Genomic DNA, 72089 nt, shown 5'->3' with positions numbered 1-72089 from the left:
CAAGTGCATTAGGTATGATGGGACAACAATGATCTCACCATCAGGTTGCAGGGACAACATTAGGACCTCAGCCACCTAGGAAAAAGAATTCAAAACAGCCGAATCAGGCATTCTGAAATATTGGGTATTAAAATAAATGTAAAGCATATTGGCCACTTTCTTCCAGAGTGTAACTCCATTGACATAAGCAGAATTACACCAAGGATCATAGAATCATAGAAGATTAGGGTTGGAAGAGACCACAGGACATCATCTAGTCCAACCCCCTGCTCAAAGCAGGACTAACCCCAATGAAATCATCCCAGCCAGGGTTTTGTCAAGCCAGGCCTTAAAAACCTCTAAGGATGGAGATTCCACCACCTCCCTAGGTAACCCATTCCAGTGCTTCACCACCCTCCTAGTGAAGTAGTTTTTCCTAATATCCAACCTAGACCTCACCCACTGCAACTTGAGACCATTGCTCCTTGTTCTGTCACCACTGAGAACAGCCTAGGTCCATCCTCTTTGGAAACCCCCTTCAGGTAATTGAAAGCAGCTATCAATTCCCCCCTCACTCTTCTCTTCTGCTGACTAAATAACCCCAGTTCCCTCAGCCTCTCCTCATAAGTAATGTGCCCCAGCCCCCCTAATCATTTCCGTTGTCCTCCGCTGGACTCTCTCCAATTTGTCCACATCCTTTCTGTAGTGGGAGGCCCAAAACTGGATGCAATACTCCAGATGTGGCCTCACCAGTGCCAAATAGAGGGGAATAATCACTTCCCTCTATCCGCTGGCAACACTCCTACTAATGCAGCCCAATATGCCATTAGCCTGCTTGGCAAAGAGGGCACAATGTTGACTCATACCCAGCTTCTCGTCCACTGTAATCCCCAAGTTCTTTTCTGCAGAACTGCCACTTAGCCAGTCAGTTCCCAGCCTGTAGTAGTGCATGGGATTCTTCCTTCCTAAGTGCAGGACTCTGCACTTGTTCTTGTTGAACCTCATCAGATTTCTTTTGGCCCAATCCTACAGTTTGTCTAGGTTACTTGGGACCCTATCCCTACCCTCCAGCATATTTACCTCTCCCCCTAGCTTAGTGTTATCCATAAACTTGCTGAGGGTGCAATCCATCCCATCATCCAGATCATTAATGAAGATGTTGAACAAAACCAGCCCCAGGACCGATCCTCGGGGAACTCTGCTTGATACCAGCTGTCAACTAGACATTGAGTCATTGAGCCCAACAATTTAGCCAGATTTCTATCATCCTTATAGTCCATTCATCTAATTCATACTTCTTTAACTTGCTGGCAAGAAGACTGTGGGAGACCGTATCAAAAGCTTTGCTAAAGTCAAGGTATATCACATCCATTGCTTTCCCCATATCCACAGAGCCAGTTATCTCATTATAGAAGGCATTCAGGTTGGTCCGGCATGATCTCAGGATGGAACTGGTCCAGTCTTATCATAGTGATTGCAGTAATGACGACTACATCGAAGGTTGCCAAACACTTTCCATTACAATCCCAGCGTTTTCATTGAAAAGGTCAGCAAAAATCATCATTTGCCTTGATTCCTTCCCTCCCCCATGCTTGCTCTCTGCCCAAAAATGGTTTAACAAAATGTATGAGTGAGCAATGGTCAGAGGTTTATGGATAAACTGGGGGAAAATCCTACCCTTTTCCTAGATTATGGAAAATTCTAACCCCACTCTGCTATTAACAGTCCTCAGTAAGAAGCTTGTGTTCTGTTTACTGACTTTTGGAAAACAAAAGGATTGGATTTCCCAAAGTTATAAGCCTTTGGCCCCCATGTCAGCAAAAGCTCCATTGAGTCACTGGGATTAGAACAGAACATACAGGCCTCAGAGGAGATCAGGACTTATTGTGCTAATGGACCCTTGAACTTTGAATACTAGTAGCCCGATCCTGTGAGATGCTGAGCACCCTCACCTCCCACTGAACTTGCAGGAGGTCCTGAGCATCAATGCAGACATTGGCCCCAGGAATGCCCAGTGCAACTTTCTATCCACCCGCCAAGCGACATACTGAGCAGGTGTGTGCGACTCACAGGAGCACTCTTCACAAAATGGCCATGTTGATACTAGGCAATAGGCCTTGTGGTTTGCATGGACAGTCCCCCACCCCCGGGAGGCCCCATTGCAATGTACACAGGTATGGATACATTGGTGTGTGCTCTGCGTGGAGGCTCATGGATGGTTCAGTAGTGAACAGGGCCCCCAAGACACACATTGTGTGGGTGTGGCTTTTGCGAACAGAAGGACTGGGGTGAAGTGGCCTACCACATGTGCATGCTGACTGCAAGTGTAGCCTCTGTCTTGGTGTCCTAACCACAGTGGTTAGAAACTTTACAAAAGAATGGTGCTATCTAGGTGCTTCCCTGGCCTTTATCACCAGTGTATCAGAGCAGCTCTCACTCAGTGGATTTTATCCTTCCAAACCCCTGCATGGTGAGGAAGTCCTAACCCCATTTTACAGATGAGGAACAGGGAAGGTTAAGTGACTCACCAAAGGTCACCTGATAAGCCAGTGGTTGAGCTTGCAATTGCATCCATATCTTCTATGTTTCAGTCCAATGCCCAGTTGACTATACCACCCTTCCTGGCCTGGCCTCGCTTGCAGTTTCTTGTGCCTTTCCTGTGAAGTTCTCTCCCCAGATTGTGTCCTGCCTTTCACCTGAGCTCCATGCTTACACTCCTCAAGTTGCTAGGCCACCTGGCTATGCTCATTGTGCCCCATAGAAGGCGGTCACATCACAGATTTAGTGGGGCCAGACTCCTGATTGCATTACAGCACCTTGGCATTTCTGGAGCAGTGCAAGAGATCAATAACCTGGCCACCGACGGGCCAGCAGAGAATCCCACCATCAGAGGGGAGTTCCTGCTAGCACAAGTGAGTTATAGCCAGTCCCTGTGTACAGAGTATGGGGGTGTGGGTGGAGATCCCCCTATGTCAATCCTCCACTGGCTGAGGCTCCGTTCAGAACCCTGCAACCGTGGTGTAATTCAAAGCAGTCCAACAACAGCTCTAAGTCACACTAGGGCTGGGGTCAGCCCGAGGATCAGAGAGCTGCATCTGGCTTCCTTGCCCGAAGCACAACTTTCATGCTAAGTGACAAATAGCTGCACCTGTTCCATCATTATAAACTCAGAGTAACAACCCAAGGCCCTGAGAGATGACACAACAAGTATATCACTAATGGGCTTCTCTTTTTGAAGGCTCTTAATACTTCACAAGAGGGTATAACTTAAAAGTATCTGCCCAAAGAAGGGATGCTCACCTAGGACCCAGCAGGGAGCAACTGTCCTCTGAAAAGGGAATAAGGGTTCAAAGCAGCTCTCTCAGGTAGCATGAAGCCCTTTGAAATGCTCAGTGCAGACCTTTGGATAATGAGTTTAATTAACATGCTGTGGTTTTAAGAGGAGATTAACTCAGAGGAGGAAAACAGCATGTATGATGGCTCAACATAGTAACAAAGACTAACGTCTCACTTCCAACGAACTATAAAGGATGGGCTTGCTACACATGACTGTATCTCACTGATCCCTTGTTGCAAACTAAACCAAGGTAACAGACTCCAAGAGGAGGCTGAAAGACAAATATGTGGCCAATTTCAGAGCTGTTGTAAGCAGGTGGAAACCCACTGATGCCAGCTCCATCTCTCTCACAGTTTGGCTCAGTGACTTTGCGGCCCTGAGAGAAAGCTACACTTCAGCACGGAAGGACTAACCGCTACCCAGCATTAGCCTGTTTGACTATGAATAAGACCTAGGCTAGAAATAAGGCTAGAATAAGTCCTAGGCCTAGAAAAGGTTTGCTCGTATAGCTACACCGGCAACCCACCTACTGTAGATGCAGCTTATACCAGCCAAAGAGAGATTTTGCTAGAATAGCTTAGGCTGGTTCCCCACATGCATTACTATACAGGCAAAAGTTTCCAGTGTAAACAGTCTCGTAGCCCATCCAAGTGAAATTTCCTGGACCTGTGGAGACAGCAGCATTTCTCTGCCCCACAGGAGTGTTAAGGATTGTGAGACACTCAGGCCCAGATCTACAAAGGGAGTTAGCCAAGATTTATATGCCAGTACTATCCCCAAAACCCCCGCTCAGCTGCCACCTAACACTAACCTTAGTCAGTGGCTACATTTGCACTGTAAAAGTCCCCATGGCCCCAAGTTTCTTCCTCTGGGCACATACACTGCTGCCTCAGAGAGAAGCCCAGATGCCTACGTGCCAGCTCAATCGTCAAACCAGACAAAGACAAGCATTGCTCCATTAGGCGGGCTCTGACATGCCTAACTCCACACAAAATGGTGGCCGGGGTGGGGGGGGTGGACGATTGGCAGCTGCCTCCCTTATAACTTTTAGCTCAGTGGGTATGGAACTCACAAGGATGTGGGAGACCTGAGTTCACTTCGCCCCTCTGCCTGCTGAGGAGAGGGATCTGAACACTGGTTGCCCACCACTCCTGTGAGTGCCCTAGACACGCGACTAGTTATTTATTCTCACAGTCTCTGGCCCAATGCATATTTAATGTATCCAAAGCCGAATAGCTTCAACAGGAGAGACTGAGACAGCCCCACACCAGAATGTCCAGTAGCCCAGGATTTAGGGCACTCACCTGAGACGTGGGAAGCCTCCATTCAAATCCGTTCACCTCAGGCTGCTGCCACTACAGCTGTTGTGTATAAAAGCTGGCATGCCCAACTACTATTTTTGCAAGAAATGCCTTAGGGCACCTGACTCCAGGAGAGGGTTCACAGCTGTGGATCCGAAGCAGAGATAGGCAGCTAAGTCGCTTTGAGGGGCAAGCTTAGGGCATACCCCTCCCTTAGCATCCACTATTAGCTAGCCTAGACAGCTCCCTGCTTGGCGTTCTGTTTTTGTGCATCACATTCTTAGACATCCATCTCTCCCCAGGCATTGTGCAGAGAACCTAAGCACCATCTGCGGAGTCCACTGGGTGAACTAGTTGGACTAGATGACCTCCTGAGGTCCCTTCCAACCCTGATATTCTAACTGGGCCCTAAAAGTTAGACCTCCCCTTTGTGGAGCCAGACCTCAGATCCTAGGGTATGGGGCCATGTAAGTACCTTTGATACAGCTTGCACTCTTTTGGTCTCATTTTGAAGCCAATGGTTCAACAGGCGATAACATGGATTTGTTACAATCAGGTGTTAACAACCCCCATATTGAACTAATCCTACAACAGATGATTTAGAAAGGAAATGCCAAGCTATATACACCGCATTCGTCCTCTGGGGGTATAACATCTTTCCAACTGGTAAATTTCTTCCTTTTTCCTAAATACTGGTATTTTCAGGTATGTGGTCAAAAAAAATCAAAGAACAGAAAAAAAACATGGCTGTGATGCATTTGGCTGAAAACAATTCAGATTTCTGCAATGCAACTGCATAGTTTTGCAACTCATGGGTTGCTCATGGATAACTAGGGAAGGATGGTCTTGTATTTGATCTGTCATACTTGTAAATATTTTCCTTTTGGAGATATATTGACAGCACCACACATGCTGTCAGGGAGAATGTCATCCAAGTATATTTCAACTTTTGAGGTCAGCACTGGTAATTAGGGATAATTGAAGAGTTATTCTCACTGATTTATTACAGAGGCTTCCTATCTTTTTTAAAAAAAAAAAATATTGCTGCAGTGTACTGGGCACATAATCTTTTACATTTATTATTATTTGGTTTATGCAGCAGCTTTCACCAACTTCAAATGCTTTTCAGACTTATAGGGATGATTTACTTCCCACACACGGGCCCCCCTGAAATGCAGCCCCCTCTGGGGTGGGACACAGTAACTGGTTAATAGCACGCATCAGTAGAACACAAGCAGGGAAGAAAACTAGTGCACCTGGTCCAGTCAAAGCAATGAGAGAATGTAATTACCCATATTAAAATTTGGCCAGGGCGCTGAGGGAGAAGTGCTATGGGTTTGTCACGGCTTTTCCACAGTCACACAGGGCCTTCTTAACCCCTGCTTGGCTCTCCTCAGATTGTAACACCATCAGAGTCTGTTCAATCAATCCCCCTCACTGTGATAAACCAGCTGGGAGGCAGAGACCACTGGTACCTGCTAATAGTGGGGGGGTGGGGGCATCTCCTTGACAGGGCAGCAAATCCCGCCAGCTCCTGGGGCGGCTGGGGCCACAGGAGCGGGGAGTATGTGCCTCCCGACCAGCCTCACAACAACACAGTTGTGTAGCCTCACAACAACACAGTTTCTCCCCGGAGCTCCTGTGCCTTTGTGGACACCTCAGCAGGGGGAGGGGTGTGGGCAATGCCCCCAAATCAGGTTAAGCAGAACCTGCTCCTGACACCTTCCCCGGGGACTCCCGCCCTGTTCCTGCCCTGGGACCACCACGCTCTCCCCACCAGAGTCGCCTGCTAATAGTGGGGGGGGGCTCTGTCCTTCTCCCACTGTGCCTCCCCCCGCCCTGGCAGGTTTTCAGCTCTCTCAGCCCCTCTCCTCGGGTTGCCAACTGTCTAATCACACAAACCCAAACACCCTTGACCCGTCCCCTGCCCCTTCCCTGAGGCCCCACCCGCCTACCCCACCTCCAAGACCCCACCCCGCTCACTCCATCCATGGCATTGGTTACTATGCAACAGTCAGAAAATCCATGACAGGGAACATGTAGGTGGTCCAAAAGCATCATTTCTATGTGAAGGATCACAGACACCTGAGGAGACTGTATCACTAGGGGAAACTATGAGAAGCTCTGTGCTGAGCCTGGGCAGGAGGTTGGGGTACAGGTGGGGACGCCGGGGGGAAGCTCTGAGGGATTTGGGTGCAGGAGGGGGCACAGGGCTTGGACAGGGGATTGGGGTGCAGGGAGAGGCAAGGGGAGCAGGCTCTGGGAGGGAGTTTGGGTGTGGGACGGGGCTCCAGCCTGGGGCAGGGGATTGGGGTGGGGGAAGAGGTGAGGGTGCAGACTCTGGGGGGAAGTTTGGGTTCAGGAGGGGGCTCCGGGCTCAGGTTGGGGTGCAGGAGGAGGTGAGGGGTGCAGGCGCCGGGCAGGCAGCGCTTACCTCAGGTGGCTCCCGGTCGGCAGTGCAGCAGGGCTAAGGCAAGCTCCCTGTCTGCTCTGGCCCCGTGCCGCTCATGGAAACAGCCAGCACATCCCTGAGGGGGGAGGCCAGGGGGGTCTGGGCTCTGCCCCTGCCTGGAAGCACCGGCCCCACAGCTCTCATTGGCCACAAGTCCCAGCCAATGGGAACTGCGGGGGCGGTGCTTTCAGGCAGGAGCAGCATGCAGATGCCCCTCCCCTTACCTCCCCCCCTCGGGGCTCCCTATGCTCCCCTCCTGGGCTGGCTGCCAGGGAAAGGGGCCGAACGAGCAGGGTGGTGGAAACATGCTTGGGGGCGAGGAGCAGGTGGAGAAGGACAGAGCCCCTCCAACTCCAGCAGGCTGAGCAGAGCAAGCCCTGCAAGTGCTGCTCGACACCCAGAGAAATCCAGGGGGGCCCATGACCCCGTGTGCCTCCCTCATGCTTCACCTCTGCTGGGAGGGGCAAGAAGTACTTCCTACTCACTGCCAGAGTAACTGGCTGTGTGCACACTTGCAGGGAAATTGGTCTCTGGAATGGGGTGAAGTAACTTGGGCCAGAACCTCAGGAGATACTTAGGCACCTAAACACTTTTGAAGATGTGGGCCTTCCTCCCCTGTGCTCCGGGGAGGGAGTAATTGGGACTGCTTCTGAGTGGATTGTAGCTGTACAATCTAGCCCCCTGACCAGTTTTAACCACAAGGAGTCCAACCTCTGCTACCCATTGCCACTGAAACATGCCACTTCCATCAGCACAACCACTCAGTTCTGACCTCAGCATTCTTCCTTCAGAAAAATACTGCAACCTACACCTAATTCAGCAAGAGCAGAGCTGTACACTCAGAGGTGCTCAGCGGCCTTGGCAGACATTGCTCTGACAGCAGATGTCAGTGGCTGGCTTTGCCCATGTGACCTTGGCAGGTTTTGGGTACGAAATAAATATGGACATAAGAGGGCTCCTGGAGATGGAAAATGAGACTGAATTTTCCATTTTACTGATGCAGCCTTTCTAAGGCCTTAGTGGGTGGGAAAGAAAGAACAAAGAATGGACAATGGAGACCCGTAGGGGGCAGGGGGAATCAGAGAGGGAAATGGCATTGGGAGGAGGAGATGAATTAGATTCAGCAGAAGCAGGGCAAAGCAAGCAAAGGGTAAAAATACAGCCTCAAAAAGAAAAGGAGGACTTGTGGCACCTTAGAGACTAACAAATTTATTTGAGCATAAGCTTTCGTGAGCTACAGCTCACTTCATCGGATCCATGCAGTGGAAAATACAGTAGGGGAATTTTATATACACAGACAACATGAAGCAATGGGTGTTACCATACACACTGTAACAAGAGTGATCCAGTAAGGTGAGCTATTACCAGCAGGAGAGCGGGGGAGAAGAAACCTTTTGTAGTGATAATCAAGGTGGGCCATTTCCAGCAGTTGACAAGAACATGTGATGAACAGTGGGGGAGTGGGGGGTGTGGAAATAAACATGGGGAAATAGTTTTACTTTGTGTAATGACACGTCCACTCCCAGTCTTTATTCAAACCTAATTTAATGCTGTCCAGTTTTCAAATTAATTCCAATTCAGCAGTCTCTCATTGGAGTCTGTTTCTGAAGTTTTTTTATTGTAATATTGCCACTTTTAGATCTGTAATCGAATGACCAAAGAGACTGAAGTGTTCTCAGACTGGTTTTTGAATGTTATAATTCTTGATGTCTGATTTGTGGCCATTTATTCTTTTACGTAGAGACTGTCCGGTTTGGCCAATGTACATGGCACAGGGGCATTGCTGGCACATGATGGTACATATCACATTGCTGGATGCGCAGGTGAATGACCCTCTGATAGTGTGGCTGATGTGATTAGGCCCTATGATGGTGTCCCCTGAATAGATATGTGGACAAAGTTGGCAATGGGCTTTGTTGCAAGGATAGGTTCCTGGGTTAGTGTTTTTGTGTGTGGTTGCTGATGAGTATTTGCTTCAGGTTGGGGGGCTGTCTGTAAGCAAGGTCTGGCCTGTCTCCCAAGATCTGTGAGAGTGATGGGTCGTCCTTCAGGATAGGTTGTAGATCCTTGATGATGCGCTGGAGAGGTTTCAGTTGGGGGCTGAAGGTGATGGCTAGTGGCGTTCTGTTATTTTCTTTGTTGGGCCTGTCCTGTAGTAGGTGACTTCTGGGTACTCTTCTGGCTCTGTCAATCTGTTTCTTCACTTCAGCAGGTGGGCATTGTAGTTGTAAGAATGCTTGATAGAGATCTTGTAGGTTTGGGTACCTCTCTGTCTGAGAGGTTGGAGCAAATGCGGTTGTATCGTAGAGCTTGGCTGTAGACAATGGATTGTGTGGTGTGGTCTGGATGAAAGCTGGAGGCATGTAGGTAAGTATAGTGGTCAGTAGGTTTCCGGTATAGGGTGGTGTTTATGTGACCATTGCTTATTAGCACTCTGGTGTCCAGGAAGTGGATCTCCAACCTCTGCCTGGACCAGTCCACACAAGAGATCCACTTCCTGGTAATAGCTCACCTTACCTAATCACTCTCATTACAGTGTATATGGTAACACCCATTGTTTCATGTTCTCTGTGTATATAAAATCCCCCTACAATATTTTCCACTGCATTCATCCGATGAAGTGAGCTGTAGCTCACAAATAAATTTGTTAGTCTCTAAGGTGCCACAAGTACTCCTTTTCTTTTTGCAGATACAGACTATCACAGCTGCTACTCTGAATACAGCCTCAGCTTTCTCAGAGGGTAAGATGCCAGTTTCTGGGGTGGTAAGGCAATAATTCTGAGCAGAGATGGAGAAGTGGTTATGGGACACCCTTGCCAAGAACGACTGCAAAGAAGCAAGTGGCAGAAAGTGGCGAGCACAGAAATTTGAGGGGAAAAAAGGAGAAGAAAGGACTGACGGAAGAGCTATCACCCTAGTGAAGCAGATGGTGGCCTTTGAATCAGAGAGGTGAGGAATGGATGATCCTGTATTGCAGTTCTCTACAGAGGAGGTCCATAAATTCTGAGGCCAGTATAAGGCCAGAAGGAGCCATTCTGATCCTCCATCTAGTCTCACGTTCTGTGCAACAGGCCAGAGAAGCTCACCCACTGATTGCTGCCCTGAGCCCTATAACTCATGCTTAAGTAGGGCAAACCACTATGGGCCTGATCCTGGAAGAGCAGACCTCTGTGCATTGGAGTGAATGGGGCTGTGTGCAGCTGATGCATGGGTCTGGCTACACGGAGCCCTTCGCAGGATCAGAGCCTATGGCTTGCCATAGGTAACTGTAGCGTTTTGGGTTACTGATGGAGACTTCTGTACCATTTTATAAGGATAGGACCTGAGCCCTAATTCATCAAATCTGGGTGCACCCCAGTCTAGCTTTCAGAGGTGCTGAGATCCTAACAATGATGTAATGGTAGATTTTCTGGCAATGTAAAGAGGTCTTAAAATGGGCTTATCTGATCCACAGCAGTGTATCAGAACCTTAATGTAAAAAAGAAACGGGCCTTCTATGTCTAAATTGCTACTTACCCTCCCCTCTCCCTTCAATACAGAATTCAGACACTTAACACTCTCCCAGGAGAGCAGAGTTGCGGGCCTTAATAAGAACCTATCAGGAAAGTGCACTTCGGGGTAAATTACATATCTTTTTTAAAAATGTACATTTACATTTTCCTTATTTTCAGAACCAACACACAATGTTGTGATACATTGATTTTGTTTTTCATGCTGAGTTCATTATACCTATCAAGCCACCAGCATTACAAACAGACTGCCTGGTTGGGTTTCACGAATAGTTACATACATATTTTTAAACATATTTGACTCGGCATACACATTGCACAAGCACAATCACTGGCATGTGTTCACAGGAATATAATTCACACGTCTACAGGCACCAGTCAGATAGAGCGAAGTATTTCTCCTTTCAAGAGCAAAGGTTGTATTCTTCCATAAGAATGTGTGATCTCACATTCAGGACAACTTCAAAATGTTGAATGGAAGGAATTATCTAGGGTCCTTAGTATTAGATCTTCTGTTTGCACTCTTTCTACTATTAGTAATGTTTTCTGCTTAGAGTTACTACTGGGTTTTAACAAGAAAATGGTTTGGATAAACATAACAAATAATTACATCACTTACTTTTACATGTTTTCAAACAATTCTTACCTGGAAATATAACAAAGTGGTGTTGGTGGCACGGTTACAACATTGGATGAAAATCAGCTGATTTTCAAAAGTGGATGGCTCTAAGTCTTCTATTTTAAAAAAATCAAAATTAAATATAGAGATAAGTGCAGTCCCAATAATCCACTGTCCAGTTAGCTAACTGGAGGCAACCTGTCTCCCCCAATAGCATAGCACAATACACATCACACACAATCTTATCCAAAAAAGCCTGCTGTCTCCAAAACCCAGAAATCAAGTTTGTGCTATACATAATATAGGGATAAAAGTGAAGGGTCTTCTTTGGTTACTATGCATTGGTTACTATGCAACAGACAGAAAATCCATGACAGGGAACATGTAGGTGGTCCAAAAGCATCATTTCTATGTGAAGGATCACAGACACCTGAGGATACTGTATCACTAGGGTAAACTATGAGAAGCACAGTAAACAGTAGAGGGGGGTGGAACATTTTAATTCAAAACATTAAAAAAACCCAGCTCAGTTTCAAGAAGAAAAATTTTGTTGAAAAGTTTGTTTCAAAATTTTCCAACAAAATGAATTTTTCCCCTTCTTTCTCTCCCGTTTTCTGTGGCAAAAGGAAAGAGGAGGTGGAGGAACAGGAGAAGAAAGGCAAATGACATCTGAAAAACCAAACCTAAAACACCCCCAAATTTCTGTGCGTCTTTGAAAACTTGAACGTTTTCAGTTAAAAAAAAATCACAAAAATTATTTTAAAAAGATGCAAATTTTTTCAAAATGTGTGGCATGAAAATTATTTTAGAATTCTTGACTTTTTTGTATTACAAGGATTAGCATTTTTTTTTTTAGCAGTGCTACCAAACACTAGCTAATCAGAAGGGCTTTCAGCTGGCTGATGTCTGAACAACAGCCATCTCTTCCTTTGCTTCCCATCATCTCCTACAGCTACCCCTCCTTGTAACTGAGAAGGCCTGTATTTGCTGGTGAAGGAAAGAGCCTTACTTCACGGCTGTTAAAAATATATGGCGTGCTGCTACTGTGCATTCCTCACTGCTAAGGGACAGCTGTGGCTTTTATGCCGCTGGCTTTTATGCCACCACAGGAGCCATTCTGTGGAGATTGTGCCCCAGGCAAAGACGAGCAAAGCTGCTCCTTGCACATGGAGGGGGAGTTTGCTCCCTCTTGTGTCCCAGCCTTACTCCACAGACCAGAGAAATCAGGACCATAACTCCACCTCTTAACTATTCCCCTTTTAGCCAGCTTGCTGTCCAGGGAGAAGCAGCAGGAGCAGTTAGACACTGCACTCCCCATCGCGCCGAGAGCACAGAGACCAGCTGCTATTGGGAAAGGCCCTAACCCCATTCAGCAAAGGAGGAGGTTTCTTCCATCCCCTGCACTGCCAGTTAAGGTCCTCCCACAAACTCATCTCAGGAGTGTCCACGAAAACCAATGAAGAGCTTGATCCTGCCAAGGAATCAGCCTGTCCCACAGGGGTGGGTACCACCTGCTGATACCAATGGCATCGCTCATGTGAATAAACACTACTCAGCCAGTAATGATGTTCACAATCCGTCATGCAAAGTGCCCGTGCGCTTGGGATCCAGCTGCTTGCAGGTGGGAAACATAGCTAGTATTACCCAAATCTGCTTTCACTTGGGGCCTTTGATGGGACATTGGTTGAAACCTCAGCTGCGGTTTCTCTAACCTGGGATTGGAGAGAGAGGGTTTTCCTAAATTTGGTAATTCTCAAAGACATGCATATCATGCAGAATGACATGTAAGGAAAAAAGTAAGAAGAATGAAAATGAAAACCTGAGATGTCTTTCTGCTGAGTATTTTTCCCTAGGAATCCCAGAAACCTTTAAGAGGCCACTGCCAGCAACTGATATCAAACCTTCATATGATTCATTGCTGGGGATTTCTGGCTTCTACCACATATCACCAGGGCTTAAATTCCCAGAGATTATTTCCTGGGCCCCCTATGCCTCCCACTTTGGGGCTTAAGTCTTCATCTGTGGGGTGGAGGTTCTCAGGGCTTTAGCCCCATGACAGGTGGGGGGCACCAAGGCTTGGGGCTTTAGCCCTGTGGAGGGGGGTAATACACTGGTGTCTGGAGCTTCTGAGCCGCAGGGCCTGCTGGGGCTTGGGCTTTCAGCACCATGGGAGGTGCCAGGACTCCCACAAGTTTGAAAATATTTACCAGCACTCCACTCCTGCTGGCTCTGGCTGAATTTAAGCCCTGCTTATCACTATGTTGCTCTCAGCAGCCCATGATTTTGATAAAGTTACTTAGGGCAATAAAGAGCTTTGTGTTCCCAGTTCATCCACAGAATTTCTATTCTGATTTCATGATGCATTAGAATCAACAGCATCTGAACCCAACCGTCTCTTGCGAAACAGAACAGACCTTTAGTGCAATAAGCCCCACAAAACTAAAGTCAACTGCCTAGTGCAGTCAGAGCCATATTAACCACAAGCCCGATCAAACTTGGTTGCTGCTAGTGTAGCGGGGCAATAGTCCTGCTATTGTGGGGAACTTCCCTGGCTTCTGCACTACCCCAGTGAATTGGGCTAGCGAAAGGATCTGAGTCCTCGCTCCCACTTCCTTTACCCAGTAGCCTCCTTGCCCTTGAGGGCTCCCCTTCCACTCTCCTGTCTGGCAGAGTCCTCATAACCCCAATAAAGCTGGGCCCAGGATTCCTGGGGGGCTCGACCCCCAACCCTGCTGTGGTCACCTAGGAGAGGGGCTAGGGTGTCCCCACTCCGGGGGGCTCTCTCTGCACTGGGCACTTCTGACCCACTGACCATTACATCCAAGTTAAAGCAAATGCAAGTTATTTAATCAACAATTAATTTTAAAAAGAATAAGGAATAATGGGAAAGGTTAAAGGAAACACATCAGCCTGCTCTGTGGCAGGGAACATCACAAACAGTGTCTCTGGAACATCAGGGCAGTTCACAGTCTGTTCCTTGTAAGTCCCAGGCCTTCTTCTCAGGCCCTGGCTGTGCTGCAGGGATGCTGCTGGTTGGACACTTGCTCTGGTGGTGGCCACACGCTCTCAGGCTCTAAGTGGCAGGACCCTTCTGCCCAGCGTCGCCCCTGCCCTGTCGGGGTTACGATCCAAGCCTGTCCTGCAGAGCCCCTTGGCTGAGGCGTCTCCCTGTGCTGGGCCCGCTGCCCAGGTCACCCTCGGTCTCCCCAGCTGCTCACTGCACCCAGCTCGGGCTGCTCCAGCCCCAGCTCCACCACTCGGTCTCTGCACTGCTGCTGCTGCTCTGCCACCAGCTCCCTGGGCTGCTTCTCCGGCCCCTCTGGCTCTGGTTGCTGCAGCTCTGCTCCCAGGACAGGTCTGCTCTCTCTGGGCTGCTTTTCTGGTCCCTCTGGATCTGGCCCAGCTCTGCCCCCCAGCTTAGCTTGGGCCCCTGCTTTCTGCTTAGCTCGGCCCCACTCTGTCTGACCCAGGCAATTCCAGCTCACTCGGAGGACGGGACCTCCCTGGCCTCCTGACTCCCTGATTAGCCTGCCCGCCCTGTCATTCAGGCTGACCTGGAGCATTGGCCTCTCCCCATTGTTCCTGGGGGCTGTCAGTCTCATGGTCCTGATTCCCCATCGACTCTTCCTCCTTTTTAGTACTGGGAGCTAGCAACTAAAACACCCCCACTCAATGTTAGTTAGGGGGCAACAGTCCCCTTACAAGGTTTCCCCATCTGCTATGGGCTTGGATTGATTTCTAAGATCTGAGTTAACTGAACATGATATAGACTAACCCTCTAACTACTCTACAGCATGATTTAATAATAACGAGGTCCAAAGACAAAAAAAAATCTATTCATGCATATTAAGGAAACCTGGCTTGATTCAGGTTTAACAAGTGCTCCACATTCTTGAATCATAGAATATCAGGGTTGGAAGGGACCTCAGGAGGTCATCTAGTCCAACCCTCTGCTCAAAGCAGGACCAATCCCCAACTAAATCATCCCAGCCAGGGCTTTGACAAGCCTGACCTTAAAAACTTCTAAGGAAGGAGATTCCACAACCTCCCTAGGTAACGCATTCACCCTCCTAGTGAAAAAGTTTTTCCTAATATCCAACCTAAACCTCCCCCACTGCAACTTGAGACCATTACTCCTTGTTCTGTCACCTGCTACCACTGAGAACAGTCTAGATCCATCCTCTTTGGAACCCCCTTTCAGGTAGTTGAAAGCAGCTATCAAATCCCCCCTCATTCTTCTCTTCCGCAGACTAAACAATCCCAGTTCCCTCAGCCTCGACTCATAAATCAAGTCCCCTAATCATTTTTGTTGCCCTCCGCTGGATGCATTCCAATTTTTCCATTCTTCTTGAAAAGGGGGTTGTGAATGGATATAAACCCCAATCCAGCAAATGTGTATGTTTTGACTCATTTTACCCATGCGAGTTGTCCCACAGAAATCAGTAGGACTTCTATAGGATTCCTCCTGGGAATAAATGTAGTCACATGCATAAGTGTTTGCAGTATTAAGCCTATAAAAGGAAAACCAGATAAAAATAAAGAGTTTGTGATCTATCCTACTTTCAACGATTCTGGAATACATTTGTGCTGCTTTTCCAATTCCAAAAGGCTGTGATGGATGTTTAATTGAATGAATCTGGCAATTATCATTTGTTTCAGCTTCCTAATTGTTCTCAGCAATGACACTGATCCTTGAGGTCTGCTGAATGCTTTTAAAAGGTTTCTTCACCTTATAATTCATTCGCTGTTAACACTGAGGCCATGTCTATGCTACACAATTAAGTCAACTTATGGTAGGTCGACCTACAGCCATTGCAGCAATTACTGCATTTTTTCATGTCCACACTACCTTCCTTCTGTCACTGGTGCATGTTCTCACCAAGAGCACCTTTACCAACTTAAGAGGGGCAGTGTGTGTGGGGGGAGAGGGCTGAGAGCCTGGGCTATCAGGTCAGTGCGGCGCTCTCCCGCTGCCACTATACAGGCACTGCGTTACCCAAACCACGTCGACCTAAGCCTTACGCCTCTCATCGAGGTGGATTTACTAGGTTGGCGTAGTGGGCTAGTTACAGCGGTAGGAGGAACACTGTAGCATGTATGCTTACATAGTTAGGTGGATGTAAACTGCCTTTCGTCAGCTTAACTTTGTAGTGTAGGCCAGGCCTTAGTCACCAAGCAGGAATCCCAGAGATATTTTCTGCATCATTTTGCTCATTTTCACATCCCCTTTCAGCCTCTTTCCAGCCCAGATAAACAAAAAGCACATCTTCCTTGGTAAGGTGTATTTAAAAACCTCTGTGAAATACCCTCCCTTTTGAAAACTGCCTACATGGTCAGTCTGGCTCCCATTAAAAACAGCAGCAAAATTCCCACTGATTTCAATGGGAGTAGAATTGGTCCTTCCCTCCACCCCCACCCACCCCCGAGCCTTGACACTGGTCTACACTGAGTTTTGATCTAATTTTGGGCCCAGTTCTGCAAACCCTCATTATTATTATTCATTATTTGTATTACCACAGTGATTAGACACCCTAGTCATGGAGCAGGGCCACATTGTGCTAGGCAATGTACAAACCCTCCCTCATCAGGGAGCCAGTTCAGCAAAACACTTTAAACACATGCTTAACTTTAGTGTGATATAAGCACCCACTCACTCAATGGGTGAAAGATTGGCCCCACCGGAGTCAATGGCAAAACTCCCATCGACTTCAGTGGAGCTATAATCCATTTTATCTAATTAAAATTAAGCACATGCTTACACCCTGTGCTGAGTTTAACAACTTTTTTGTACATTAAAAGTGTGTAAAGGCACTTTTTTGGGGGGGGCAAACAATGAAAATTCAACAATGTTGACAATTTTTGGTAAAAAAGTGTTTTTTTTTTTTAAGGCTATTTTCCGTTAAAAAGGTTTTTGTTGGGAAAAAAAATCACTCAGGTCTAGTGATTTTAGTGACTTCAGTGGATCTATGACAGTAAGGTTACTGGTATGATTGATGGATTCCAGGTCTGGGTCCGTGGATTGCAAAGGCACTGGGGTTGTCTTTCTATCTGCCTGTAAAGCACCACAGCATGTGTGATGGTCACCATCAAGGCCAATACCCAGGGATTGAACTAGGGACCTCCAAAGCATAAATTACAACAGCTTGAGCATAGAGCCAAGGCTGTGGTGGAGTCAGGGACGGGGAAGGGGGTGTCTGTAACAAGTCACTAACTGAATTGGGGGTTGGGGGGGAAGAAGAGGGAGGACAGACAGACAGACATGTAAGGGACACTCACCAGTCAGTTGCATACTACTTCTGCTCAAAAGAAGTGCATCACAAGCGTGTTTGAATCCTGAACAAGCCCCCACTTATACAATGGCTCTCACCTTGTGAGACGCATTGAGGGCTGAACCAGGGATTTCCAGAACTAAAAACAAACAACAACAATTAGTGCAAGGGTTATAAGAATCCATATCCTCTGTGGATCAGCAAAGAGGAGCACCTGTAACACACACTGACCAGTCAGTTACCTGCGTCCATTGTGCTATGATAATGATGCATTTTAAAAAAAATCAATGCTGCATTTCTCAGGGGATTCCCTAGAAGTTTTGTGGAGAGTCCTTAAAATCTAGGTAGCTGTTTGCCTCCTGATCCTGGCTCCCTGCTCCGGTGCTGGCATGGGTTCCCAACAGTGGCTGCCACTAGAAAGTGGAGAAGACCATGGGCAAGAAGGAGAAGTCATACAGACTCTTGTTCATGGTCTTGAGAAATGCATCTGAGGACATGTCTACAGTACAAGAGGCATAGCTGCAGCTATGCTGCTGGAGCATAGCTAGACACTTTCTCTTCTGACACTATAGTTTTTTCCCCATTGCTGCAGTAAAGCCACCTCTCCAAAAGGCGGTAGCTAGGTCAATGGAAGAATCATCCATCCACAGCAGGAATTAGGTTGACCTAACTACATTGCACAGGTCATGAAATTTTTCACACCCCTGAGTGATGTAGCTAGGTCAGCCTCACTTTTTGGTGTAGGCCTGGCCCGAATGGGTGGGGAGAGAACCCAACAAAGACCCACGGCCTCTCCCATTCCTTCCCTGTCTCCAGAAATTGATCTCCATGTGGATAAAAAGAAGGAGATTCCTGGAGGTGGCATCTTCACCTTACTATGGCCAAAAGCCAGGTTTCACAGGCATAAGTTGCCCTTTCTCAGAGACCTAACTGCAGTGGATAAAGGCCTTACTAGGCCACAAGGGTAGTGCCTTACCCATTCTTATTCTCCTACATAAGGGCAGGGCACAATGTTGCCCTAACTAAGGCTCCAATTCAGAAAGGAATGCTGGTTGGAACCCGCATGTGCACTATGCAACAGATAATCAGAAGTATCATTATTATTAATTGTCATACTGGGGGAGCACCTAAGAGCCCCAGTCCTGGACCAGAACCCCAGTGTGCTAGATGCTGTACAAACACAGAATGAAGACAGTCCCTAACCTTAAAGAGCAATCAGGAGCGTTATTTTTAATCTGACCCAAAGCTGTTTGGGAAACAGAAGGTTTGACAGACTGGAGAGCATGGTATTACCTTGATATCCTTGAGAAGCCGGTAGGCTACATACTTCTATTCTAAGTGTGGATCTCTCTATACAATCACATCTGTAGCTGTTTCCGTTTTTTTGTTTTCATCCCAGCTCATAGGAGAAGGCTCACCAAGAAACTGCCTTCTTTTTAATGAAGGGACTATCTGCAGTTGATAAGATAATTCTTACGAATTGGAAGTGGGGGGAAATGGGAAATGTGACAACCGCAGCACCTTTATAAACAACTTGGAAATGACAGTGTGTGCTGTGCAGATGAAGAAGGCTTTACAGTTCTGTGGCCCAGAAGAAAGCATTTCTCATGTACATAAAGATCACCTGCTGAATTCCAATCTGAAGTTAGAGCAGGGGGAAAAAGATCCAGAAAACAGTACATGCATGCAACTGTGCACCAAGTATATAAAACGGACATTAGTGGAGCACTCCCAGTACCTCAGACACTGTCTGCCCCTCTGTCATATTCCCTGGACCCTATCTGCCCCCCGGAGTACAGCTCACTCAGAAGTCCGATGATCACTGGCTCCCCAGTTGTATCACTTTTCAGTGCCACATCTCTGGAACAGAGCAGGAAATAAAGGGGGGCAGTGAACACTGAACTCTTGCTGGAACTTGCAATAAAAACTCAGCACATCTGCCTGGCCATAATGCCCACTCCAGTAGCTCTGCCCCTTCTTTGGCTGGCCGCTCCGCTCTAAGTTCTCATCGCTCAGTGTTCAGCCAGAGGTGGATGATGTCTGGTCAGATCTGCTGCCCTCTTTCTGCACTCACCTCTCAGATCTGGCTGATTTCATGCCCCTGAAATTCAGACATGGCCCTGAGCCAATGATCATCCTAAAAACCAAGATAGAAGCGACAAGTCATGGCTCTGTTCTTAATGAGGGGTGACCCAAGGTGAAGAGCCGAAGGCAAAGCTTTCTTGCTTGCCCAGGCTTTTCCTCAGTGGCCGCCTGAAGGCGCTGGATGCCTGGCTTGGTTTTTCAGTCTCTGTGGTCACAAAGCAGGTTACACTTTTAAAAAATGTTCTGATCGTTTAATGTCGGCAGATGTATCAAAATATTTGATAGGTGGATACAAGACATGCACCATAGATTCATAGATATTAAGGTCAGAAGGGACCATTATGATCATCTAGTCCGACCTCCTGCACAACGCAGGCCACAGAATTTCACCCACCCACTCCTGCGATAAACCTCTCACCTATGTCTGAGCTATTGAAGTCCTCAAAGCCAGATAGATCTTTTGCCCCCAATTGTTCACTGAGAAAAATGAAGGTTACTCAATGTACCAAATAGGGCAATCTTCTGGTTAAACCTTAGTGAATTGGATATAACTTCTCTAGGAGACAAGGAGGAGGTAAACATTGGGAAATGTTAGGAACTTGAAAAAGACATTTTGAAACAAAGTCCATTTTTAAACTTCAGTGGATTTCCCATGAAAATCTCTAGAAGAAAAAAGGTATACTAATATGCCCCCTCTGGTTAGGCAAAAGCCCAGCTGATTTAAGCTTCATCTGGCTGATTATCTATTCATAGTCTCTCCAAAGACCCGCAAACTGGCTAAAGGACTCACTCACAGACTCATGGGGGTTCTCATTTTGATCAAAGCGTATTAGGAAATTGAAACAATAGGAAAACCCCCAGGTGGGGTTTGAAGGATTGCTTAGCTGCCTGAGCCATACCGGAGTTGGGGTGTTCTCCAGTAAGCTTCTTAGCATGTATGCAGGTGTTTTTATTGTGTGCAATATGTTTTCTCTGTACTGCTTTTACCTTATGAATACCAGAGTCCTTGCGTAGAAAAATCAGTATGATAACTTAACTGTGGTAACACTGAAGAGAAAGCAAAATGAGCCTACTTAAGCAGCCTGTCTTTTGCTGGGGATATCACAGTGTAGGCTGGGAACTGTTGATCCTGGAAATACAACAGTCAGGAAGGAGAGAGACATGCAGGTCACCCAAGAGAGGTGATGACTGAAGAGCCCTGAGCCTAGAGTGGGTGCCCATGGGGAATACAGGTGCACTTACCATGAACGGTGACACTCACCTATAACCTGAGTTCTTTGAGATGGACTCTGGATATATACATTCATCAGATGCTCCAGTCTATTGCCGCTGAGACAGTGGATCCTTAACTAGGATAAAACTATTAATACAAATCAGGTATGTTGCTCCAGCCATCCCAGTCCCTTCCTACCCTCTCCTCTACTCTAGGCTGTGAATAAGACTGAGGAAGAGGGGAAGGTGGGCAGGGAGTGAAAACATGAAGAACTCCAGTTACAAGAAAGTAACCTTCATTTCTACTTTAAGTGGCTGCTGCATATCCTCACTCCTGGGATACATTGGCAAGCAGTAGCCACATAAAGGAAGGCAACTCGGAGTGCTAATTCAAAAGTGATTGCAGGAGAGTCTGCCAAACTGAGCATCAGATGTTGACACTGGCTCCAGAGAATATTATTTTGCAAAAGTGTGAGTGGAACTCCAGGTGGCAGCTTTACAGATTTTCATGCCTGGCATGTGTCTGAGGCATACTGCTGAAGCTGCCCTGGCCCCATTAGAGTGAGACATTATCCCTGGCAGAAGAGGGATGACAGCTAAATGTGAGAGCCTCTTGTATATGGGGTTTGACCCATCTGGATAATGTTGAGCTAGCTATTCCCGCTCCCCACCCCACACTCAACATAGGAGAAAAAATACAAATAATTGTCCATGAGTAAATTAAGGCTGGAAATTAGAGGAAGATTTCAGCCCATCAACAGAGACATGGAAGGACAGTGGGGAGGAACTGAGGTGGTTGGAGCACCGCAACCCCACTCATAGGCTCATCTCTGGAACACTAAGGAACAGTTTTCCAATGGGACCAGTGAGAGAGATGGGGAGGAGCAACCTAACTGGTTTTAAAATGGAGCTTGATACATTTATGAATGGAATTACATGACTTGTTGCCTGCAATAGCAAGAGCTGGATTTGATTACCCAGGAAGTCCCTTCCAATGCTATTTTCTGAAGTGTGTGAATGTCTGAATATTTTAGTCCTAATAGCAGGCTAAAGCTCTCAACATCTAAATCAAGCAATTTAGCTTCACCCTTACACACGACCCTTAGGGGAAAAAACAAAGGCAAGTTTATAGACTGATTGATTGATTGATTGATTGATTGATTGATTGATATGAAAACTTGTAATTACTGTAGGGAGATATTTTAGATTCAGATGTAAACACTACTTTCTCCTTATGAAAAACTGTAAATGGTGGTTCAGCCATAAGTGTCTGTAACTCGCTGACTTGTCTTGTGGATGTAACTGCAACTAGAAATGCTGTTTTGACAGTCAGGGGAAGTAAAGGACAATCTCCCATTGGCTCAAATGGATGTTTCATTAATTGCGTGAGAACTCAATTAAGGTCCCACAAGAGTTACAGAGTTTTAATAAGAGATAAATCATTGCTAAGGCATTTAGAATAATTTTTTAAATGTTGCATGAGAAAACACTGATTTATCATCAATGAGAGAATGATAGACTGATGGCTGATAAGTGGCCATTAATTAGAACATCAGCCTTACAGCTTTATCTGAGCTGGTGCAAGTATTCGGGTATGATTTGGATTGCAGCCATTGTAGGAGATACAATAGTATCTGCCCACACTGTGAAAGCTTTCCATTTTAAAACTGTAACCTTTTCTAGAAGATTTTTTGTAGAAGTCACTAATACATTCTGAACTGCTGTGGAACAAGATATTTCCATGTCCATTAAACTAACACCTGCATGGGGGAGGTACAGAGAGTTTAGGTCTGAGTAATAGATTTGACTCTTTTGTTGGGTCAGTAAAACCAGGAGGACAATCAGTGCCTTGTTGAGAAGTGTAGTAGTTTTGGGAACCATTGTCGGTTTGGCCCAGCAGGGGTGCTTAAAATGATCTTGGCCTTGTGCTGTTTTATTTTCCTTATAACCTTCTGTATAAGAAGGATTGGAACAAAGGCATACAGGGGCCCTTGGCTGCATAATATGAGGACATTTTCTCACTAAGATGGCATTGATAGCACAATATCCTGGCTTGGTAATTTGATGCTATTAGGCCTAAAGTGGAGGATATGACAACTTTTCCTCCCAGTAAATACATTTTCTTTCCATCCTTATTTGAGGAAGTAGAGTGCATTAATACACCTTTAGACTTCTGAACAGTCACTTACCTCTATTAAAGAGTTTGGCGCTCAGTGAAAATATAAGGAACCCTCTTGGGATAAGTGATATAATTTGTCTGCTTCTTTGGTCATGGGTTGAATCAAAACTGGACTTGCCCAAATGACATCTTCTTAGAAGATGGAACCAGAGTGGATGTAAGAACCAAAGACAGCACCTTATGATGATGCTTCTTATTCTTTTCCGAAGATGTGTCCAGAGCCATAGCTAGTCTGTGCACCCGTGTTGTGTTGGATCCAGTGAGCTTGGCTGCTAGTGCTTCTTGAAGAAGTAAAGCCTACAGTTTGTTCCATCTCATCACTCTCAAATGGAGCAAAGGTGCTAGATTTGGAACACCTCAAAGGGTCACCTCCCTGTCTGAGAAGGCTAAAGGGCAGGAAGCACAGCACTGAAAGCCTGGCTTCTTGGTATTCAGATCCACCATCGAGGTCACTTCTAGAATGGAACCGATGTTCAGAACTGTCAAACCTTCTAACATTGACACCTAACGTACTAAACAGAAACCTTATACTAACCACGTACAACAGTATCTCTGTGTAAAACCCTAACAAAGTGGGGCACGCCTCTAAAGAAGGGTCTGGACCAAAGGTCCAGAGCATTTCTTAACCCATCCCTGCAGGCAGTTGGAAGGAACTGAGGCAACTAGAGCATCGTGCCCCCTCCTATAGCTTCACCCCTTCCTCATTTGGGAATGGGGAGGAAAGGGGCAGGTGAGTGCTCCACTGGACGTGACTCATTAAGGTTCCACTTACTGAGGTGCCCCGAGCCAGTGCATCCCATGAGTGGGAACATGTAGAGCCTACTCAAAGGAGAAACTTCTCTTTTTCCCAGTAGAAATATAAAGAAGTGTGAGCTATTTTATAACTGCCAGCAAGAAATGACATTTTACGGCAAGGTCCAGCATCTTTCCCCACCATTGATCCAGGTCCAGTGCCCACAACAATTCAAGATCAGCAACAGTAACTTCACTGCACCAGCTCTTCATAGCAGTCATTTGTCCAGCATCTTTTGGCAAGACTTACAGGACTGATAATACACATACCAGGATAGTATTGATACTGGAAGATACTGAAAACTAATGAAAGCTAACATGACAGCCACCATTTTGACCAACACACCAGGGGTTGAACCAGGGACCCCCAAAGCTAAAAGCATGGGCTGCTACAGCTTGAAACAAAGAGCCAAATTCTGGAGCTAGGCTCTATAACAATTCATATCCTCTGTATGAGGCACAGAGGGGGATTTGTAACACAGAGTCATTGATGAGTGGCACTAACTCTATTTTCTTAAGGAGCTTATTCAACTTTCCACCCAAGCAGCTGCATATGTTGTAGGAAAAATTGTAGACCAACCAGATAAATGAGGATATTGATAATGCAAATAGGACTAGACTATTAAGCTCATGCAAGCAACAGAATACAAAAGCCTGTTTCATTCTTATTTTGTTAGGTGCTCAAATGAGCTTTAAGTTACCCTTGTGTAAACACTGAACATCTCCATGGAATGAAATCTATATTATAGCAGAATGAGTGAAAGCAAAACTCGGCTCTAACATTTCCCTTTATGAGCTAAACAGAAGAAAACAGAAATGGTGAGTTGTGCTTCTGTCCCCAAAGTCCAGTGGGAATCTTTCCATACATATCACTGAGCTTTGGATCAGGGCCACAGAGAAAACAACAACACATAGCAACATGTCAAGACAAAAGGTGAGAAGAGGAGTTGGTTAAAAAACACAAAATCTAAACTTTTCACAAACATCTATCAAAAATATGTGCTAGATTCCCCCTGACACCCACTTTCTCTCTGGTTGAAACCCCCAATCCCAAAATGTTGATAACTGTTTCCCCCCTCAAATCTGAGCTTTATTTTATCATCCAAATTTGAATTTCCCAGTGAAAGGTTTTGTCAAGAAAGGGTTTGAAGTTGTTTTTGTTGTTGTTGTTGTTGTTGTTGTTTTAAACAGTTCCAGTGATAAGGACCTTCCCTGTTTTCTAACACTGCCACCTGTCTGGCCACTACTGCTTCCTTCGGGGTTGGATTACACAAGTGTGAAGGAACATGACAAAGAAAGCTCTGCAGAAACAAAGCCTCTCAAATTGTTACATGGGAATGTAATTGCTATCAAAATATTAGGCTCCCATTCTGAGTCCTCAGGAGGCTCTGAGGATGAGGAAGGCTGGCTAAGGTTGGGGCGGGTGTGAAGGGTCTATCTGTTGTTTGAAATTCCCATTGATATTATGTCTCCCTTTTCCCAATGAAGTTTGTTCCTAGTGCATTTTGGACTGGTTCACTGAGTTCTCATGTTACAGTATGAGCTACACTGTATACCAAAATGGTGCACCCATGTGCATGCATGCCCCATAAGGATTGGAGATGCAGTGCAAAATACCACTAACTGATGCTGTCAGGCCCTGTTACTGATGAACAGGTGACACCAAAAACAAAGTTATTTATCCTTTGACCGAAGGAGCCAGGCCTCTCACTCTTAGCCTGTTAGAATAAAGGTCATGTAGGAGATCACTCAGTAATATGATGGGAAATGGAATAGATACTAGAGCAGGAAGGATGCTTTTGGTAAGGCACTGGATGTGGACTCAAGACAACTGGGCTCTGTTCCTGGCTCTGCTGCAGACTGTGTGCATGACCTTGGACAAGTCACTTTGTCATCCTATACCTTGGTTCCCCAGCTGCAAAATGGGGATAATACTCCCTTGCTCCCACTGTTTAGCTTAAAAGCTCTTTGAAGCAACTTAAAAGCTCTTTGAACCCTGTATTTGTAGGGGGCCTAGCATAATGGGACTGGGGACTTAGTTGGGGCTTCTAGATTCTATGGTAATACAAGTAATAAATCATACCATAATCTATAGTTTCCTCCTTTACAAACCTATCCTTTTACCAGGAATCTCCCTACATATGAGGCTTCTGTTTTTAGGCACCAGGAAGCAATTGAATTTGCAGCGAATAAAACTGGTCCAATGACATAGGACCCTGCCATCTCAAAATTGATGACATGCAAGTGGAAGTTAATAAGGACATGTTCTTACAACTCATGTTGTTGCTGGTTCCAACTGGCAGTGATGTTTCAAGGTGAAGTGGCAGCCAGGTAATCCAAGCAGCTCTACAAACCAGATGGAGACTGTGATGTAGAATTACAATGGTAATTAGAATTCAGACATTTCAAAGCTAGCCGAGGTTTATGAATAGCTAGATTACTCTGGTCACCTGTAAATGTGACCTGCTCTCTAGCCAATGGCAGGAACAGTTATAGCAAGAGTTTAGGTAACATTAAAATTAATGTATGTATTCCATGTGTGTTCAGTCACACTCTCTGGACTTATATTGGCATTATTGGAGTATGTGACTTTTCTTCTATATAAATCAGGGGTCTCAAACTCAATTTACATTAGGGCCAGTGCCAGTCCTCAAATCCTCCCAGGAGGCCAACCATGTCACTGAAGATGGAGTTCAGAAAAGAAAATGTTTATACCGTATTTTTTATTTCAGATTTCTTAGAAATAATAAAACTGTCATACAACTTTATACAATTCTTTGCCTGCCAGAGAGTTTTTAGTGTTTGCCAGATACCTGGCAGTGCTTTTGTTCTGTCAGTTTGTTGATGTTCGGCCTCAGCGACTGAGCTGTTGAAACCTTCAGGATGCAGCGAGGTGGGCATCGGATAGCTGTGTTTGGTATTTTGACTTGTTTATATTCATTGCGGAAAAAAGTGATACCGTCTCCATGGCTGACTCTGCCCAGCGACTAGTGATGATATCTCTGTCCCTCTCCCCCAGCCAATGGGAGCTGCGGGGGGCAGCACCTGCAGGACATTGCAGGCAGCAGGTCTGCACATGTCTCTCCTCCGCGGGATGGGTCTTTGAGACCCCTGATATAAATAAAGCAGTTGGCTATATGAACTCAGAAGGGGCAGTTACTTTGTTGGCCTATGTTCTGAATTCCATAAAGGGGAGTACAAAACACAATCCTATTATTCAAGCACATAGGGTCACAGAATTTGGTACACCAGATCAGACACCTGGTCCATCTAATCCTGTATCACCGACAGTGGCTAGCAGCAGATGCTTCAGGGGAAGGCACAATAAACCCTGCCATAATAACAACGTCTACTCTTTTCAAATGTCATTGTCCCTATTTTCCCCAAGAGGAAAAATGGGCTCGGGAAGACAAGGTCACTTACCCAGTATCACACAGCAAACTAGTGGCAGAACTGGGCCTAGGAGCCAAGGCACCTGAGCAACAGACCTGGTTTCATTTGCTAGGCTACACTAATTCCTGTGGGACAGCATGCGATAACCTGCCTCTAGGCGAGTCTCTTTCTAACCTCCAACAGTTATTGCCTTAATCCCTGAAATCAGAGATTCTCTCCATTCCAATAAGTGTTTTAAAATATTTGTTATTGTAACTCAGAATATTCTTGTTATCCATACAAAACGTCAATCGCTTTTCAAATAGCATATGATAAATAGTATTAAAATCATTAATCAGAGCCTTGCACTTTCACCCAGTGAAGCTCTTTTTCAGGGGATTGTGCAGAAAATAAAACCGAGATTTTCTTCACTGCCAATTCATTCACTGAACCCAAAGAATAGCTTAGCAACTGGTTTCTAAACAGATGGAGCAAACGAGATACCTAACTTTCGAAGTCTAAGATGAAACAGGGAAGCATTTACTGGGTTTATGGAATTGCAGTGACATTTTCTCCCTTCCTCCCCCCGCCAACAGTCTGGCAACTGAGACTATTGTGTAATGACTTCCATATGTTTATCACATCTAAACAAGATCAAATTGATATGGCCCCCAGTAGGATTGTTTACAGTATGATTTAGCCATGACATTTGTGGGTTTTTTTAAAAGGATGTTTGGCAGGGGGAACCTAATGGTTTTTCACAATCCTTTCATTGTTTGACATTGAAATCAGAGGTGTTGCCAAAAAAAGGGTAGGAGGGAAGAAATAGATTAGTTAAAAAGCAACAAGGTCAAAACACCAGGAAGGGGATTTATGGTACCTCTGGCCAGAAAATAAGAATTCTGTTTTGTGGAAAATTTGAATGTTTCAGAATTTTTGTTCTGATGCGGAACGAAACTGAGACCTTTCAAAAAAATGTTGTGGGGGAAAAAAAGAGACCACAACAGAACAGCCAATAATGCAGCTGGAGCAGGAATCGGCATCTGTGTGTCCCACATCCACAAGACTGTCCAAATCCTCAGGCCATTGAGTCAGTCTCTGCGGTCCAATGAATTTTTAGTCATTTTCATAAAGCAGAAAAGCTCCAACACATGAGATTGACTATAACTTGGTGCTTAGGTGCTCCCCTGGGATGTGAGAGACCCAGGTTCAGGTCCTTGGTCCCACTCAGCTAGAACAAGGACTTGAAGCTGGGTCTCCCCCATCCCAAGGGAGTGCCCTAATTCCAGTGGGTAGTTCTCTCTCTCTGCATTTGACAAGAGATTCCATCCTGAAGCAGGGGAAAGTTTTCTTGAGACAGATGTTTCTGTTTCTACTAATTGACATTTTCCAATGGGGAAAAAAATATTTAGCAGCAGAATTCCCAATCAGCTCAAATTCATGATTATAGGTGGAGCTCATAACACCTCCTGCAGTTAACAGTTGCCTGACATTTTAACCATAACACTCTGTTTTCACTTGCTGACAGCTTTGCCAAATGGTAACTGTTCAGGCTGAAGTTTCCTGTGCCAAGTGCCTGCCTCAGGGAAATTTTTTTCCCTGAAAGTTTCAGCAAAGAAGAGGTTTGGCTGTTTCCAAGAACAATGTTAGGGGAAAATACCTGGTTATACCATTTAAAAAAAATTCATAGAACCTTTACATTGAGCTCTATGTCCAACTGGGGCCAAGTTTTCAGTCTTTCAGCTCACACTTGCTCAGTAGAACCTTGCAACAGTTTAGCAGCTGAGATCTCTGAAGAGTCTGTCCACACTCAGCATGTCTGAGCCTCTCTCAGCTCCTGCGTGTGACGAGATAGCACATGTGATGATGTGCCATCTCCATAGAGGGACTGAGCGTGCTACAGGACAGAGTTACCATGGAAATGCCAGACTTCCCCCGCAATTGCTCCTGCCAGCAGGCAAAGGGATGATGTGGCATCAGGCACTGGAACAGAGATCAGGGAGCTCATCCCTCCTATCCTCTCAGTGCTGCCCCTGCTGGTGCCTGGGCAGCACAGAGAAGGAGAAGGAGGAATCAGCCCATGGCACGCCAGTGGAACGATGTTATTATCATTGCAGTGATGGTTGTTAATTATTCGTATTACAGTAGCACACAGAGGCCCCAGTCAAAGCAGTGCCCCATGTGCTAAGTGCTGCATGCATGCATAAAAAGGGATCGACCTTGCCCGCCAAAGCGTTAACTAAATACATGATATGGATGCATCGGTGCATGGGGATCCTTGTGGGGGCGGGGGTCCTCTCCTCTCTCTTACAAGCTTTACGGAAGTCTGGGCAATTCACTTCCCTGGCTGAGGGGCACTTTGAGGATGCAGGATGCTCTCTGAGTGCCCAGGCAGCAGGAGCATTATTTGGCAGAAGGATAATGGGGCCTGCTTCCAATATCAGAGCATGCCCTGAGTCTTCATGTGTTGACCAGAATTTCCCTTGGTACCACCTGGGTGTGGAGCAGGAGGGATAGAATTTGAATGGAAGCCAGCTGGGGCTTTCTTCTACTTCCCCCCAAATCCCCACATCACCAAAGCCAGCCATGGGCCCTTTACAAACTCAACACTACAGCAACATCAGCTTCACTGCGCCTGTGTTATCTGCTCCCTGCCATTCCTTGCTGGTTGTTGCACACTCTCGCTTTCATCTTACACTCACCCTCTTGTCCCTGCCTGCTCCCAACTCCTCCTGTGCTTATCTGACTCCTGATCCCAGCGCTCCCCTTCTCCACCATCCCCCTTGCAGCTCCTCCTCCATTATCCCCTGATCCTCCCAGCTGTCTCCTTCTATAGTGCCTCTGTTTGCTCTGGCAGCTCTTCCAGCCTAAGAAAATGCACATCCTATTAGTCTCTTCTCTCTCCCCCATCCACTTGTTTGTCTTACCCAGCTGTTAGGGGCACAAACTGTCATTGACGACATAGAGCACCTTGCACGATGGGGCCCTGACATGACTGAGGCCTCTAGTCACCACTGTAACAAGTGTTATATAAGAAATCCAGGCCCAGAAATGTGCCATCTGTATGATCTCTAAAATACATAGAATGCTCTAGGTTTTATTTACCTAATTAATAACAAATATATAATTACAGGTTTCAGAGTAAGCAGCTGTGTTAGTCTGTATCTGCAAAAAGAAAACGAGTACTTGTGGTACAAGTACTCCTTTTCTTTTTGCAAATATATAATTAATCCTAGGGCAGGCCAGGTAGCAGAGGAGAAACTCCGATGCCTTTAAGATGCACAGTGGCTCGATGGCATGGAAGGGTTCCTGTTCGATGTATGAACCTGAACAGGGTTCAATCCTGGTGGTTCTCTTGCAGAAGAGGTAAAAATTCTTCAACAATTTGGGAAGGGATGTTAGATCTCATGCTTAAACCACCCTCTGACTATTGGAGACCAGGATGGGACTAATGGGAGGGCAGATTATCCCAGATCTGCCCGCTGTGGGGTTCTTACAACTTCCCTCTGAAGCTTCTAGGATACTGGCATAGATGGACCATGGGACTGATCACTCTAGCAATTCCTATGCTCCAATCTAATAACTAATTATCAATGTTAGTATGATTTTTTTATTTATGCACCACTGTTTTTCCTGTATCTTTCACGCCATCTTTTTTACTCCATCTCATTTAAGTGTATGAAACTGGTTTTGAACAACAATAAATAAACCTGCCCCTAAGCACAGACCCTGAGGCAGAAAAATATAACCTTATTTCTTCCTTGCCTTCCCGTCCCCAGAGACCAAACTGGCTAAGATCATCTTTGAAGCCATCCTTCTCTCTTCTTTGGTTCTGACTTCAATGAGCACACTCTAGAGGCTGCTGACTTCACAGTAGTCACCTGAGATGAATACACTTCCTGCCTGGTGAGGAGGATAGAAAGCCAAAGAGCTCTAAAGTGCAAATGACTTACTTTGTGAACTGAACTCAAAACCTCTACCTTAACCATTAGCAAGATCTGAAAATCCTCAGTATCTGCAAGAAATGTTTGTGCTTAATCCAGGTTGGAACTTGTCAACTAATGAACAATACAAGAATGAGGGTAAAGTGAACTGCAGCAATTTTGCAGGATTTCTCTCCTCCTCTCCCTCCCCCCCGACCCATATCCAGGTTAGATAGTTACACTGAGCACTGCATGAAATGTGGAACCCAAGGACTGAAACAACTATGGGCTTTGTATCTTCAGATAAATACTGCAATGATTAGGCCCTGATCTTGTAGTTATCTCTCTGCAGAAAGAGCCCATGGCCAGAGCAGAGATCCATTGATTTCACTGAAACTCTGCATGATCCGGTTGCAGAAGTGGGGCCGATGACTGTGCAAAATGTGGAATAAAAATTTAAAAACATTCACATTTCATTCATTCATCCACTTCCTCTTTGGCTATTGAAATTGACCATTTTTTCTTTTTTGGAGTGGGGAGGGGAGAAGTAAACAATGACTTCACTGGGGAATTATACTTATAAACTATTCTCCTGACATAGCCCTTTGAGATTCCAGTTTGAATCATTCTTGAGTGAAAGACCATGACATTATTGTAAATTTGAAATGCAAAATTATCAGCATTACATTTTAGATGCATCCAGGATGGAAAAAAGTTTGAATTTATCATGTTTTGCCTGCATGAAAAAAAAATATTTTTCCCAGATGCAGAAGGAAATCAGTGTGTGTGTGGGAAATTTGTTCAACAACTTAGATGCCTATTTGCAAATGCAATGACAACGGGGAAAAAACAAAAAAAGAACCTCCCACCCTCAGGGGACAGGGAGCGGACGGTCAGAAGACTGGGAACAGGGGGGTTGGATAGGCGTGGGAGTCACGGGGGGCCTGTTAGAGGTCGGGGGTGTGGATAGGGGTCGGAGCAGTCAGGGGACAGGGAGTGGGGGGGTTGGATGGGGGCGGGGTCCTGGGGGGGTGGTTATGGATGCAGGGTCCCGGGAGGGGGCGGTCAGGGGACAAAGAGCGGGGGGGGAGTTGGATGGGCCAGGGGTTCTGACAGGGCCGGCTGTACGGTTTTTGCTGCCCCAAGCAGTGAAAAAAACTGTCACCACCGAATTGCCACCACGGACTGCAGGAGAGAGAGAAGCAGTTGCTGAATTGCCGCCGCGGACGGTGGAACAGAGAAGCTGCCACCGAATAGCCACCACCGCAGAAACTCTGCCGCCCCTTTCCGACTGCCACCCCAAGCACCTGCTTGGAACGCTGGTGCCTGGAGCCAGCCCCAGGGAGGGGGCGGGAAGTGGGAGGGGGCAGATGGCTGGGCCAGGCTGTGTGGGGAGGCACAGCCTTCCCTACCCAGCCCTCAATACAGTTTCGCAACCCCAATGTGGTCCTCAGGCCAAAACATTTGCCCATCCCTGGTCTAGATCCATCCTCTTTGGAACCCCCTTTCAGGTAGTTGAAAGCAGCTATCAAATCCCTCCTCATTCTTCTCTTCCGCAGACTAAACAATCCCAGTTCCCTCAACCTCTCCTCATAAATCATGAGTTCCAGTCCCCTAATCATTTTTGTTGCCCTCCGCTGGACGTTTTCCAATATTTCCACATCCTTCTTGTAGTGTGAGGCCCCAGACTGGACACAGTACTCCAGGTGAGGCCTCACCAATGCCGAATAGAGGGGAACGATCACGTCCCTCGATCTACTGGCAATGCCCCTACTTATACAGCCCAAAATGCTGTTTGGCTTCTTGACAACAAGGGCACACTGTTGACTCATATCCAGCTTCTTGTCCACCATAACCCCTAGGCATTTTTCTGCAGAACTGCTGCCTAGTCACTTGGTCCCTAGTCTGTAGCAGTGCATGGGATTCTTCAGTCCTAAGTGCAGGACTTTGCACTTGTCCTTGTTGAATCTCATCAGATGTCTTTTTGGCCCAATCCTCCAATTTGTCTAGGTCCCTCTGTATCCTATCACTACCCTCCAGCGTATCTACCTCTCGTCTCAGTTTAGAGTCATCTGCAAACTTGCTGAGGGTGCAATCCACGCCATCCTCCAGATCATTAATAAAGATATTGAACAAAACCAGCCCCAGGACTGACCCTTGGGGCACTCCACTTGATACCGGCTGCCAACTAGACATGGAGCCATTGACCACTACCTGTTGAGCCCGATGATCTAGCCAGCTTTCTATCCACCTTATAGTCCATTCATCCAGCCCATATTTCTTTAACTTGCTGGCATGAATACTGTGGGAGACCATATCAAAAACTTTGCTGAAGTCAAGGAATAACACATCCACTGCTTTCCCCTCATCCACAGAGCCAGTTATCTCATCATAGAAGGCAATTAGATTAGTCAGGCATGACTTGCACTTGGTGAATCCATACTGACTGTTCCTGATCACTTTCCTCTCCTCAAAGTACTTCAAAATGGATTCCGTGAGGACCTGCTCCATGATTTTTCCAGGGACTGAGGTGAGGCTGACTGGCCTGTAGTTCTTCCTTCTTCTTCCCTTTTTTAAAGATGGGCACTACATTAACCTTTTTCTAGTCATCCAGGACCTCCCCAGATTGCCATGAGTTTTCAAAGATAATGACCAATGGCTCTGCAATCACATCCGCCAACTCCTTTAGCACTCTCGATGCAGTGAGTCAGGCCCCATAGACTTGTGCTCGTCCAGCTCTTCTAAATAGTACTGAACCACTTCTTTCTCCACAGAGGGCTAGTCACCTCCTCCCCATGATGTGCTGCCCAGTGCAGTAGTCTGGGAGCTGACCTTATTCGTGAAGACAGGCGAAAAAAGCATTGAGTACATTAGCTTTTTCCACATCCTCTGTCACTAGGTTGCCTCCCCCATTCAGTAAGGGGCCCACACTTTCCCTGAGTTGATTCTTGTTGCTAACATACCTGAAGAAACCCTTCTTGTTACTCTTAACATCTCTTGCTAGCTGCAACTCCAAGTGTGATTTGGCCTCCCTGATTTCGCTCCTGCATGCCTAAGCAATATTTTTATATTCCCGGGTCATTTGTCCAATCTTCCACTTCTTGTAAGCTTCTTTTTTGTGTTTAAGATCAGCAAGGATTTCACTGTTAAGCCAAGCTGGTTGCCTGCCATATTTACTATTCTTTCTACACATTGGGATGGTTTGTTCATGCAACCCTCAATAAGGATTCTTTAAAATACAGCCAGCTCTCCTGGACTCCTTTCCCCCTAATGTTACTCTCCCAGGGGATCCTGCCCATCAGTCTCCTGAGGGAGTCAAAGTCTGCTTTTCTATGTATGAAGCATTCTGCAAGCTCATTTCATGAGTCAGTATTTCTGATTACAGTGATTCCTTAGAAGGTGGCTCTACAATAGTACAGAGCAAAAGTGTTAGCATATAAATGCAATGCCGGGGTAAGGGGCTAGAAAACAAGGAAAGACAAATCTTGCTCTTTTGAAAGAGAAAAAGGGACTGAATGCAATGCAAACTGTAAGCACTTGCCTTCTGTGGGAATGCTACCTCCATCCATCTCTGGTCACCACATCCATCAAAGTAGCACCGGAACTTCTCCCTTAATGCTGAGCAGAAATCAGAATTTCTGTCCTGTGGGAAAGTCTGATATTTGTCATCGTTTCCCCAAGTCAAGATGAAAAGTTGAAGTATGGACATTTTTTGTCAACATTAAACTGCAGCTCCCTGTTGTGGCATAGTGCCCCATGGAGGTTGGACTTCAAGTCCAATGACCCTATTCTCCCCTATGGGCCCAGCTCCCTGGCTGAACTACATCTCAAAAGATACAATGCAATCTCTACTAAGGACTGCTCCAAGCAGAGGATGTCTTTCCCCAGATCACCCTTGTTCAACCCCATGGTACTGCCCCTCTACTCAGGACCTAGGGAAGATACTGTGGGCCAGTATTCATGTAGACAGGCTGGGGGAGGAGAAAGAAGTGGATACATCCATGTAGATGTATAATATAATTCCACATAATTCCTCCACTAAATACCATGGAAGTGAGGCATCACTCAGCTGGGATGTATTTCCAGTTCCATGGGACTCATCCATGATGGGTACCCTCCTTCCAGAGAGGGGTCACTGGGACCCCAGAACCTGCACGGAGGCACAGGGGCTCTGTGCTGAGGGCCCTCACCCTCTTGATATCTGCATGGATCTGGGGGGATGCACCAGTTTTGTGCATGGAGCCTTGTGGCGCATTCCACAGAAGGCCAACCCTGCCTACACCAGGATGGAATGATTGTGACATTTCCCTCCTAGACTCCTTCCCCAGAGCTCTCCTGTCCCCCTTAAATCACTCGTGTTGGTTTACTCACTCGATGGGGTGATCTGGCTACAACTCCTAGTCCTGTATCACTGAGGCCTGGTATTGTTTATGAAGGAAGAGAACCTGAAAAGCAGGATCTCATAGACCTTAACATAACGGGCTTCTAAGCCCTGATTGTTCCCATTCAATGGGCCAGATCTTCAGCTGGTGGAAGAAGACAGAGCTCCATGGATGTAAAAACAGAGTGTCACTGATTTACACCAGCCAAATATCCAGTCCGCTGTACTTAGCTGTGTCTTTATTCCAGATTTTTCTTGTTTTGAATCCCCTGCTTTGTGCCTTTTATTCTGACTTACATCTCAGAACTGAGAATTATGTGTAATAAAGCTTTCAAATTACCTGGTCCCAAGAAATACCATTTGGTTTTATTCATGTATAGCAACAGTGTAAATCCCTTTAATTTCAGCACCTCTGTGGCTTTTATTCTCTTCTCCTAGAGGCGCCCACCATGTCTGAGTTAAGATGAATATACCACATTTTTCTTATTCATTTATATCAGAAAAACATGCCTTCACTTTTACTATCCACAGACTGTGCCCACCTTCTACGATAATAGAATCAGATTGCTACAGTGCTTTGCGCTTTCTGTTTGTTTATTTGCAATCCCATTGGAACACTTATTTTTACTTTTATTTTCCAGCCAGGGGAATTGACTCTAGAAAACCACACACACTGACTAGCCCCTGAAAACACAGCTAAATCCAGCACTGCTTTTATTAAAATACAGCTAGAATTCATAACCACATTACAAAAAAAAAAAGAAAACACGCAACAACCTGCAGTTGCAGGTGAAGCTGTCAATGAGTTACTTTCATTTCATATCAGGGATCAATAATTGTGTGCTAAAGGGGGAAACAAATAGAGTCACAGAGCTGACTGCCACATCCCCTTTAATGATGCCAGGCAGACTCACTCAATACATTGAGAAAGTGTGAAGATGAATTGGCAATGCTCTTATACTGGTGCTCTAATGGCTGGAGGCATGGCTGATGAATTCAAGCACTGCTAGAGAGTGAGAATCCTTGGCATGACTATGGATTTAAACACAAGCCAAGTTCTTGGGTTCATCAGGTCTGATTCTTTTTTCATCCTAATTTTAAACAGGGATAACTCACGTTCTGGATTTGTCTACACTGCCCCGCAGTTTGAACTACAGAGGGGTGAATAGTAATGCACATGGAAATGCTGAACTATAATTCCCCTGGGTAGACACTGCAGGTGTGAACTAAAAGGTTCCTAGTTCACATTAATGCAATCCTGTTTGAAGAGGATGGCATTGATGTGAACTGGGAACTTCTTCAGTTCACACGTCAGCATCCACACAGATGAGTGACAGCATACCACTTTGGCGCACACAACTATTCAAACCTCTGTAGTGCAACCTGCATTGCAGTGTAGGCATAGACTAACTTCAGTGGAGTCAATCCTCAATCCCACCAATGTAAATGAGCTGGTGGGCAGAGAGTGGATGGACCGGGTTGCGATTGTGCACAGCCAGGGCTCTGCCCCTTTTAATCAAAACACCCCATCAGTTAAACAGAACTGCAGATACAGCTGTTGGTAAAAATTACTTTTTACTGGACCAAGGAAATAAAATAACAACCTTCTATTTTTTTATAAATTATCGACATATTGTAGATAAAGGAGATTTTCCAAACTACCTTAGCAATTATTTAGGATCTCTCTCTTGCTTTCTTTTGGACACATTTGAGAATTTTCCCCAAAGCCCCTTCCTATTCCTACTTCACAAACAGCAAACATTTTGCACTGAATGCATAAACCAACAGCATGCCCTAGGAGCTCACTCCAGCAAAGCACTTCACTATGTCTGCCCACATGTTTAAAATTAAGGACATGATGAAATACTTTGCTGGGTTATGGCCTAAAGGCAAAAATCAAAGCCAAAATTATTTTGCTCCTTCTTTATAACTTAACTATATGGCTGTGAACCAGCTTTATTCTTCTACAGAATAAACACCCACTAACATACAAGTCTCAAAAGATCATGCCAGCATCTAACTAGCAAAGAGAAAGAGACAAGAACCCTGCTACCTCTGATATTTATGGAAGTTGAAAAAAAATCAGAAAACAGTTACATGAGGCTGTCTTTCCACATTATAAAGGAGTAGTGCAGGGCAAAAGGAATGTTGCATATTGTTTTATTTTACTTCAAGGTTCACCTTAAGCACAAGACTGCAGCATCATGGAGGACTACACATAATCCTTCTCCATGGTGCTGAAACCTGGGTATATAGTCCATAATTTAGCAGTCCGAGACAAGTTTTTTAGTTAGGTTCATAAAGATCCACATAGGTGCCTAGTGAGACTAGTTTAATGGGAGTTAGGCACTTAAGAGGCTAGTGGGATTTTCAAATGCACCTATCTGCATCTTTAGGCACCTAAATACCTTTAAAAAAATCTAGCCCAGTTTAAGTGCCATTGGTCCAAAAGTTAAGCTCATGATTTATAGCACAGTGATGGATTGAAGCACATACTTAAGAACTGGATGCTGAATTGGAGACTCAATGACTTTCAAAGTTCCTTAGTAATTAATGTAGTTTAAAATTTACCCCCGTGTATAAAGCCATCACAAAGCCTATGTATTTTTGAATCCCACTTAAACCCTTTAAGCCCATATGTATGGTTATGGGACAAATAAAGGTTGATAACTAGAACTGATTCATTAGTAGTGCATATACTTTCCATCATCTTTAGACATTAATTTAGGAAAAATGTGGTTCCCTTTTAGTACCCAAGGGGTATTTTAACCTTCCAAGATCATGAAATCAGATTTTAACACGGTTCTGTGCTTTCTAACAGTTTATTTGTTGGGACCACACAGTAATCACAGCAACTAGGCAAAGGAGAAATTGACCCAGAGCTAAATTATGCCATCCTGTTAAAAATAGTAATAGGCAGGCTGGACTCAGGTGGAAAAGCCTGAGTCACTAGGACTCTGGAGTCTCTGATGCATTATTCCAATGGAAAAGAAAGAGAGAGTTGCTTCCTTTTGTAGGAGGCAAGGGACATGACCATCCATTCCCATGGATTTCTCAAGATCTCAGGGGAAACCCCATGCATCTTGGTACATCTGGGAAACAAGGGGTGGGGTATGGGTGGAGAGTTCTAGGGTCTCCATGGTCCCCTTCTAAAGCCAGGTGTTTCCAGGCTGCTTCAGGGACAGCCTCTTCTCCTCAGGGTTAGATGGATATTGCCAAATGGGGACTCCAGCCTCCTCTTCCATGGTAAAATCTCTGTGGGTTTATGCAGGGATGATGTTCCTGAGACAGGTTGTCTCCTGACTTTGAATTATCTCTAACCAGTAAGGACCAAATGCTTCTGTTGATCTTTCATGGCATCACAAAAACAGGGGTGACACTGTGTTGGAAGTTTCCTCTCCTTTCATCATCTTTGTGACCAAAGGCAGAGCATATTGCTAGGATATGGCCAGTACCATTCTACCATACCAAACAATTCTAGAACCATGTGGATTTTATATATGGCACACACTTCTACACAAAAACAAACAGAAAATCTCAACTACACTGATTTTTTTTCCAATCAAAAAAGATCATTTTTGAAGGGAAAAAAAGCCATTTGTGACAGAAAAAAAATGCTTTTCATTCAAAAACTTTCATCTGACTTCCAAAAAATTATTTTAAACAACAAAAGAGTAATTGAGAATGTTGAAAGAAAGCCCACTTCATTGGTAGAACATGAAAAATGGTGATAAAGGTAGAAGCCAGTTTAAGGTAAAAACTTAGGAAAATATATCCAGGGAACAAAAACAATGTTTGAATGAGTCACAGTATCTTGAAGGCAGCATAATGTATTATTTATTGAGTGGACTTAACTCTTTTATTCAGTATGAAAATAGTTTATTTTCTCTCTAGATGGAAGGCATTTGTAAGGAATGTGTTATCAAAATGTATGAATAATTTTCAGTATTTTTAGGACTTCAGATGGGAAAGATACTGAGACTTAACACCTCATTGGGACTTTGATGGCTTTAATTATATGGAACTATACACCATGGAGATTTTCAGTGTTCCTTTGCCAGAAGTGGATTAAAAATACATAAAGTGGATTCTGAAATTGTGTGATCAGTTAAAAGGACTATGTCTCCCCATCGTGTGGCCGGATACCAGTAGCTCTGCAGCCTATCATGCTTTTTACTTTCTTGTTGGATGAAAGACTCCCCCTCGTGACTTTATTGGGGCTCAAAAACTTCCCACAAAACACTGTTTTTGTCAAGACCTCAATAGAAAGTGCCTCCTCTCCTCAAAACAGTGTGATTTTTCATCAGAAAACATTGCAGGGTTCCAGGTTTGGGAGGTGGGGTTTCAATGAAAAGTCTTTTTTTATTATTTTTTACAGAAGACAGTCCACCATTTTCCTCCCTTCTGTATTCTTTGTTTTTGGACAACTTCCAGAAACAACAAAAGTTAAGCGACAGAGCATTGCAGATTCCTGCCATTCTGCTATTTTTAGCCATGTAGTGTCCTGCTGTCGCAGTCTTTCCCCACCGCAGTGAAAGGCGCAAGCAGCAGGGGAAGGCTCTGGCAAGGAGATGCAGTGAGGAAAGGCTCCAGCAGAGGAACTTTTCCCATTGCCTCCCCCTGCCAGAGCCTTTCATTGCCATTTAAACCACACAGCGTGGACATAGCCTGCTTTTCGCTGTAGCTACACATACCTTGTGTGTCATCACCCACACAGTGCAGTGTAGACATGCCTCTAGTCTCTTTGTGTGGGTTATACATGCAGTCTTTTTTTGAAAAGATCAGGAAAGTACAGGAGGAAAAACGTGTTCCCTATGAGGAGGCTAGTCTGTGGAATTCGTTCTTTGGTGTAGTTTCGTTGAAGCCCTGTTATAAATTTCCAGTATCGTCAAAGGAGCCACCCAGCTGTAACTGAAGACAGAGACAGGTCACTGCGTTTTAACCTTTGGTTTTGTTAGGCAACAGGTTTCCTTACATTTCTCAGGCTCATTGGGCAAGTTTGATTAATTTGGAAATAAGTGGTTTGTGAACACTTAGCCGGGATGTAAACTCTACTCAATGATTGTTCTGTCCTGTTTGTTTTGTCTTGTTTTAATTGCCACTTCATTAGATCAGGTTGCACATGTACTTCCTAATTACGTAGGGGTGGAAACTATTAGCACTGGTAGTATTTCAGTAGTACTTCATTTCTCTATGAAGCGTGGCCGTTGGGGTTTTTCTGCTCCTAGACTGATCTCTCATTCTCCCTTGCACACTCATAAATGCATGCATCTGATAACTGCTCTACTTCTTTGTCTATAAAGATACATGGATTTTCTCTGGAAGCATTTTGTACATCACATGCACTGATGAAGTTATATTTGTTCCATTCTCCTTCCTAATATAGGAACAGATGCAGGTGTTATTAGAGGGCTACCATCTTAATGCTTTACACAAGCTCAAACCAACCATGGACCAAATGATACTTCAGCAGCAAGACTAATACATCTGAATAGGTAGTGCTGGAATTTAACAATTTATCAGGCCCTGTCTAGCTTACTGGCCTCTCTGAACACTAGCAACATTGTGAATGCAATCCCAACCTTTCCACATGGTCTTAACATATTGACACACAGATGAATAGCACTGGCATATGCAAAAAGCAGAAAGCATTGTAGAGTCCAGGATATGAATTCTGGAAACATATGCCAGATAGGCTGTACTTTTCAGCTTGATGGCATATGTAGATGTATTGATTCTAAATTCAGAAGGGACCATTGTGATGATCTAGTCTGATCTTTTATATAGCACTGGCCAGAGAACTTCTCTGAAATAATTCCTAGAGCAGATCTTTTAGAAATACAACCAACCTTGATTTGAAAATTGTCAGTGACGGCTGGAGAATCCCCCATGACCCTTGGTAAATGTTTCCAATGGTACAGCTGCAAGTATCAATTTCACAGTTTCGGAGTATAGCTTTCGGCAGTGGCAATAATATAACCAGTGGGTCATCTGAGAAGCGAGTATTGCTAATGTAAATTTTTTTCCAGTTGCTGAATATACTGGAAGACCAGTGTATAGTTTAAATGCTTTTTGTGTTAGTAGAGTAAGGTAGAGGCAGAAGTTGCTTATGTAGCTATCATTGCACAGAAGTCCCTTGATAAATGGTTGTCCTCCAGTCTTGTCTTCTGACAGGCATAGAGAATACATCTAGCAAGATACCATGAACACAGTATCTGACATAGGTATAGGATGCAGATAACACCACAGGTTAAGAATATGTGAGCATACTTACTGCCACCCCTAATAGGGACAAGAGACATCTGATCCTAAGTATATACTCCAGCAACAGGATGTGGTGCTGCTGTCAGATATCACAATACATTGTGAGATGGAGCCAGGCACATGAAGACAGTCAGTGCCATGCCACAATGCAAACCTCCATCCAACTAGATTCACCATGTTGGCATACAGTTGGGCAGGATCTTGGTTAGTTGGGTGGGTTCAGATTTCTTCTCAAACTGTTGTTTCTATTCATTTTAGTAACAGTTGCAGGTGCTCAACACCTCTGAAAAATCAGGCCACATTTATTTGTAGCCTAAATATGGAATTAGGTGCATAATTGTAAGCATCAGTCTGAAATTGTTGGCCTCTTTTTGGTGTGTGAAGAAAATATAGGTCTCCCGCAAACATTTGGTGCCCTATTCTAAGGACCTATGAGGCCTTTAAAATTTTGCCGAGAAGACTATCAACATAAAGAACAACAACAACGAAGACATGGGTGAAATCCTGGCCTCACTGAAGTTCAAGGGAGCTGGTATTTCACCCCTATGATACTAAAAGATACAACAGAAGACAGAATGTTGATTACAGCTGTATTTTTTTCTTTAAAAAGCACATCCACAGTAATGGTCCAAATCAGCACATCATACTATTGTGCTATGTTTCTAAGGCTATTCTGACAGAATATGATTGCATTTATTTTGTAAGAGTGGCCCCTTATTTCTGGCAGGTATTAATCTCTCTGCACACACCCCTGCCCAACCTCACCCTGCTCAGAAGTCATGGCTAGAGAAGTTTGCAGCTGTTAAGCCTTTACAAAAGGAGATGTTAATTACTTTGCTTTGTGGAGGGCTGAATGCTTAATTATTATAGATTTGCAAAGCCCTGCTAGGCATTTGGAACAGAGTGTGTTGCATTTCTCTCAAACATGAGGTGAGTCAAAATGCAGCATACTGAGCAGGGTGTGTTGTACAAAGGCATAAACCCAGCAACAACAAGTGATATGGTGCAAAGAAGAATGAAAAGCAATGTATAAAATAGCAGAGAGATTAAAAACTTGCCTTGGGTCTTTTTTCCCTCTATCAGAAAGAAGAAAACTGATTTTGATACAAATCTTGGACTAGCTGGTGTAAATCAGCATGCCCACTGAGAACCTGGCTGCAATCTTGTTTTCAAATACCACACATATATACTTTCCCCAAATGTGAATTCTCCCTTTGCACACACACATACACCCTCCAAGCAAACAACAGTGCTATAAAGGAGCTAACCAACTCTGTCTAGGCACCAAGCAGAGTTACTTCGAGAGAAAGGGAAGTACTTTCTCCTGGAACTACTGTTGTTCTTTTGTTCTGTAAAACATCTTAATGTCCAAGACTGCAGTTTCCAACAGAGGTCAAGCAGAAGTTATCTGCTGTCAAAAAATCAAACAATGCTCAATGATACCTGGAACCTTATGCCATGTGATCTTCCCACTAGGCATAAGTGCAGTTAGATGAAGTTCAGAGGAAGTGTTCATACCACTCTTACTTGAGTTCTTATATTTGGGCTTTTACATGTCAGTTTAGTACAAGTCAAGCTTTCTAATGCATAGGATTGGGAGTTTAAAGGAAATAAACTGATGTATCCTTTGGCCGATGTATCCTTTGTGTTTCAGGTAAAATCCAACCCATTAGTCCCAGAAAGTATTTTTTGTATCATCCAAACTAATCGGAAAAATGTTTACTCCACCCTGTCACCTTAGTTCTGGAAGATCATTTCCCTGACCAGTCATGCGACACTTCAGAAGGCAAAGAATTTCTGGTGTGCAAAAATCAACTCATAGGAACTTCTGTGGTATGTGTAGCAAAGAACAGAGCTGTGTTACTGCAGGCAGCCTGGCGGTGCCATTCATGCTTATTGTCACTCAGTTCAGATTAATAATTGTGTTTTTAGATTGTGGAATATCATTTTGAATGCTATCTTATTTGAATTTGCTGTTTCACAACCCATATGGACTTCTCCTGATCCTCCCTATCAGAAAGCTATTCTCTGCTTTAACCGACTGCCAGAGGGAAGAGAGATATAACTCCACATTTCAGGGGTAACATTGTTCCCTGTTATCTAGCTAGGATTGTACAAGCACAGCCAGCGCAGAGTGCTGGACATCAATCAGAAGGGCAGTTTTACAAAGCGCATGTTCATTCTGATGAAAGAGGCAAACCATAATGAAATAACATAAAATAGCAATGATTCTTCAATGCTTTGCTCATTCTAATGCTAAGTGACTCATCTGATGGGGCTTCCATCATTTCCCTTGGGACATGACTCTACAGTCGAATGAATTTCAGAGTCAGGAAATCCTCTCTGGTATTTTCTTTACTTTAGTTTCAACCTATTTTTCTCAGTTATGTCCCCTTAGTTCAGCCTAAATCAGTGTGGTTCCTGAACATTTCCATACCTAGACACACTGTACCACACCAGCCCTCCCACTAGTCCCTGAAATTCACTGTTGTCAAAACTTTGACTTTTTGGAAATAAAATAATAAAATAAAAATAAACAACCAAACTATTTTTAATCAGAAACCAAACATTTTCAAATGAAAACTTAAACCTGAAAACTGCAGGGGGGAGTGGAGGAGAGGGCTGACAAACCCAATCCACGCTAATGTGGTAATTCTGGTGCAATACCTCATAGGAGCTGTAGTTTAGGGGCTCCCATTCTCTATGGCCTGGGCTCCTTGGCTGGACTACATCGCCCATGATGCATCACAGTCTCTCCACTAGCTGAGCTGTTGCTCTGCATCATGGAAGTGCTTGGTCACAGTACATCATGGGAGATGTAGCCTGGGCCCATAGAAGAGATTGGGAGCATGAAGCACCTGAACTACAACCACCAGGAGGCACTGAAGTGAAATTTCTGAATAGAAATTTGCCAACAATGAACAACTTTTCAGCTTTTCAATTAAAGTCAAAATATTCCATGGAACACAGACTTTTCATGAAAAAAAATCATTTAGACAAAAATCTTTTGTTTTTTAAACAGTGTAGATCAAAAATTTTTTACCAGCCCTAATTAGCATATCTAGTACAGAGTTGCACAGATAAATTGGCCAATATACAGCTATTTTTCAGTGTGGAAGTCACAAAGCAATGGGCCAACAAAGTAGGATTTGAATATTTGTTATCCCAAATTACCTCAAGCGGAACCTTTTACCCATCCAGTATTATAGAGGGTTAGTCCCTTTTAAAACTCATTTATAAGCCCTTTTATTGGGCATCTCATTTTCTCAGGCCCTTGTGTCTTCTGTCTAAAGACACTATTTAGTTGATTTGTCAGGTTTCTTTGAGAGTGAACAGAGCTTCATAACTCACATCACGAAGCAGCAAATACTATGCAAACAGTGCTTCTGAACATGACCTTTCCTAGATGGGAAAAAGTTTAAATATATGGTTTGTTGGACTTGATACTTCAGTCATCACTTTTAATTTCTTTCTTTCGAAAAGGAGGAGTTCCCTGTTCAGGCAGTTTAGTCACACCTATTGGGACCTTGAGCAAGTTCAGTTATTATCAAGGAATAGACACTTTTTCCTTTCAGTGATTAAGAAGGAACGTTTCAGGTGAAAAGTATCTCTGGAATGCACCTGGACTCTCTGAAAATATACCACATCTCTAGATGGAACAAATATTACAGAGAGACCTTATAGGATAGGTTACTTCTGTCTCCCTGCTATACAGCATCGAACTGTGGTACTATTCCTCCGCTTTCTTACTGGTAACAAAATAACTTCCAATCCAACACTACACATGTCTGATGTCATCAAACTAGCCAAAGAGGCAGTGAGGCACCTAAGCACCTTTGACGCTCTGAATGATTTAGGAGCTTACGGGTATATCTACACTACAGCAGGTGCTGCAGCGCTGCTTTTTGAAAATTCTATCTTAAAAGCAAACTGTCTTGAATTACACTCAAAAAATAAATTGGCCAAAGCCTTCTAGGGAACATTGATTGCAATGGAACTACTCTCACACTTAATGTTAGCCAAGTGCTGAAACACCTGGAAGAATCAGGGTCTGTTTGATTTGTTAACATAAGCACGTGACTTACCAGCTGGTGTGCCCTCTTCTGGCTGGGCATTATATAGCAGGCTCACTTCCTTTGGTGCCCCCTGCTGACTGTCATCCTGCTATGACCCGCGATGGTCTGCTTCTTCTAACAACTCAGCTCTCTGGTTGGGTCACATAGTGTCCCACCCCTTCTGGAATAAGCCAATAGTCCAACTCATCAACTCACATTGGGCCTTCGGTCCAACTCCGGACACACTAATAATTATCCCTTCTATCAGGTTTTCTTTTTTTATTGTCCTAACCCCTTGTCAGAGGGTTTCTGCCCCACTTTCCTCAGCAGGCTGGTAGGGGCATCCCAGTCCCACCCTCTCCACTGGGTTCTGGCCCAGGGACCCTTTAATAAGCAGCCAAGGCCTGACTATATAGACTTCTTACTGCCTCTCTGGAGCACTTCCTACCTTGCCCTGTTTGGGGCCTTTGCCACACCATCTTCCATGGCTCCTATTGTGTCAATGGCTCTCTCTCCAAACCTCTTCCACTAGTTCAGTGAAGAGCTTCATGGCACTTTCTATCACCCAGCTGGTTCTGCTGCAGGAGACTTGTCTCCACTCCCCTGACAGGGCAGTCCCTGACCCAGCAGGCTCTTCCAGCTCCCTGCAGGCCCCTCCACCAGCACAGAGAACGCTGGGCAGAGTCACTTCCTCCTTCTGTCCTTCCCAAGTGCCCTGGGCTCCCTGCTGTAGGCCTAAGTTCCTTCAGAGAGGCTCTGCCTGCCAGCAATCCAGCTCTGCTCCCTGACTCCAGCCCAGGTTTCCCCACACTGAGCAAGAACCAGAGACCTGCTCACCTCCCTGGTCAGCCCCCACCTGCACCAGGTTCAGCTCTTTTATCCCCTCCCTCCAGGCTTGACACCTACTGCAGGGCAAGGCTGATTGCACCCACAGGCTCTCAATAACTCTTTCTGCCTCAGAGTGGGGCTGATACTGCCCATCACAGTTAGTTATTGTAGTTTTAATGAAAATTGGGGTTCAACATGCCATTTGTTCACTATCTTTTGCATTTGCCATTCGCTTGCCAAATATATTTTCCAAGCCAAGAGCATTGCCTCCCTTCACAAGACCAGGCTCCTTGGGGGGCAGTAATCTTTTGTTCAACGCTTTGTATGAATTGATGCCATAAAGTCTTGCAATCAGAAATTATTTAAAATTAAAAACTGAGCTATACATGTTCCTGATCTCCACAGAAATGTAGTCATGTGTGCCTTTCTGCTATAGTTCTTGTAGATAATGCATTTTTGTAGCAAGACAATATTCTTTTGTCATTACTTTTCTGGTTTTAGATTATTCAGTCTTCATTCTTGTTTGGTCCCTTTATCCGCCTCCCCCCATCACTGTAATACTTCTTTTAAACTAACAAAATACTAGTAGAACTATTGATAATAAGGCCTCATCCATCATTTCTTTTATTCTGGTCCAACAATGGCCTCCATCAATTCTAGGTTAGAGGATCTTTCTTTGGCCTGAAGTCTGGTCCTCAGCTTGGTAATGCAAGAAGTCAAATACAGGTTGTTCATTTCATCTTTCAGAATTTTTCCAGTGAGGAGGGACCAGCTGACAGAGGTTTGCTCATCTCCTGGAATGGGTTTCAAGAAACAAATAAAATAAAGTTATTCAGGCTGTAAGCAATGAAGAGAGAAGATGGATGGGGGGGATAGATCAGGATGGGTAACATTTTCAAAAATACTTCATTTTCAAAAGCACCTAAGTCACTTAAGAGACTAAGTTCTAGTAAAACTCAAAGTTGTAAATTATACCCTTAATGCTCCTAAGTGACTTAGATGCTTATGAAAATTCTACCTATTTAACCTCAAGTCATCTGTATTTGGGGGAGCCCACATCTAAAATCCATATTCTGTCCTCACACAGGCAAAAGCCCCATTGAACCAAATGGGAGTTTTGCTCAAGAAAGGGACATAGGTCTGAAGTTTTCAGCCCTGTCAAGACCAAATAATAGGTCTGAGTCTCCTCCCACCGATGTCAATAGGAGACATGGCATTGAATATGATGGGGGGAGGAATGGGCTTTCTGTGGGGGGCATTCCAATAGGGTGTCAGAAAAAGGCCCTCTGCAAAGTCCTCGGAAGATCCATATAGCAGCTCCATGAGTGGTGCCACGGGCTGTAATATCCATGGTCAGTACACCCCTCTCACAATGGGAGGATTTGGTCAATCGAGCCACCTAATCATGGTCTCTCAGTACAACCCTCATTCCCAAAAACACCTGTGCTCTGGTTTGGATTGGGCATCCAAGGAGCACTACTCTACAATACCCACATTTTCTGCAATCTTCTGCCTACAGCCAGTCAGGAAACTACTGCCCCCCTCCCTCCCTCCCACCCCACACACAAAATATTAACACTTTTTCAATTTTCAAAAACAAAAAATTAAAATTAAAGAGTATTCTTAGACAAAAAAAATGATAAAACCCCAAAAAGTTAAACAAAAATGGATTTTTTCCCCTCCAATATTTTTGTTTTGTCAACTAGCTGTACTTTGGAAAGTTTTCGACCAGCTGTACTTTGCCACACCACGTTACAGAAGTTAAGCAATGGAATAGTTTATCAAAGTATGTTTAAAAGGAGATAATACTAGTAGGATGGGGTATGAAGGATTACCCAGGAGAGTGCAGAAGATGCAACACCACATAGCAGTGCTGCAGGTGAAAAAAATGCAAGAGTTCATTTTCCAAAGGGAGCCACTCGGTTTTCAAATCTTTGGGATCACTGCCTTTAAGGCATCTCTAGCTGGGCAGTCAAAAACTCTTGTCACTTTGGAAAAATTAAGCCTATGTGTTTATAGACCCTGATGTCATGATCAGTGGTGCAGGACGGGGCTCCCTGTATAAGTACATGGCTGATTTAAATGTAAATAGCCATTAGAAAACATGAGCAAGATGAGGTAGGTGGGGTAATATCTTTTATTGGATTAGTTTCTCTTGGTGGAAGGTACGAGCTTTCAAGCTACACATAGGTTTTCTTCAGGTCTGGGGAAGGAAGCAGAGTGTCTGAACAAAATACAAGTTGGGACAGATTGTTAAACAGAAGGGGTAACACATATTGGAGGTGGTCACCTGAAATTAAGTGGACAATTGAGGGTTAGATTGTTACGCATAAATGATTTGAAGTGGGCAAGTAAGGGTAAAGTGTGATGTGTTTTAAATTGTTGGAATAATCCACAAAAACTGCCCCTGGTTAAGTCCCTGGTTTTTGGTATCTAGCAAGGTTATGAATTTAAGTTCCCAGGCTCACCTTGAAGGTGTTGTGCTCATTTCCCTGAAGGGCAAGTATTGAAAGAATGCATCCGATGAAGTGAGCTGTAGCTCACGAAAGCTTATGCTCCAATAAATTTATTAGTCTCTAAGGTGCCACAAGTACTCCTTTTCTTTTTGCGAATACAGACTAACACAGCTGCTACTCTGAAACCTGTCAGATATGGAGAGATTGCCTTGTGAAAAGTGTCCACCGTGCGTGATAGGGTGTATTTGTCTTTTGTCATTTTATCAGTCAAAGTGATCCCAGAACAAATGCCAAACCTGCAGTCATTTCTCCACTGCTATGAGGATCAATACCCTACAGAACACACCTTTCAAGATCCATGCATCCTATACATGCTTATCACAACACATGGTGTACCTCATCCAGTGCATCAAATGCAACAACAACTATGAATGAAACCAGACAGTCACTACACTCTTAAATTAACTCACCCAGGAACATGATAAAGACAAAAAACCCATATCAACCATGGGTGAACCCTTTTCACAAATCAATCACTCCATATCTGATCCTTCAATACTTGTCCTCAAAAGGAAACCTGCACAAAAGATGAGCCTGGGAGCTTACATTCATAATTCTGCTAGACACCAAAACCCATGGATTTAACAGGGACCCTGTTTTTGACTCATTCCAACAATGTTTAAACACACCACACTGCCTGTTACCCTTGATTGTCCACTTCAAACCCTTCTACTTAATCTCTCCCAACTTGTATCTAGCTCAGACACTCTACCTTGTTTGTCTCCTATTCTGAGACCAACATGGATACACCACCACTGCAAACAACTAGAAAACATTGCAATATAGTGAGGAACACTTCTAAAATTATCCCTTTCAGACATGAATACATCTGAGAGGCCTTGCTAATCTCTCCCTCCCAGAATCACAGCCATCCGCTTTAGATCATTGCAATTAGCACCAGCAACAGATGTTCATTTACACCTTTAGAGGGCTGGTTTGTAAACTAAACATTCCATGTTAGTATTACAGTCACACCAGCACCAAACTGCTTTTTCCTCCCTTTCTTTAATTCTGCTGATTTATGGTGCACAGCAATCTTCAAAAAAAGCCAAGAACTCATCTTAGGTCGTTGTTAAAGTGAAGGCTTAGAAATGTTAGTTTAAAACATGCAGGCTTGGAGTCTGAGACACAGTCCTGAACCAAGGAGAAAATTCATCTGCAAATTTCTGCTACCTTGGGGGTGAGAGGGGCAGAGGGGACAGATGGCGGGTGGGGGGCTGCTCAGTCAACAATACGGAACAATCCTACATTAAATGAACCTTGGCATTTTTTGTCCTAAAAACTGTTAAATTAGAGCTGTCATGCACTGATTTCTGGAGGTGGGCATCTTTCTATCCAGACAAATTTTTGAATAAGGTTGGATAGGAAGAAATTGTAATGGGCACAATGAAGCAAATTAGCTACTGTAGATTGGCTTCAGAAAAAAAGCCTCCTTGGTGTGAACATGACCCTGATGATGATGAAGAAGAATCAGATCATTTAAATTAACCTGGAATTCTAATGGTAATTGGAAACATCTTTTTGATTGCAGCCATCTATTTCACTGTGTATTGCTGGGAGCTCTTTGTCCATTTTTGGTTTAAATTGATTCTCTCCAAGTCACTTTTTTCCCCACAGTGAGCTGTTTGGGTGCATTAGACATTACCATTATGGCTGGAGAGGCAGATTGGCCTCTGTTTAGATGACAAACAACATATAATCAATTATGTGCAAAATCTCTTCTGGATAAATTATGGCTGTCAGACTGGATGAGACCCAAGGTTCATCTATCCTAGTATCCTGTCCCTGACAGTGTCCAGCACCAGCTGCTTCAGAGAAAGGTGTAAGGAACTATGCAGCAGCAATTACAGGATAGCCTCCCTCCAGGGAAAGTTTCCTCCTAACCCTCGATAGTTTGAGGGTTTAGATGCCTTCCAAAACTCCTGGTTTTGGTCAGTAATTGCTATTGCAAGTGGCTATTCTGTTTAAAAAATTTAACTGGACAGCTATATGGATAATCCTGCTAACTCAATGATAGCCAGTGGAACGCCTTGCCACAAGTTAAGAATGTGTGGCTTTGAATTTGATATAATGGCTCCCTTGAACTAAATTGTGGCATTTCTGCCACTTTCCTGTGCAGGGGGAGGTTGCAATGTGAATCTGCACACAAGAAGCACCGGATTGTCCCTCAGGCAAGTAACATCTATTCTGGGGCTGCTCCATGTGCATGGGTAGCAGGCAGGTAGTGCTTTGCATCAGCCAGGAGGCTGGCACAGATGGTTCTCCCTGGTGTGCTGGCTTCAAAGTGTAGGGTTGTGCAAAGAGGGATGGGGCTCTGACCATGCCTTCCCGCTATGTCATTTCCCCCCCAGGAGAGTTCCCAGGATCAGGAATTGCTACTTTGGGAGGCCCTTACATAGATGGATGAGGGAGTTGTTTCCTTGCATAGCCCTATGCTGTGCAATTACAAAGCTCATAGGAACCTGGCTGTGACCCTAAAAGTCCCTTTGTGCCAGTTGGCAAAGAGCACACTTATGTAACAGTAAACCCCAGCAGTTTTGACAAACTCGCCGCATCCAACACACTGGTGTCAGAACAGTTTGGATATCATATGAAAACTGGTGACATGCTGGTCATGAACATCATTGTGTATACAAAGTTACATAAGTGTGCTGGAAATATGTTCTTAAAATATGCTTTTAAGGCAGTTGATAAACAAGCCCGCCCTAGGCAAAGGAATGTGGCTTTGCCTGTGTGCCTGGAACAAGTTAACAGGTGGATGAGAAAACAGAGGACAGTGAAAGTACATTTGCATCTAAGATGCACAAAGATCAGACCAATCAAAAAAGCAAATTGACCAGAGGCTGAAGAGAGGACCTGGCCTTTGCATCCCGAAGATCAACCACCAACCGAGAGGAACGGTTTCTGGACTTGCTTTGCAAAGAATACATTTCTGGACAATAAAGGGAACTCCTTCGTTATCCATCATTTATGGGACAAAAGGGGCCAGTGCTCTCAGAATCTGTGAAAGGTGGTTCCCACTGCCAGGGGGCTGAGGACGCTGAGAACTGGCTGTAAGTGAGAAATTGCCATGAGACCAGGATCGTAATCTGTTCAATTTTAGACAATAGAAAGGGTGTTTTATTTGTAATCATTTTCTGTTTCTATTGTCTCTGCTTTGTGTCCTTTCAATCACTGTTTTTTTCATAAACTTATTCTTGTTTTAGCAGAAATCCATCTTAGTACTGCTGTACTAAATTGAGGTGCGAGTCCTCCGTCAAGCCAACAGGAACCAATGGACTTGGTTATTTCTGTGAGCAGCCAGTGGTAGCGGCTGGTTATCACAGAGGAACGCTCTTCCAGAAGGTTTGGGAACTTGGATTCACTGAATGTTACCTGCAAGGCAAGGTTAAAACTAGCAGAGTTGCACTGAGTGTGCTGGTGAAGCAGACAGGCTGCTGACGCACACTGTTTAAGCTCCAGCAAAGCTCTCTCATGATGACACAGAGGAGAAACAGTGGCTTATGGTTCTGGGCACGCCTAGCAAACACCACACTGGTCTTTTGCATTTATTAGCAGTCCACCAAACAAATATCTAGGGACACATTGAAGCTAAGCCTCTGGCATAGACCCATATCATAATGCCCTGCATACATCTTAAGGCAGGCACTGTCATCCCTTCCAGAATATAGCAAGTCCTCTGTCAAAGAAATAATTAAAATGCTTGCGCAATAAATGCTTAGCAGATGATGCACTGACAAGCTGCTACAATTACAAAGTGTATTTTCAGCAGATATTGTTAATGTACTGTACTCTGCACACAAATGTTATCAAATCCACTATAAATCACCCTATCAATTATTGAACCACAATAAAGTATTTATAAATGAGCCTTTAATATAAAATGTGACCAAGATATTTTTAAACCACAGCAAATGTGTGGAAATGTGCTTATCTTTTCATTAACAGAAACGTGTGGAGTGTTAATAAATGGGTTTGCTTTAACTCATGCTTCACTTACTTTATATTTCCAATAGTCCTCATTTTTAGTGGAGCAATAAGACCGAGCAGTGTCTCAGTTTTCCCAGATTCTATGTAATAAAACAACCTATTTAGCAGAATACTCTAATATTATCAGGAATTACAGCTGCAATTGGCAAAAGTAGTCAGTAGGTTAAGAGGTTTCCACTATTAAAAGTACCAGGATTATGAGTAGGTGAGATAAGAGTGTCAAGTTGTCTGAACTATATTGGAACTTCAGTTTCTCAGAGACAGAAGACTGACTTTAAACCACTGCATCATTGTGTTTAATTTAGGTGTGACTAACAGAGCTCATCAGAATGTTTTTGATTCAACTTCCCCCCCCCCCCACATGGAGACATATCAATTTCAACTAAGTTTTTGCTGAAGTTTGCGGTCCAAGATGGACTTTTCAGTAATTTCCACAGAAAGATACAAAGACCCAAATAAAATAGCTGACCTTTACAATCAGAAAAGAGATGTTTTGACACAATTCTGCTGCTTGAAAGTGTTCAAAAGATTTTGTTTTCATTCTAATTGGGAATGAAAAACATATTTCAATGTCTCAAAAGATGTCTCTCAAATCCATTTCATGACAAGGTGGGTGAGGTAATATCTTTTATTGGACCAACTTCTGCTGGTGAAAAATCAAAAGGAATTGTCATTCTACCACCAGCTGTAGTGACAAAGTTTATCATCTGAAAGAAAAATAATCATTTATGAAAAAAGTTACTGAAAGGAAAGGATACCGAGTTCTCTCATTAAGCTAGAAGGTTAAATTCCCCAAGGTATTTGGCAATCACAGAATGGGTAGAAAGCATTCAGCATACCATATCCATCTAACCTACTCCCATGGTGCTACTACTACCCAGTGCTGATGGTAATCTATTTTCCAGAGTGACAATTTGCAAGTGTACCAGTGGGACCCATAGAGAGATGAGGTTGTACACAACCTGAACACAGTCAGAGAGCAAACATTGTGGGAAGGGATGGTTGGACAAAGTTGTGTGTGCTCCAGGGTGTGGGAGGGGGGCAGGGAAATCACGCAACTGGAAGTTCAATGTGCCAATGAGCTACACAATCTAGCAATATAGCTAGAATCACTGAGGTCACCCAGCACCCCCACATGGACTGTGAAGCTCACCATGGTTCATCAGTGAGATTCGTGAGAGGATGCTCATAGGCAGAAGACTATAAGCACAAAGCCTACCTCAAATCCATCTGCCCACGGCACAAACGTTGCCTACTGGGTTACGCTGCTGCAGTAAGGGAGGTACAGACGGTTGCCTTCTCCTTTGTTAACATAGCCACAGAATTGCAGCTGACAGTTATTCTTAACAGCAAACCAGATAATTAACATGGACTGCACAAGCCAGACAGCTGGCACTAATACTCAGTGTTGCAGACACCTTCATCCTACTGTGTGGAACAAGATCAATTGAATACACAATAAGCTTTCCAAGGCAGAAAACTATGCCAGACATTGCATAACCCACCCCCAATCACATAGTTGATGATGGAATTTAGCCCCATCACACATGGTGAAGCTCAAGAATCCCTCAAAAGCATGAGCCATGCCTGGTTAAACAGGCCATGGCCCACTTAGCAGGTAAAAGCCAGCGACCAATACCTGTGCCCACTGCTAGCAGAAATTCAGAATGCTTCCCTCAGAGAAGTGGACCTCAAAAGGACCCTCAGACAGAGTCTAAAAAGAGCCCACACTGGATGCAGAAAATCTACCCAGCTTTCAGCCTGTGCCCAGCATCCTATTCCTAGGAAAAGGAAAAGACACATGGGGCTGGAAGTAATCTTAACAGGTCATTTAGCCCAATCCCTAGCACTAAGGCAGGATTAAGGACCGAGACCATCCCTGACTGGGACTTGTCTAGCCTGCTCTTTAAAACCTCCAATGACCAGGATTCCAAATTATTGAGAACCAAGTTCCAACAACACATGGCATCAACTGACATCTTGCATGCTTTATAATTGGGCTTCAGACCAGGAAATGCCTGGAGAGACTCCAAGGAGGGATGAGCTCTTCCAGGCAGTGAACAGAGGCCACATCTAACTGCTCAAACTACTCAACTTATCAGCAGTATTTGTCACAGCAGACCACAAGATATTACAGGATGTAGCTAGGGTGGACAAAGCAGCACTGCAATGGCTCTGGTCATTGCTCTCCAACTAAATCCAAGGAATATGGTGGCAAACTGCTCCTCTTCTCTCCAAACCTTCCCCAGCTGCAGTCCCATGTGGATCCTCCTGTCCATCCTCTTCAATATCTGCATGAAGCTACTTGGGCAGGTGATAAGACACCACAGACTACACTACTGACAAGACACTGACAACACTCAGCTGTCCACCCTTTTCCACCAGTGTGACCAGTGCTATCACCATGATGTCACAATGCCTGCAGGATGTCTTCCCCTGGATGAAAAGCAGCCAGCCCACCCTCAACCCACGCAATGCTGGTGAGGAGGAAATGCTCTGCAGGACTATCCAGATAGATAGTGTCCAATGGGTTAACCTGGTGGCCAGTTTGCTTTCTGGCCACCAGGTCAACCCATTGGGTCCATCACTCTCCTTTCCAGTGAAGGCATTCTCCCCATTTGTCAAAGTGGTGAAAAGTTTTGTGGTCAACTCTCCTGTTATCCTGCACACAAGCAGCTAGTGCCAATGGGAAAAAGAGTACCTCCTGCCTCCGTCAGCTTTCGCGGAGACTGGCCACAGGAGTCCATGCTTCCATCACCTACTCTAACTCACGATACTTGGCACTTAAAGAGAAAGCAATTGAGAGGCTCCAGAAATCCATATCCCAGCAGGCCTGGCAGCTGTGAGCATATCACCCCCATGCTTCAACCCCACCTCATCTGCTAAATTGCAGCTGATCACTGTAGCCAATTTAAGGCCTGGAACCTGATCTTCAGAGTTAGTGGACCAAGTCTCAGTGCATGATCTGTCAATACATCTGCACTCCTCTGGGATGGTGGAGCTTATGAAGTGCAGGATGAAGGGCACAAGAGCTAGAGAGAAAGCATTCTCCAGCAAAGAGGCTCTGCTGTGGAATGAGCTGCCAGAGGAGATGTGACTGATCCAGAGTCCAGATAGGAGCTAGATCTAGCCCCTGATTGGCTTAAGAATTCACGGACAGCTCCACTTGTCTTCAGGGTGTTTGAGCAAGGTAGGGGGAGAATGTGCTGCTATGGTAGTGATGTTAACTAGGATAAAGGCTCAATCCTAAAAGTTCTTTCCTGAGGAGGCTTTTTTAGAGACAGTGAAGAGCTGGGAAAAAAGGGCTCCAAGTCTAATCTGATATTTTTATTTTATACTATTTTGGTGAAGTGTTCTACACACAGATGCCCTTCCTTTTTCACTACTTCCTATTGTTACACTGGCTTTGCAATCAGACATCAAGCATTTTTTCTAAATGGAATGAAGAGATGTTCAGTTTCCCTTTACCACTTCTGCATCCTTGGTGAATGGACTCATTACAGCAACAATCTTCAATATGTAACAACAGATAACCTATGCCTCCTACAGCAGTGATATTCGAGTGGTACTATTTTACCCGTTTTCCCTGCAATGGAGAAATGAAAAGCTGTGCTAAATCCTGACTCCATCCTTTTTTCCCCCAGTGATGCCACTGGCTCTTCCAACAGAGCTAACCATTGCCCAGTGATGACCTATCAAAGACAGTTATGATAGTGATACTGCTCAGTCAGGAATCATTGATTCTTTAGATCATGGGTTCTCAATAAAGCTGGTCAAAGAGCAGTTGAGATGAATAAAGGGATTGTTAAGATCATTAATATGTTTGTGAGGAAAAAAATCCTTTGGTGACATTTTCTATTATTATTCAACTAGCCGCAACCTGGGGCCTGGGATTGTATCCACTGCCTTTCTTATAATGCTACATGGGAGTGGGGTTCCCAGATAGATCCCAACCTGTTGGGGAGATTAGGCCTGAGAACATGAGAGGGTCCCAGACTGGAAAATGGGATCCTGGAGTGGAAAAGGGCAAGAACCATTGCTTTAGATAAAATATATGTGCTGTAAAATTGCTTACCAGTAAAACTTTCCCATTCCTCAATAACATACCATCTGAGAGAGGTCAAATATAGATTAGCCAGGTCTGTCCACATTTCAAATAAAGAAATAATTATGTAGGTATTTAAACAATAATCTAAGGGCCCAATTGCATAATCCTCACCTGAGATTGTATCAAGAAAAGGAGGACTTGTGGCACCTTAGAGACTAACAAATTTATTTGAGCATAAGCTTTCGTGAGCTACAGCTCACTTCATTGGATGCATTCGGTGGAAAATACAATGGGGAGATTTATATACACACACAGAGAACATGAAACAATGAGTTTTATCATATACGCTGTAAGGAGAGTGATCACTTAAGATGAGCTATTACCAGCAGGAAGTGGGGAGGGGAGGAGGAAAACCTTTTATGGTGATAATCAAGGTGGGCCATTTCCAGCAGTTAACAAGAACGTCTGAGGAACATTGGGGGGTGGGGTGGGGGGAGAGAAATAACATGGGGAAATAGTAATAGAAACAGAAATGAGATTGTATCGACACCGCAATCACAACTGTGTGATCGCAGCTCATGTAAACATATCAAAGATAGCTTTAATGTAGCTAGTGCAGGTACCAAGAGCAGCAAAGCCGTGGCTGCATGGGGGTAGCCATGCAAGTAATTACCTATGGTTCCAGGATGGCTCATGTAGCCTGCAATCAAAGCCCAGTTAGATTAAAGCTAGCTCAGGTATGTCTGCTCAAGAGGCAAACACCCCCATGACTGCAGCCTAGATATATTCTAGGACTATGCACATAAGTAAATGCTAACTAACGTCAGTAAGAGATCCACAATATGGCCATTACAAGAGCTAGGGTTGAGGAAGATGTCATGCCAGTCTTTTCTTAAGAAAAAAAAAATCAATCAAGGTACTATTTAGAAGTTACTAGATAAGGTGAAAAAACTTTAATTTCTCAACCTGCTCCCGAATACCATTATCTCATCATTAGCAACTTTTTAATCCAGTTCATCTCACCTTTTGCACCCTTGATACATTCCTCCCATTTCATTAGGTACCTGCTGCTCCAGTATTGTATAGGATAAGGATTCAAAGCAACACTTCACAGGACAGTGAGAGAAAGAACGAGTCACTCTCTTTTGGAAAAGGTAATGTCTAATGACACCGAAGCATCTCATAAAAATAATAGATGCTGTCCATTCTGGTGGTCACACGAGTGACAGCAGCAAAGCTTGAGCTCTTAGAACAAAGAGGAACATTTTATGCCATCACTTATGCATAAGTATGACATGACATTCATTAAAAACCAGCATGACTGATGCGCGGCAACAGATAGCTCAGTTAAGGTATAAATCAAATGTTTGGGAATTGGAAACTTGTGAAATGCAATGAGCCAGCTCATTAAAAGTGAGGTAGCAAAGTCATTGTGTGTTTCCTCCCCCACCCTCTCTCCATTCCCAGTGACTTGATTAGCCGTTGAAGTGACTCCGATTGCTTTGGCATTATCCTTTTGCAATTATCACACTCACCGTGTTAACTGTTTTGATCCAGATCTCATCTAGTCCAAATGCATGTGTGCAGGGAAATACAGGACCTCCATGCCTTTTGAGTGGGGCAGATGAGGAGGTTGGGGCTATGTGCTCAGCATACCCCACCCAGGGCCCCACCAGGTGGAAGGGGAGTGTACAGATAGGGTGAGAAGTAGGCAGACTCCTGGCTTTGCACCCCTAATGTACTGGTCAGCATAGCTGAGCTGGTGCAAGGTGTGTTGCATGTGGCACCCAGAAACATGGTTGTGTTGCAGCAAATGACTTTCCTCAGGAGCAGGGGAGGAGCAGGAGATGCTGCAAGACACTCTCTTCCTAGGGCTGCACGTGGAATGGCGCAAGAGTTCACTGTCTCCTACTCAAGCTGGGGGTGGGGAGGAGGAGTAAGAAAGCTTAGTCTACACACAGGCCCCAGCCAGGCCTTTGATTGCAGCCATGACAGCCAAAGGCAGAGCCATTCTGTTCTGTTCAGGTTCTCACAATGCCCCTTCCATTGTGATATTTGAGCTTCTTTAGGCAGAGTGTGAGAAAATTGGGAAAACCTAGGCAGATTCACAGAACCATTTCTGGGATGCTACCTTCAAGCCCCCTCCCAGATGTAAAGGCCAAGCTCTTGGAGTGTTTGACCTAAACGGATTGTTACTTCTGTAGCCCATAGACCTAGCTTTAGCATTTATTTTATTCAGCAGTAATACAAGGAACCTACAGACCTGTATCCTGTAAGACATGCACTTCAGCAGTTAGCATGAGGCCTATGAACTTTGGCACAAAGAAATGGCCCAACGGTCACCCCTAAGTTTTAGTGAACTGGGAACAGAGTGTTTAAGCAGCAAGTTTGTCCATAATGATGCCAGCCAATCATAGGAACATGAGCGAACACTAGCTTTTGAATATTTTGGGATAGGAACATCTGCAGATGCCTGACCACAAGAGTGCCATCATAAGGAACTGACATAGATGACAAGTTGAAATCATTAATATACTAACCGATAGGAGAAGAGCACCCCAACATTAGCAGAATAAGGAAACACATAAGAAAGAGGGGAAGAAACCCCTACTGAATATACATTAGACATAGTGGGGTCAGTAACATATAAAAATTGTATCCCAATCTGTGTACAGGAAGAGAGAGATATAGCCCTTGGGAGTTGTCAGGATTATGGCCACTGGTGATGATGAGGAAGGGGGAGGGATAACTCAATGATTTGAGCATTGGCCTGCTAAACCCAGGGTTGTGAGTTCAATCCTGGAAGGGGCCATTTAGGGATTGGGGCAAAAATTGGGGATTGGTCCTGCTTTGACCTCCTGAGGTCCCTTCCAACCCTGATATTCTATGATGGTGATGAAGATCATGGATAACATTTCAGGTTGTTCTGCAAGGGGTGGTGTAAGTGTTCAGCTGTACATTCTGTGTTCTCTCTCGCTCGCTACCTTTCTGGGGTAGAGTGTTTGTGACTTTGCTAAAATGTATTAATAAATTATTACAAATACGGAAGGGTTCCTACAGTGTGAGGGTGGCAGCTATGCACATTGGGGTTCCCAGCTGAACAGTAATTTTAATACTGGGCCTGATCTTGGGACCCTAACCTGTCAAACAGAGTGATAACTGTGAAATGTTATGTAATCAATATAATTAACACAATCCATAGATCAGGCTACACTTCTTTGCATTGATTTGAGATGACTGCTTCAGTACTGGAGCCAACAGGGTAGAGGACATCAGTGTGAATACTGTAACCATCAGGTATAGAAACATAGTGGAGCAAAGGGTCTAACTAACTACCTTTCTATCAGAATTTGAAGGCATCTATTACCTTGGTAAGTAAGCATAGGGATTTACTATACATGAGATCAATGGTGCAATCAAGTCTACAGTACACTTCTTGGATAATAACAAAAACAACAACAACATCATTTTGCCCTATTGTTCTCTGGCAATCATGAATAGCTAATGTTTTAGAGGCAGTATATAATATATCCGTTCACCCCACCTAATGCTGACTGGGCGTGAGTTTCAAAGAGCTGTCTTGTAGCCAGTCAGTTACAGTGTAGGTTGGTTTCAGAGTAGCAGCCGTGTTAGTCTGTATTCGCAAAAAGAAAAGGAGTACTTGTGGCACCTTAGAGACTAACAAATTTATTAGAGCATAAGCTTTCGTGAGCTACAGCTCACTAGGTTGGGACTCGTAAGACCTAGGTTCAATTTGCTTTTCTATCTCAGACTTCCTGAGTGACCTTGGGCAAAGCATAAAATATCAGGGTTGGAAGGGATCTCAGGAGGTCATCTAGTCCAACCCCCTTCTCAAAGCAGGACCAATCCCCAATTTTTGCCCCAGATCCCTAAATGGCCTCCTCAAGGATTGAACTCACAACCCTGGGTTTAGCAGGCCAGTGCTCAAACCACTGAGCTATCCCTCCCCCACTTGGTCTCTTTGTGCCATAGTTCCCCATCTTTACAGTGGGGATAATAGTACTGCCCTACCTCACAGGTGTGAGGTGAGTGCTCAGATACTATGAGGGTGAGGTGCTCACATACTGTGGTTTAGCTTAACACAGACAGTTAAGAGGTGTCCTGATCACAGTCTAAGTTCCTACATGGGGAACACAAATTTGGCTTCAATCTAGCCAGCAAAGGTAGAACAAGATTCAAAGGCTGGAAGTTTACACTTGATAAATTCTGATTTAAAAAATTGCACCCTATTTTAAACAGAAGTAATTAACCATTGGAACAATTTACTAAGAATTGTCCGTCACTGGACATGTTTATATCAAGGTGGGATTTGTTTTAAAAGATATTTGCTAGCACAAACAGGAATTAGTTCAGGGAAATTCTCTGTCCTGTGTTATGCAGGAGATTAGATTAGATGATCTAATAATCCCTTCTGTCTTTATAATAGCATAATATACAAGCGCCATACATGATCTGGTGCCAATTTATGTCAATGGGAGCCTTTCAATTGACTTCCCAGGGCACTGGATTGTGCTCATAATGGCCACTGTATCTGAATCCCCCATAAACAAAGAGCTCTTTCCACCTCCTGGTCAATTCTCAGGACCTTATGGACACAACAGATTGTTTACAAATGTTAGTTATTCTCTATGGGCCAGACTTCCAAAAGTGCTCAGCACCCAGAATCCGCTGTTGTTCTCAGGCTGTTGGGAGTTGAGTCCTTTTGAAAAGGCATCCACTTAAATTAAGATCTTAAATAGGTGACCCTATGCATTTGAACACTCGCAATATTCTGAAATCACTGATATCATTGACATAAATGTACACTACCAATTTTATTGTATTCAAGTGATGTTTTCATGAGACTCCTAAATACATCCTGGAAAAAAAAAAGATCACCCAAAAAAGCACTCTAGAGTCATCAAGATATTCTTCAGCAGTGCCACATCTTTAACAGATTAGATTAATTCAGAACAGTTTTTTTTAAATCCCTCCCAATGAAAACAGTCATTAAATTGACTTATGAAGAATAAAGATGTGGGTATATGTAATTTTGGTTCAGTGTTAAATGCGAGTTTGGGTGAATATAGTATTCTGCTCAGAGAACACAGCATGTTGCTGGAAATTAAGTAAAACATCAATATGCAATGGAGAATTGTCCCTCTACTTTCCCCATTTGGATTGTGTGTCACAGTTGGAGAAAAGTCTTGTGCAATAAAGATAATTGCCCAGAAGCAAAGCAAAGAACAAACTCAGGCAACCTCCAGCGGCTCCAGTATGTAACCATTCACTTGCCTTCCTCCACTGTATGGAAATAGAATGAATGTGGTGGAACTATGGGTAAAGACAAGGGAAGAGGTAAACAGAGCATCTGCATGTGTGTTTGACTTTGGTTACACTTTCCGATGAAGTGAACTGTAGCTCACGAAAGCTTATGCTCTAATAAATTTGTTAGTCTCTAAGGTGCCACAAGTACTCCTTTTCTTTTTGCGAATAGAGAGTAACACAGCTGCTACTCTGAAAACTCTCTCTACAGTGCATACAGCACAGGCACTACAGGTGTAGCTATATGCCACAGCGAAAGTGGGCTACATCCACGTGTGACTAAAGTGCCTAACTACACACCTCAGTGAAAGGCTCCAACAGCCAGAGCCCTTCCCTAATGCCTCCCCACCACCAGAGCCTTTCAGTGAAACAGGGAAAGGGTCCAGCCATGGGGAGGCAGCATTGTTAAAAACAGCAATGCAGATTTGGGAGTCAGTGCTTGGGCAGAGAGAGCCATGCAGGGAACATTCCCTAGGGTTCAGGCAGGTTGGGCACCCTACTCCCAAAAGCCATGCATCACCTCCTACACTACCAGCTGGGCATGCAGTGTCTATAACTACATGCTGCCATAAATGTGCATATACCATGTGCATGCAAGTCAGTAAAAGAGAGCATGGTGAGGTGCACTCCCCTAGGGACTGCCCCCCCTGACATCGCATTGTTGCCATTCGCATCAGCTACCAGCATCCCCTGCAGGTTGTCAGCCTGCTGCCATGGGTCATCTGACTCAGCCCTCCAGCTGGGTGTCCCAGTTCAAAACTCACTCCAGGATGACAAACTCCAGGCCAGTTATAAACAAAGCAGCTGCTTACCCTTTCTGCATTAAATTTCCTCTCTGTGGCTAAAGCAGCAGGGTTCCTTCCTAGCCCTTGCCACTGCCTGTGGTCAGTAAGAGGTGCTAGCCCAGACTGGCTCCTGTGGCTGCAACCCAGAGAGCATCCGCATCCACATCCTCCCCTCTGACTCTAGCAAGGAACTGACTTGCTGACATCAGCCAGCTCCTTTTATTGTGGACTGGTGAGCCCTGATTGGCTGCTGCTGCTCCTCAGCCCTTCTGGGTGCTGGAGGACCAAATCTCACTAGTTTCCAAAACGGCTGCTCTTTTCTTCTGTTTCCTGGGACGTGGTGCAGCCGATGATCAGGGCTTCTAGCAGGGAGCCACGAAGGCCTGGCACACCCCATCACAGACAGACAGACTTTCCAAACGCAAACTTTCCCACATACAGAAGGGTGTATAACTAGGGTTCTAATTCAGATCCATATCTAAGAAAGCTCCCCCCCCCCACCAAGACACTGCCAACTAGGGTTTTTAAATGGAATGCATTTTTTCTCATAAAACACAAAGTATGTTAAGAGTCTCCATGAATGTTCTGAATATTGTGTCACAGCTGCAGCAAAATATCACCAGGGAATGCATCTGGCTTCGCTTTGGGCTTCTTTAACTGACATAATATCATCACTTCTTAGCCTGTGAGCCCTTTGGGACAGGGACTGTCTCTTTGTTCTGTGTGTTCACAGGGTCTAGCACCAGGGGATCCTGGTCCATGACTGGGACTCCTTGGTGCTGCTGCAATACAAATTAATAACTTATTTCTAAAAATGAATATGCAATAATAGATTATTTGTTTGTTTTATTTATTAGCTGGATGGAAATGCAAAAAGGGCATCTCTCTGTCTGATAATGACAATAATCCCTAGATCTTGTATAGCACTTTTCATCCACAGATGAAAAGCACTTTGCAGCTGGGAAACCAAGTCACAGAGAGGTGATGTGTCTAGCCCAAGGTTACTGAGCAGGCCAGTGGCACAGTTGGGTCTAAAACCCAGAGGGTCTGAGGCTGGTTGCTGCATTTCACTGGTGGGTGAAATATCTCTGTACTGAACAAATAAATATGTTTCACCTGTCAATGTAATGCAGCAGCCTCTGGGGTGTGACAGCATAATGCTGCCGCAGCAGCAAGATTTTTTGGAGTTGTAGTAAAGAACAACATCCCAACTGAAAGTAGAGGGTGCAATGTAGGTAGCGGGAATGTAATTACATGAGCTAGAATCTGGGAAGAACATTTACCTCCTAATCTTGTGAAAAATTGCCACTGCTGTATCCCCATTAGCAATGGAGGTCTTGGCTTTATGCCTCATCCAAACGGCACCACTTCCAATGGCATCATGACATGCCAGGGGATTGATTGGTGTAAAGGGAAGAATGGATCCATTGCACCTTCCTCAGTTACCTGAGCTTTCCTGGTAGGTGTTCTCTGTAAGGGCTGGAGGAGCTGAGTATGGAGAACCTCCCCTTTCTCCAGACAGAAGGTTGGCTCAGACAGTTCTGGGGTGAGCCTAAGGTGAGGGAATTCCCTTTGGTCCCACAGAACTTTACCCCGGGTGCTGCTATAGCAATGGGTTAGGTCCCTGTTAGCAGTGCTCTGATAGAGCTGCACTGTTCGGCAGATGGAGGGAGGTCAGATCTAATGTGGAGGCATAGAGCCTCCATGCAAATGGCCTTGGCCCTTTGCTGACCCCCTAAGTTACCCACAAACCTCAGGGGATCCCCTAGCTTTAGGGGTACCCATTTCTACTGCCTGCTGATGGGAGAATATGGAGGTAACTCCATGAGGTGAAGCTTGAGTAAATTTTCTCCCACAGAGCTGCCTCAAATGTCTCTTAACACAGGTGGGGACAACCTGGCCATGTCCAATCCTACTTAACTCAAGATCTCTAGAGGATGAAGACTTCTGGGCTAGATACGTAGGTGGCTAGACTATTGAACATGGACTCTGCCCCCTTACTCTCAGTGAGAGACTCCTGACTGGTGCCAGTGCTACTCAGTAGAGGTAAGGGTGGCCCTTAGGGTATTTGAGTTTGAGAATGTCAGGACTAAGGCCCTGATCTTGCAAATTGCTCTACATGGGCCAACCCCTCTCCCTGTGCAGAGCCCTATTTTAATCATAATTCTGCCCAGACCTAAGAAACCCACTACTTAACTCCCATAATCCGGGCCTGATCCTGGTAGATATTCAGCTCTGCTGAGGTCCTGGTAGCAACTTGTCCTTACAGTTATATCAAATTTAAGGCAGCACAGAGTTCTTTTTGAAAGGCCAGAACCACTGCTTTCATCAGGTGCTTTCTAAATCATCCACTCTTGACATTTTGCAGAATGTTTTAAAATCTGATTGTAAAACAAGCTGTTAATTTTATGCTTCTCATTCTGGCTGTTTGTTAGTAAAAGCGTGCACCTTCTTGCTCTGGCTGTAGGTGAAACGTGACATGTTTTGCTCCCATCTTTTTAATCAGATGAGCTGTCTTAGTGCTATGTAGCCTAGACCAGGGATGGGCAAACTTTTTGGCCTGAAGGCCACATCTGGCTATGGAAACTGTGTGGTGGGCCATGAATGCTAAAGGAATTGGGGGTTGGGGTGCAGGAGGGGGTGGAGGTGAGGGCTCTGGGTTGGGGCTGGGGATGAGGGGTTTGGGGTGCAAGAGGCAGAAGGCTAGGACCAAGGGGTTCGTAGGGTGGGAGGGGGATGAGGGCTGGGGCAAGGGGTTGGGGCAAGGGGTTGGGGCAAGGGAGGAGGTCAGGGATACAGGCTCCAGGCAGCACTTTCCTCAAGCAGCTCCCGGAAGCAGTAGCATGTCCTCCCTCCAGCTCCTATGCAGAGGCATGGTGCTGGCCAGTTGGCCCTGCGCGCTGCCCCGTCTGCAGGCACCACCCCTGCAGCTCCTGTTGGTTGTGGTTCCTGGCCAATGGGAGCTGCAGAGCCAGCGCTTGGGGTGGGGGCAGCGTGCGGAGCCTAGGAGCCGGAGGGAGGACATGCCACTGCTTCCGGGAGCCATGTTGAGCCATGGCACACATGGAGCAGGGCAAGCCCCCGACTCCACTCCCTGGCTGGAGTGCCAGAGTGGGGCAAGCCCCTGACCCCACTCCCCAGTGGGAGCTTGAGGGCCTGATTAAAAGGTCTGATGGGCTGGACATGGCCCGCGGGCCGTAGTTTGCCCACCCCTGGCCTAGATCATGTCCAGTGGTCATCCCCATAGCTTTAAAAGGGCAATGTTTAGGGGCTCTTAAAATATACAGATGTGATTTTACAACAAATATATGAAAATAGTTTTTACATCCCACACATTCTCTTAGCATCAAATAGTTTAGCATAACTCAGTATCATGTTGAAGGTGTATTTTGTTTCTCCAGCAGTGCATGTGATTGCATTTTTCCCATATAAAATTGCCTAATACCTCCTGCAACTTTACTATTTGCTGTTTTAATTAGTGCTTTCCCAGGGCTTCCTCTCTGGAGTTTGTGTGAACTTCTGTGTCTGTCTAAGGATGTTTGAATCTCCTGAGCTGTGCTTAGAGATTCATACTCAAAGGACCCCAAAATCTCAGCTACAGCTGTACAAATAATTGATTTTTTGGTTCATTTGCAATTTTGAAAAAAAAAAATAAAAAGTTTGTTTCAAAATTTTCAGCAAATCAGAAAAGTAATCAGGTCATATGAAGTGTTTCAGTAGACTCAAAATGAAAGTGTTTTTTTTTTAAAAAATGTCAACCTTTTTAACTATTTAATTTTAAAAAAATTAAATTGAAGGGAATTTCAAGTCATTTCAAATTGAAAAAAATCAAAATTTATTTAGAAAATATTAAAATGAAAAGTTTTAATTTTACAGAATTTCTTGTCATTTTTTCCCAACCAAAACAACTTGAGTGAATTCAAGATGAATTTGCAAAATTTTGATTGACCCAAATCCGCATTTTTCACTGAAAAAGAAATGTTTCAGTCAAGTCATTTATTTCTACTCCAATCTCAACCCACATGGCTAAGGTTTTGACAGAGTTTCTCATGGTTTCAATACTAAAACAAACATCCGCCCAGGTTTGCTCAGAACTCACCCTAATTCTGGTAGCAACATAGCCCAAATAAAGAGGCAATGTTTCTTAAAGGCACTAGTCAGAAGAGCTGGGTTCTTTTCCCTGACTCTCCCATGACGAAGAGCTGGGTTCTTTTCCCTGACTCTCCCATGACTTGTCTCTATGAGGTTCTATGATCTGTGTTATGCAGGAGGACACGTCAGATGAGATTTTAATGAGCTCTTCTGGAATCTACTATGTACACTAAGGCTGGCATGGTAGGCTGGTAAAAAAAAATCATTGCAATATTTGTGAGACTTAAAATGGCTTTTCTACCAAAAGAAAAATTTCCAGAGTTTCATCATGATTGCAATGTTCCATTTATTTGTTCATGAATAAAAACAAGACATTTTGTTTAGGTTTATAATATGCAATGGAAACCCACAACCATCTGTTTAGGTACCTACAGGGTCCCAGTCATAATAATATCTGAGTGCTTCATAATCACTAAAAGATTTATCTTCAACACCCTGAGGGGCAGAAAAGTCTTATCCTCACATTACAAGTGGGGAAATGAAGCAAAGAGAGACTGAGGGGCAGGTCCCGCACGTATTTCTAGATGGAGCTACAATAAGGTTGGTGCATAACTGGTTGGAAAATCATTCCCAGACATCAACGGTTCACAGTCAAGCAGCAAGGTATATTGAGGGGGGGTCCTGCAGGGATCAATTCTGGGTCCGGTTCTGTTCAATACCTTCATCAATGATTTAGATAATGGCGAAGAGAGGACACTTGTATACAGTTTGCAGACAATACCAAGCTAGGAGGTGTTTCAAGTGCTTTGGAGGATAGGATTAAAATTCAAAATGATCTGGACAAGCTGGAGAAATGGTCTGAAGTAAATGGGATAAAATTCAATAAGGATAACTTCAAAGAACTCCACTTAAGAGGGAACAATCAATTGCACACATACACAATGGGAAATGACTGCCTAGGAAGGAGTACTGTGGAAAGGGATCCCTCCGCTGTAACACTATTGCAAAAAAAGAAAACATCATTCTAGGATGCATCAGCATGAGAGTTGCAAGCAGGACAGGAGATGAAATTTGTCCACTCAACTCTGTGCTGGTTAGGCCTCACTACAGTTGCCAGATGTAGGGTCCTTGCACTGGAACCCAGAGTCGTGGGTGGGCCTGGGTTCCCCAACCAGCCTCTGGAAAAGAGGTGCTGGACCTGGTCTTGGACTGGAGGGCTGACTGGAAGAGCAAGTGGGCTGCTGATCCAGTTGGACTTTGATACCCCAGAAGAAGAAGATTATAGGGATCAGGCCAGAGGGCTGAATCATGAAGACTGAGTACGCCAAGTCCCAGAGTGAGGGAGACCACAAGGCGAGAAAAGGGGTCAGACCGGAGTGGAACTAATCCCCAGAAGTGGCCACCAGGAGGTGCCCCAGCAGCAAATGCACTCCCTTGTTAGTCCTACACGTCTGTGGTGTGGTACTACAGATGCTTTGCCTACGCTAAAACCTACAATTCAAATCTAACCTATTACCGAGACATTGATTACATGACTGTATATGTAATTACCTACATGGTCTAGTTCCTTAAGCTCATGCCCATCTTTCCTCTCTGGGGACATAAGAGAAGACTACTGCAGTATTTTAGTTTTTAAATACCCTTCAATCATCTATCATCGGGGCTGTGCACAATTGCCATAGCTCTTTCCCCTGTGTAAGCTCTTCAGTGCATGGAACACCCTTTGGTTGTGTGTTCATACGGTGCCTAGCACAATGAGGCCTTGATCCCCGTGTGGGCAACGTAGGAGCTACAGCAATACAAATAACTAATCATCATCAGAATCAGCCAGGTTCAAAAAAATTGAAGGTAAAGTTTTACAGACTTGCTATTGAGTCAATACAGTGTTTAACACAAGCAGACCCAGCTCTCTAAGGGAGGCAGAATGGTGCACTGGAATTGGACTTAGGAGACCAGGGTTTTGTTCCTAACTTTGCCACTGCACTGCTGGGCAAGTCACTTCACGGCCCCGTCCCGCACCTCAGTTTCCCCATCTGTAAAATGGGGAGGGTAATGCTTACATCTTTTGTTAAAGTGCTTTAACATCTATGGATGAAAAATGCTATATAAGAGCTAAGTATCCATATCTTCTCCCCCATCCCATTTTTTGCCTTCCTCTGTAGCATGGGGCACGGGTCACTTGAGGGAGGCTTCTCTGCTCCTTGAAGTCTTTAAACCACGATTTGAGGACTTCAATAGCTCAGACATAGGTGAGGTTTTTCGTAGGAGTGGATGGATGAGATTCTGTGGCCTGAGATCCTGTGCAGGAGGTCGGACTAGATGATCAGAATGGTCCCTTCAGACCTTAGTATCTATTCATCTATGAATCTATCCCTGATAAGTTTCAGGTGAAAAATACTGCAATAAATTATCAGCCTATCTAGAAATAAAGCAGATAGGTTTTAAAAAAACCATTTGACAAGACTGTAAGCCTGATACATAGATCCGTATTGGAGAGTTTCTGTTGAAAAACTGCTTGGCTTAATTCTGAGTACAAATGGAAACTTTGGGAAAACGCTTTTAGATGGGGGATTTTCAAAGAGCCTTGAGGGAGCTAGGTGCTTGACTCTTTTTGAAAGTCAACAAAGGTTGGGTGGCTAACTTCTTTAGTCCCCTTTGAACACTTGGTACAAAACTAATTCTGAGTATTTTCTTTTTGACTCGCCTTCTTTTAAATGAACACAACAAGATTGCAGTTCCAGAGAGTACGTCTCTGAAGACAAGTTGACAAACTTTGATAGGAAAACAGTTCAAACATGTTCAGAGAAAAAGAGATTCATACAAACAACCAAAACCACAAAGTGACATCTTTCACAGCAGGATGAGAAGAAAGAAGGGGCTGCAGGCAACTGGGTATTGCCAAGGGATAAATTAAGTGTCCTCTTGCCTCCTTGAGCTAACCTTCAAAAAAAAAAGTCAACAGCCTCCAAGGAATCTTTCTTTAAACTCCTTTCCAACATGTACCCAGGAACTATCTACATCAAAGAAGGCAGGGAAATAAAAACTCAAGAGTAATTTTAGTGGGAATAAACCTAAGCTGCTTTTCTTCTTTATAAAATGACTTCAAATTCCCTTTTTTGAATTCAAAATGTGGGTTTTATTTCCAAATAATAACCAGACCTCCGGAGGTTTCGTTTCACTTGTGAAGTTCTTGTTAAATGGGCATGATAGCGCACACAAGGTTATTTTAACGCAAATACCAAAGGAAATAAAGGAGAATTATTATTCTCTCATAATAATGAAAAGGGTCTGTTTACTACAGAATAGTCTTTGGGAACTTGTTTCACATTGCAGATTATCGTACCTACAAGCTGAAATTGTCCACCAGTGTATTTATATGTCATGGGTCAGATGCACACCTGGTGTAAATAGATCAAACCCACTGATTTCAAGGAAGTTGCACCCATTTAAACCAGCAGAGAATCTAACACTTTAGACCAGACATGCAAGCCTCTGCAATACATAATTTTAAAACAGATACTTCAAGGTGCCACTTTAAGTGAAGGAATCTAAGAGGCAGATCTGCCAAGAATGGACACTTGGCAAAAAAGCAAGCTCACTATTAAAAGTTCCTTGCAGGATCTGACATTAAGGAGATATTTAATAAAAAGACCAATTCTAATCTGAAAAAGGACTCTATGGGTCAGATCCTGAGCTGGTACAGATTGCCATAGTTCCACTGACATAATAGAAACGATGTTGAACTTTGAGGACTGCTTGAGAATTTGACAGTGGAAGGCAGTTTGGGTGAAAGTGACCATGAAATGATAGAGTTCATGATTCTAAGGAATGGAAGAAGGGAGAACAGCACAATAAAGACAATGGATTTCAAGCAGGCAGACTTTAGCAAACTTTGGTAATTGGTAGGTAAGATCCCATGGGAAGCAAGTCTAAGGGAAAAAACAATTGAAGAGAATTGGCAGTTTTTCAATGACTCATTATTAAGGACACAAGAGCAAACTATCCCACTGCATAGGAAAGATAGGAAGTGTGATAAATGGGGGAAGGGGGAGTAGCTTCCTTTGATGGACACCCAGCCAGCCAGTTAGCTATAAAGTACAAACAGTTGTACTGGTGGCTGTTCTCTGCTCGCTTTACCTGTAAAGGGTTAACAAAGTCCACCAGGTAAAGGAAAAGGAGTGGGCACCTGACCAAATGAGCCAATGGGAGGGCTAGAACTTTTTTAAATGGGGGGGAAAAAAACAACTTCCCTTGGTTTGTGTGTTGTGTCTCTCTGAGAAAGAGGGGAACAGAGGGCAGGAGGAATGCTGTGTAAGGCTTGAACCAGGTATAAAAATTCATCTTGCATACCTAGAAGAAATTATTGGACATGGCATGTTTAATTAGACACAATTAGGTGTTTTTTTTTTATTTTGGCTTGTGGATCTCCTCTGTGATAACCCCAGATGCTTTTGATTGCTTGTAACCTTTAAACTGAACCCCCAAGAAAACTAGCTTGGGTGCTTAATTTTTGGAATTGCTCTTTTAAAATTTAGCAAAAACCTAAGTTCCAGATGTATTATTTTTCCTTTTTGTTTTAAGTAAAATTTACCTTTAAGAACAGGATTGGATTTTTGGTGTCCTGAGAGGTTTGTGCATGTTGTTTGATTAGCCGGTAGCCACAGCTAATTTCCTTTGTTTTCTTTCTCAGCTGTTCCCTGGAGGGGTGTGTGTGAAAGGACTTGAGGGTACCCTACAGGGAGGAATTCCCAAGTGCGCCTTCCTGGGTTCAAGGGT

The 72089-nt window shown here is 44.3% G+C and overlaps 1 long non-coding RNA gene across 1 annotated transcript; it reads right to left on the bottom strand.

Moving 5' to 3' along the window:
* Window positions 1-12597: 12597 nt before the first annotated feature.
* LOC122459996 lies at window positions 12598-63377 on the bottom strand. Its single transcript, XR_006281001.1, has 4 exons — window positions 63249-63377; window positions 26007-26080; window positions 17474-17605; window positions 12598-12909 (listed from the first exon to the last, which is right to left on the bottom strand). It is a non-coding gene; the product is annotated as an uncharacterized LOC122459996 (long non-coding RNA).
* Between the last annotated feature and the right edge of the window lie 8712 nt (window positions 63378-72089).

The sequence above is a fragment of the Dermochelys coriacea genome, chromosome 4 (assembly GCF_009764565.3).
Source record: "Dermochelys coriacea isolate rDerCor1 chromosome 4, rDerCor1.pri.v4, whole genome shotgun sequence".
NCBI lineage: Eukaryota > Metazoa > Chordata > Testudines > Dermochelyidae > Dermochelys > Dermochelys coriacea.
The sequence above is the reverse complement of the archived record's forward strand: the minus strand, read 5'-3'. Positions and strand labels throughout refer to the sequence as shown.